At 43.2% G+C, this 59,033-nt stretch overlaps 2 protein-coding genes across 5 annotated transcripts in view; one reads left to right on the top strand and one right to left on the bottom strand.

Annotated features, from left to right (window-relative positions):
* Positions 1-4,475, top strand: part of lhfpl2a (LHFPL tetraspan subfamily member 2a) — a 64,926-nt gene extending 60,451 nt beyond the window's left edge. For all 4 annotated transcript variants that reach the window (XM_064942990.1, XM_064942989.1, XM_064942987.1 and 1 more), the window contains one exon: positions 3,126-4,475. In XM_064942990.1, the coding sequence (XP_064799062.1) occupies positions 3,126-3,382 (257 nt within the window). In that variant the 3' untranslated portion in view covers positions 3,383-4,475. The remainder of the gene's footprint in view (positions 1-3,125) is intronic.
* Positions 4,476-18,618: 14,143 nt separating this feature from the next.
* scamp1 (secretory carrier membrane protein 1) lies at positions 18,619-37,699 on the bottom strand. Its single transcript, XM_064942986.1, has 9 exons — positions 37,519-37,699; positions 30,065-30,142; positions 29,533-29,643; positions 26,929-27,040; positions 26,670-26,798; positions 22,162-22,321; positions 21,969-22,070; positions 21,682-21,799; positions 18,619-21,431 (listed from the first exon to the last, which is right to left on the bottom strand). Exons 1-9 carry the CDS (start codon positions 37,573-37,575, stop codon positions 21,282-21,284), a joined length of 1,017 nt encoding a protein of 338 aa, XP_064799058.1. The 5' UTR covers positions 37,576-37,699; the 3' UTR covers positions 18,619-21,281.
* Between the last annotated feature and the right edge of the window lie 21,334 nt (positions 37,700-59,033).

The following is a 59,033-nucleotide window of genomic DNA, read 5'->3' as shown; positions in this document are numbered from 1 at the left end:
CGAGACTCTAGTGGACTTCCAGTATTACTATTGTAGTTCCAGAGCTCCCAGTCTAGACTCTAGTGGACTTCCAGTATTCCTATTGTAGTTCCAGAGCTCCCAGTCTAGACTCTAGTGGACTTCCAGTATTACTATTGTAGTTCCAGAGCTCCCAGTCTAGACTCTAGTGGACTTCCAGTATTACTATTGTAGTTCCAGAGCTCCCAGTCTAGACTCTAGTGGACTTCCAGTATTACTATTGTAGTTCTAGAGCTCCCAGTCTAGACTCTAGTGGACTTCCAGTATTACTATTGTAGTTCCAGAGCTCCCAGTCTAGACTCTAGTGGACTTCCAGTATTACTATTGTAGTTCCAGAGCTCACAGTCGAGACTCTAGTGGACTTCCCGTATTACTATTGTAGTTCCAGAGCTCACATTCGAGACTCTATTGGACTTCCAGTATTACTATTGTAGTTCCAGAGTTCCCAGTCTAGACTCTAGTGGACTTCCAGTATTACTATTGTAGTTCCAGAGCTCCCAGTCTAGACTCTAGTGGACTTCCAGTATTACTATTGTAGTTCCAGAGCTCCCAGTCTAGACTCTAGTGGACTTCCAGTATTACTATTGTAGTTCCAGAGCTCCCAGTCTAGACTCTAGTGGACTTCCAGTATTACTATTGTAGTTCCAGAGCTCCCAGTCTAGACTCTAGTGGACTTCCAGTATTACTATTGTAGTTCCAGAGCTCCCAGTCTAGACTCTAGTGGACTTCCAGTATTACTATTGTAGTTCCAGAGCTCCCAGTCTAGACTCTAGTGGACTTCCAGTATTACTATTGTAGTTCCAGAGCTCCCAGTCTAGACTCTAGTGGACTTCCAGTATTACTATTGTAGTTCCAGAGCTCCCAGTCTAGACTCTAGTGGACTTCCAGTATTACTATTGTAGTTCCAGAGCTCCCAGTCTAGACTCTAGTGGACTTCCAGTATTACTATTGTAGTTCAAGAGCTCCCAGTCTAGACTCTAGTGGACTTCCAGTATTACTATTGTAGTTCTAGAGCTCCCAGTCTAGACTCTAGTGGACTTCCAGTATTACTATTGTAGTTCTAGAGCGTCTCCTGGTGTGTGTCAAAGCCTGAACTAGAAACAGGCTCACTGCCTTTTCCTGTAAGGTCATTCTTGAGTATGGTGATGGTGAAAGAAGTATCATGGGCCTGTACAAGGATACGGTGATATTCAACACCGACTACATGCATTGTCTCTACTTTACTAGGTCATATTAGGGATTGGGTGAAGGTTTCTCTTGCTCCTCTTGAGCAGACCTCTATTAGGCTGTCCTATAGGTTCTGGTGTTGTACAAGGCTGTTGGAACAGAATCCATTTGCTGTTACAAGTGGAATATTGTACAGTGCAGGGCTGTTGGAACATAATCAGTGTGATGTTAGAAGTGGAATATTGTACAGTGCAGGGCTGTTGGAACATAATCAGTGTGATGTTAGAAGTGGAATATTGTACAGTGCAGGGCTGTTGGAACATAATCAGTGTGATGTTAGAAGTGGAATATTGTACAGTGCAGGGCTGTTGGAACATAATCAGTGTGATGTTAGAAGTGGAATATTGTACAGTGCAGGGCTGTTGGAACATAATCAGTGTGATGTTACAAGTGGAATATTGTACAGTGCAGGGCTGTTGGAACATAATCAGTGTGATGTTAGAAGTGGAATATTGTACAGTGCAGGGCTGTTGGAACATAATCAGTGTGATGTTAGAAGTGGAATATTGTACAGTGCAGGGCTGTTGGAACATAATCAGTGTGATGTTACAAGTGGAATATTGTACAGTGCAGGGCTGTTGGAACATAATCAGTGTGATGTTACAAGTGGAATATTGTACAGTGCAGGGCTGTTGGAAGTGTCTCCATCCTTCAGCAGAGAGAGACACAGGAAGCTGAGACACAGGATTAGTCGGTTAGTTCAGTGACTGAGGAAACCCCCCTGGCTACCCTTTCCTGTTGTTGACCTGCTGTATTCCTAGGTCACACATTGTGCGATATCCCCAGGGATTCAGAGCTGACTGCAGGGTTGTATTGTGCCATAAACCCAGGGTCGTATTGTGCCATAACCCCAGGGTTGCATTGTGCTGTAACCCCAGGGTTGTATTGTGCTGTAACCCCAGGGTTGTATTGTGCCGTAACCCCAGGGTCGTATTGTGCCATAACCCCAGGGTTGCATTGTGCTGTAACCCCAGGGTTGCATTGTGCTGTAACCCCAGGGTTGTATTGTGCCGTAACCCCAGGGTCGTATTGTGCCATAAACCCAGGGTCGCATTGTGCCATAAACCCAGGGTCGCATTGTGCCGTAACCCCAGGGTTGTATTGTGCCGTAACCCCAGGGTTGTATTGTGCCATAAACCCAGGGTCGTATTCTGCCATAACCCCAGGGTTGCATTGTGCTGTAACCCCAGGTTTGCATTGTGCTGTAACCCCAGGGTTGTATTGTGCCATAACCCCAGGGTTGCATTGTGCCATAAACCCAGGGTCGCATTGTGCCGTAACCCCAGGGTCGCATTGTGCCGTAACCCCAGGGTCGTATTGCCGTAACCCCAGGGTCGCATTGTGCCGTAACCCCAGGGTCGCATTGTGCCGTAACCCCAGGGTCGCATTGTGCCGTAACCCCAGGGTCGCATTGTGCCGTAACCCCAGGGTCGTATTGTGCCATAACCCCAGGGTTGCATTGTGTTGTAACCCCAGGGTTGCATTGTGCTGTAACCTGAGGGTCGTGACGTGGGGACATGTTTGGGGAAAGATGTTTTTGCGTCAAGAGACTTGACTCTTGCTAGGTGTATTATTGGAATGGAGCAAAGTAGAGTCCCATTTGAAAAGAGAGTATAATATTTTTTAGCCAGTAAAGTATTTTTGACTAATGGGAAATTAGAACGCTAATGTATTCTTGAAACAGGAAATGTTTTGATACCAGAGAATGTTCTGTGGATTGACTTTAGACAATGTGCTGTTGTCATTATTCCACTCTTTTTTTGAAGCAACCTTTCAAACACACAATTCAATCAGTGACACATTATAACCGTTGATATGTTTGCTGCGTGTAGGTCTATTATGAACTAACAGTGCCTTTCTCTCCCATCTCTCTGGTCCAGGTCTGTTTCTGATCCTGGGTCTGATGCTGTACCCTGCAGGCTGGGGTTCAGACAAGGTGCAGCTGTACTGTGGTCAGGACGCGGCTCCCTACCAGGCAGGGCTGTGTACCATGGGCTGGGCCTTCTACACAGCCATGGGAGGCACCGTGCTCACCTTCATCTGCGCTGTGTTCTCAGCCCAGGCCGAGATCGCCACGTCCTCAGACAAGGTGCAGGAGGAGATCGAGGAAGGCAAGAGCCTAATCTGCCTGCTCTGAGATGGACCAGGAGGGGAGAAGGAGAGGAATGTCAAGTCCCACCCCCCTCTTCTCCACTCTGGGTTCCAGCTGTCAATCAAACGGAAGCCCCCATGTTGTTTACCACTAAGACGGACTCTCTGACCCTGTATTGTTGTTATTGTTCATGTGGGAGAAATCTACAGTGCCAAGCTTTTCACAAACCTGTGTTTCAATGTATTTGCTCTCTCCGCCACCAGAGGTGATGTCTGTCTGTGTTCTGTATGTTGTTATTTCTAATGTGTGCCAGTACCAGCTACCCTGACACCAGTATGTGTGTATTGTAAATAAGTGTGTATATACTGTACATAGTGATGATGATGATAATGATGATCTGAGAATGGTGGTCCTCAGCTCTGTTCAGGCTGTGTTTTAAATTAGTGTCATTCTTGCTTTGAATACTGGTGTGATGAGGACAACACCTAAAGACCAGCCTTCCTGGTGCTAATCTTCTGTTGTACCATAAAACGCCAGGTAGAAGTTGCCCCTAACTACAGATCTAGTATCACATTACCCAACCCCAAATCATAACCTGAACCACGAGAAGGATAAAATAATATTGTATCGTATCCCAGACCCGCAGTTAGAGGTAACTTCTACCAGCTCCAGCTTAAACCAGGTGTGAGTAACTCTACAAGGGAACCACTACTCAGTCAAGTAAACTACTCACAGACATGGCCCTAGTTTAGCATGGAATCATGATGTCCGTAAAGCTTACAGAATGTACTATCAATTGAAATGACCAATGTATGTCTTCTTGGACCCTTGAAATGTATTGATGGGACGGACACCTACACAGGCCACGGTTACACACATGATCTAGCTAAGAAAGACTTGGACAACTTGGTCAACGATACACACAAGTATTCCTTTTAGTGTCTTCCTTTTAGTGTCTTGTTTCAGGAAGGACTCCTATTCCTGCAACACCAAGGCAGGTCAGTTATTCCTACAACACCAGCCACAGCGCTGGAGAGAAACTGTTGAGACTTGTGTTGTTGCGTCATCATCTGACTATCACAGCTCCCCAGTCTGTCTCTCTGCCAAACCAATAAAAACAGAAAGAAAAACACAAAAATATCTGGTCTGAGTTTTCCTCCAGCAACATGAATCTCTTTGGTGCTCTATGTAAAGTGGGGGAGGATGGGTGAGGAGGGGGGTTAGGGAGGGAGGGAGGGAAAGAAGTGTAAGACCTTAGTTTGGGGTGGAGGGTGTTGTGGGGTGAAGTTGCCAGTGAGAGAGAGAGAGAGAGAGAGAGTGTGTGTGCGTGCGAGTCTGCCTTCCACCACAGTGAAAACTCCTGCCGCTGGCACCCCTGATCGGGGCGAGCGGGAGGGGACAATAAGTAGACCAGAGCCAGCTGTTCCCTCTCACATGAGCATGCCAGACATTATGGAGGAAACGTGTGCCCACGCGGGAAAAGTGCTCACGCGGGAAAAGTGCTCACGCGGAAAAAGTGCCCACGCGGGAAAAGTGCTCAAGCAAAGAAAAGTGCTCACGCGGGAAAAGTGCTCACGCGGGAAAAGTGCTCACGCGAGAAAAGTGCTCACGCGGGAAAAGTGCTCACGCGAGAAAAGTGCTCACGCGAGAAAAGTGCTCATGCGAGAAAAGTGCTCACGTGGGAAAAGTGCTCACGTGGGAAAAGTGCTCACGCGAGAAAAGTGCTCATGCGAGAAAAGTGCTCACGCGAGAAAAGTGCTCATGCGAGAAAAGTGCTCACGTGGGAAAAGTGCTCACGTGGGAAAAGTGCTCACGCGAGAAAAGTGCTCACGCGGAAAAAGTGCTCACGTGGGAAAAGTGCTCACGCGGAAAAAGTGCTCATGCGAGAAAAGTGCTCATGCGGGAGAGGAAACTCCCACCAACTGCCTCCTCAGTCTGCTCTGGTCACACCACCACAGCAGCCTCCTCTGAACCAACTGCCTCCTCAGTCTGCTCTGGTCACACCACCACAGCAGCCTCATCTGGACCAACTGCCTCCTCAGTCTGCTCTGGTCACACCACCACAGCAGTCTCATCTGGTGTCCCTGCCCATTGCAATTTGAATACAGCCACCTGCACTGTTTATGTATTTTATAAAACTGCTATATTTCACTAATTCTTTTTTTCTCTCTTAACATATCTACAGTCCATAGCACAAGCCCACAAGGCATGTCCACCTCCTACATATTTTCTTCAGCTTCCTCCAGTGATATTGATGTAAAAAAGTTGAAAATGGTTTAACACGTCTTTCTCTCTCAACTGCAGCACAGAAAAGGAAGAGAAAAGCTCCACCGGCCACCTCTGTCACATCCCCATGGCATCACCCTCAGGTACTTTTTCTCTCCCAGGTGTATCAATTACTATTGTTGCTGTAGTACGTCTTGTACATTTGCAAGCCATGTTACGTTGTTGTTTTTTCAAAGAAAAGCAGAAGATCCCACCTGCTGTGCTCACTGCGGGGAGCTTGATCTGCCTGCAAGCTCCTTGCACGAGTGTGAGTCCAAGGTGCCATGAGCATGCTGTGACTTCTGCCAGCACTGGTTCCACTGCAGGTGTGTGCTGTGACTTCTGCCAGCACTGGTTCCACTGCAGGTGTGTGTTGTGACTTCTGCCAGCACTGGTTCCACTGCAGGTGTGTGCTGTGACTTCTGCCAGCACTGGTTCCACTGCAGGTGTGTGCTGTGACTTCTGCCAGCACTGGTTCCACTGCAGGTGTGTGCTGTGACTTCTGCCAGCACTGGTTCCACTGCAGGTGTGTGCTGTGACTTCTGCCAGCACTGGTTCCACTGCAGGTGTGTGCTGTGACTTCTGCCAGTACTGGTTCCACTGCAGGTGTGTGCTGTGACTTCTGCCAGCACTGGTTCCACTGCAGGTGTGTGCTGTGACTTCTGCCAGCACTGGTTCCACTGCAGGTGTGTGCTGTGACTTCTGCCAGTACTGGTTCCACTGCAGGTGTGTGCTGTGACTTCTGCCAGCACTGGTTCCACTGCAGGTGTGTGCTGTGACTTCTGCCAGCACTGGTTCCACTGCAGGTGTGTGCTGTGACTTCTGCCAGCACTGGTTCCACTGCAGGTGTGTGCTGTGACTTCTGCCAGTACTGGTTCCACTGCAGGTGTGTGCTGTGACTTCTGCCAGTACTGGTTCCACTGCAGGTGTGTGCTGTGACTTCTGCCAGTACTGGTTCCACTGCAGGTGTGTGCTGTGACTTCTGCCAGCACTGGTTCCACTGCAGGTGTGTGCTGTGACTTCTGCCAGTACTGGGTCCACTGCAGGTGTGTGCTGTGACTTCTGCCAGCACTGGTTCCACTCCAGGTGTGTGCTGTGACTTCTGCCAGCACTGGTTCCACTGCAGGTGTGTGCAGTGAGATCCAGAAGTGGAGCTGGATTGTTTTTGTGATTTCTGTGACAATATAGGGATGGAGGTCAAGATTTACTGTGATTGTTTGTTTTGTTTGTTTTCATATGCAATTATTATGCAATTTATATATACAGTATATACCTATTTCTTACCTTCAAATCAAACTTTATTTGCTTCATGCGCCGAATACAACAAGTGTAGACTTTACCGTGAAATGCTTACTTACAAGTCCTTAACCAACAGTGCAGTTCAAGAAGAAGAAAATATTTACCCAGTAGGCTAAAATAAATAATAAAAAGTAACACAATAAGAAAAACAATATTGAGGCTATATACAGGGGGCACCGGTACAGTGTCAGTGTGCGGTGGTACAGGCTATTTGAGGTCATTTGTACATGTAGGTGGGAGCGAAGTGACTATGCATAGGTAACAAACAACAGCGAGTAGCAGCAGTGTACAAATGGTGTGGGGGGGATTTTTATGAATTGTTCAGCAGTCTAATGGCTTTGGGGTAGAAGCTGTTGAAGGGCCTTTTTGTCCAAGACTTGGCGCTCCGGTACCGCTTGCCGTGCAGTAGCAGAGAAAACAGTCTATAACTTAGGTGACTGGAGTCTGACAATTTTATTGGCTTTCCTCTGACACCGCCTGGATATATAGGTCCTGGATGGCAGGAAGCTTGGCTCCAGTGATATACTGGACCCTACACACTACCCTCTGTAGCGGCTTACAGTTGGATACCGAGCAGCTAACCAGGCGGTGATGCAACCGGTCAGGATGCTCTCGATGGTGCAGCTGTAGAAGTTTTTGAGGACCTGGGGACCCATGCCAAATCTTTTCAGTCTCCTGTGGGGGAAAAGGTATTGTCGTGCCCTGTTCACGACTGTCTTGGTGTGTTTGGACCATGATCGTTTGTTGGTGATGTAGCCCCTTCGATGTTAATGGGGGCATGTTCAGCCCTCCTTTTCCTGTAGTCCACAATCAGCTCCTTTGTCTTGCTCACATTGAGGGAGAGGTTGTTGTCCTGGTACCACACTGCCAGGTCTCTGACCTCCTCCCTATAGGCGGTCTCATCATTGTCAGTGATCATGCCTACCACAGTTGTGTTGTCAGCAAACTAAATGATGGTGTTGGAGTTGTGCTTGGCAACGCAGTCGTGTGTGAACAGGGAGTACAAGACGGGACTAAGCACGCACCCCTGAGGGGCCCCTGGTGTGATTTTATACATATTTAAACCTGAGACATCTGTCACTGCAGTAATTGACACCATATCTGAATATGGTAACCTGTCAGGGTACAAAATTAACATGGATAAATCTATGGCTTTACCTTTGAATATCCCCTCTACAATCAACTTAGAAACAATATCTCCATTCCAATGGACTGAAACAGGCTTAAAATACATGAGCATATGTTACTCCAAATCTTAAAGACCTGTTCACTTCAAATGATTTGCCTTTGCTCACAAAGATTACACAGGACCTGGTTAACTAGTCTACCCTACCAAACTCCTGTCGTCAGGATGAATATCTTTCCTCGGCTAAATGAGTGTAGTGGACTGGAAGACGAAGGGTGTTGCTGACCTTATGCCTTTAATTTCTCAGGACACTCTTAAATTGTTCCAACAGATAAAAACTGAGTTTGACTTACCCAACAAATATTTTTTGTAAATGAAGTACCTACAACTTAGACACTTCATAGAGGGTCAGAAGAAAGTCAATAAACTAAGCTTTCAAATTACTGAAGTTAAAAACAATTTATGAATCCTATTGTTCGGAGAGGTTTATTCTCCAACTTATATTCTATTTTGTTGATCAGAAGTGCCTCATTCATTCACGCGTTGAGACATATTTGGGAGAGAGACATTGGAGATGCATTCGGTGAGGAAGAATGAATGGGCTTCTATCTACGAAAGGGTCTAACCCAAATTCACCTCCGTAAGCAAACAATAACTAAATATTTTAATAGAACCTACTTTACACCTGTCCGCCTTCACAGAATGTGTTCCAATCCATCACATTCATGTTTCAAATGTAAACCGTAAACTTGCACCTTCCTGCATGTTTTTTGGTACTGTAGCAGAATCCAGTCTTATTGGAATTATATTAATTTACACATCCAGAAAATATTGGGTAGACAATTAGCTTTTTCACCAAATTTATATTTGCTCTACTTTGATTGTTACGTTGTTTTTGACCCTGACTCTGAACATCTGTTCAATACCCTTGTTTACTTAGCGAAAACATTTATATTGTTATTATGGTCCACACCTGAAGTACCACACTGTTTGTATTCGGTCAGGTTTCCAGTCACCTTGCCTTGATTAAAAGCAGTGGTTTGCACTTTCAGTTTCGTGCGAATGCTGCCATCGATCCATGGTTTCTGGTTGGGGAATGTTTTAATAGTTGCTGTGAATACAACATCGCCAATGCACTTGCTAATGAACTCTCTCACCGAATCAGCGTATTCGTCAATATTGTTGTTTGATGCAATGCGGAACATATCCCAATCCACGTGATCGAAGCAATCTTGAAGTGTGGAATCAGATTGGTCGGACCAGCGTTGAACAGACCTGAGCGCAGGAGCTTCCTGTTTTAGTCTCTGTCTATAGGCAGGGAGCAACAAAATTGAGTCGTGGCCAGATTTTCCGAAAGGAGGGCGGGGGAGGGCCTTATTAGCGTCGCGGAAGTTAGAATAACAATGATCCAGGGTTTTACCAGCCCTGGTAGCACAATCGATATGCTGATAGAATTTAGGGAGTCTTGTTTTCAGATTAGCCTTGTTAAAATCCCCAGCTACAATGAATGCAGCCTCAGGATATGTGTTTCCAGTTTACATAGAGTCAAATAAAGTTTGTTCAGGGCCGTCGATGTGTCTGCTTGGGGGGGAATATATGCGACTGTTATTATAATCGAAGAGAATTCTCTTGGTAGATAATGCGGTCGACATTTGATTGTGAGGAATTCTAAGTCAGGTGAACAGAAGGATTTGAGTTCCTGTATGTTGTTATGATCACACCCGGTCTTGTTAATCATAATCGCCCTTCTTCTTACCAGAAAGATGCTTGTTTCTGTCGTCGCGATGCGTGAAGAAACCAGGTGGCTGTACCGACTCCGATAGAATGTCTCGAGTGAGCCATGTTTCCGTGAAGCAAAGAACGTTACAGTCTCTTATGTCTCTCTGGAATGCTATCCTTGCTCGGATTTCATCTATCTTGTTGTCAAGAGACTGGACATTGGCAAGTAGTATGCTGGGGAGTGGTGCGCGATGTGCCCGTCTCCGGAGCCTGATGCTTCATCTGCCCCTTTTAGGGCTTCGTTGTATTGGTTCGCCAGCTGGGATCCGATCCTTTGTCCCGGGTGGTGGGAAAAACACAGGATCCGCTTCGGGAAAGTCGTATTCCTGGTCGTAATGATGGTGAGTTGACGTTGCTCTTATATCCAGTAGTTCCTCCCGACTGTATGTAATAAAACCTACGATTTCCTGGGGTACCAATGTAATAAATAACACGTTAAAAAACAAAATACTGCATAGTTTCCTAGAAACGCAAAGCGAGGCGGCCATCTCTGTCAGCGCCGGAAGTACAAGGCTCTCCAGAGGGTAGTGAGGTCTGCACAACGCATCACCGGGGGCAAACTACCTGCCCTCCGGGACACCCGATGTCACAGGAAGGCCATAAAGATCATCAATGACCTCAACCACCCGAGCCACTGCCTGTTCACCCTGCTATCATCCAGAAGGCAAGGTCAGTACAGGTGCATCAAAACAGGGACCGAGAGACTGAAAAACAGCATCTATCTCAAGGCCATCAGACTGTTAAACAGCCATCACTAACATTGAGTGGCTGCTGCCATACATGTAAAAAATGTATCACTAGCCACTTTAAACAATGCCACTTAATATAATGTTTACATACCCTACATTACTCATCTCATATGTATATACTGTACTCTATACCACCTACTGCATCTTGCCTATGCTGTTCTCATTCATATATCTTTATGTACATATTCTTTATCCCTTTACACTTGTGTGTATAAGGTAGCTGTTGTGAAATTGTTAGTTTAGATTACTCGTTGGTTATTACTGCATTATCAGAACTAGAAGCACAAGCATTTCGCTACACTCGCATTAACATCTGCTAACCATGTATGTGACATATAAAATTTGATTTGATTTGCGAGAATGTGTCTTTCTCAAGCTCCTGCTGTCCTGCCTCTAGAGTATCTTACCTTTGATTTACACCAGAAGTCCTGATACATTTTGGGAAATCTGGTCTCCATTGTGGTCCTATGTAGAAAACATCTCATAAATGCCCCATGTTATAATTGTGATGTTTGTATTTTTGTCTATATTTTCTCCATTTTATGACTGCCTTTTTGTATAATGTTTTGCTGTATCCTTATTCCTTTTATTGTACTTGGTCTGTGTGGTGCACTTTGTTTACTTGTCCATGCAACCCCTGTTAAAATAAAATAACAGTCTAATAAAAAGATAACTACAAAAACTAATTATAATAATGATATGTACCCATTGATTCTTGAAAAATAGAACTTATATATTCATCATGAGCTCAGTTCAACTTTCAGACCCCATCAGAATGCAAAATACTAGCACGTTATAATTTTGATATAATGGATGATCATAATGGATGATGCCATAATCTACAGACTTACTATATATATTTGAATTTTCCAAACTGGTTTTCATTGGGAGGCAGGTCAAGAATTTTTATCAAAAGCAATCACTTTTGCAAGTGAAAACACATAATCCTACTCTTTACTCCAAAGAATCCTACTCATTACTCCACACGCTTAATAAACACTAAACAAAAATATAAACTCAACATGTAAAGTGTTGGTCCCATGTTTCATGAGCTGAAGTAAAAGATCCCAGAAATTTACCACAAAAATATTACTTCTCTCAAATGTTGTGCAGACATTTGTTTACGTCCCTGTTAGTGAGTATTTCTTCTTTGCCAAGATAATCCATCCACCTGCCAGGTGTGGCATATGAAGAAGATGATTAAACAGCATGATTACACAAGTGCAACTTGTGCTGGGAACAATAAAAGGCCACTCTAAATTTTGCATTTTTGTCACACAACACAATGCCACAGATGGCTCAAGTTTTGAGGGAGCATGCAATTGGCATGCTGACTGCAGGAATGTCCACCAGTTCCATTGCCAGAGAATTGAATGTTCATTTCTCTACCAACATCGTTTCAGAGAATTTTGGCAGTAGGGTCTTGACCTGACTACAGTTTGGCGGCATAACTGACTTCAGTGGGTAAATGCTCACCTTTGATGACCAATGACATGCTGCAGAAGTGTGCCCTTTACGGATGAATCCTGGTTTCAACTGTACTGGGCAGATGGCAGTCTGAGTGTTGTGTGTGTGGAAAGCATGTGGGCAAGCTGTCCCAGTTCTTCCATGGCCTGCATACTCACTGTAAGGTCCTGGGTGTCGTGAATGTGGATTCAGGCTCAGGGAAACAGAGAGTTCAGTATAGTGCTCTTTTAATGCACACACGGTGAAAACACGGCTACCCACTAAACACTGGGTGCTTAAAACAAAATGCCCCAGATACGGGGAACGAAAATATAACAGCACTATACACTAACATACAACAGCATGTTCGTCTCTAACCAACACCAGGGTTACAATATTCATTCCCGCACAAAGAAACGGGCGGGCCGGCTGACTAATAAAGTCCAACTAATTACAAACTTAAAACAGGTGCTATCAATAAACATGTAAGGAGGGGGGGGGGGGAATCAGTGGCAGCAAGTAGATCGGCGACGACGACCGCCGAGCGCCACCCCGAACAGGAAGGGGAGCCACCTTCGGTCAGAACTAGTGACACTCACCAGACATGACACCCTTTGAGCATGGTTGGGATGCTCTGGATTGGCAGGTACAACAGCGTGTTTCAGTTACTGCAATGTCCAGCAACTTTGCACAGCCATTGAAGAGGAGAGGAACAACATTCCACAGGCCCCAATCTACAGCCTGATCAACTCTATGTGAAGGAGATGTGTCGTGCTGCATGAGGCAAATGGTGGTCACACCAGATACTGACTGGTTTTCTGACCCACGCCTCTGAATAATGGCGGCGAAGGAGATGGCCGCTGTTTTACGATCCCGTAACCAAATGTGCTGCTGTGTATGTTTTTTCACATTATTTGTAACTTATTTAGTACGTAATGTTTCTGCCACCGTGTCTTATGACCGAAAACAGCTTCTTGACATTATGGCAGCGATTATTCACCCTGTACTGGAGGAAATCTTCTATTTCAATGAGTCGGACGGGAAGGATTTACTCCAGACACCCGACAAAGGGCCTCATCCCCGTCATTCGCAGGAGGAAAAGACGGAGGTATTGTGGACAACGGTCCGAAAGTCTTATAAGGATCTGTCACTGAGAGGGTGACCTTTAGTCAATCTCCTATTTGCCAACTTGTAATCAATCGATAATAAAATAGATGAACTACAAGCACGTGTATTCTACCAACGGGACATTAAAAACTGTAATATCTCATGTTTCACCGAGTCGTGACTGAACAACGACATGATTAACATATAGCTGGCGGGTTTTAGGCTTTTTCGGCAGGATAGAACAGCTGCCTCTGGTAAGACAAGGGGAGGCGGCCTATGCATATTTGTAAACCACAGCTGGTGCATGAAATCTAAGGAAGCCTCAAGGTTTTGCTTGCCTAAGGTAGAGTATCTCACGATAAGCTGGAGACCTCACTATTTCTCAAGAGAGTTTGCATCTATATTTTTCGTAGCTGTCTATATACCACCACAGACTGATTCTGGCACTAAGACCGCAATGAATGAGCTGTATACGGCCATAAGAAAACAGGAAAATGCTCATCCAGAGGCAGCGCTCCTAGTGGCTGGGGACTTTAATGCAGGGAAACTCAAATCAGTTTTACCTAATTTCTATCAGCATGTTAAATGTGCAACCAGAGGGAAAATAACTCTAGACCACCTTTACTCGACACACAGAGATGCATACAAAGTTCTCTCTCGCCCTCCATTTGGCAAATCTGACCATAATTCTATCCTGATTCCTGCTTACAAGCAAAAACTAAAGCAGGAAGCACCAGTGACTCGGTCTATAAAAAAATGGTCAGATGAAGCAGAAGCTAAGCTACAGGACTGTTTTGCTAGCACAGACTGACATATGTTCTGGTATTCTTCCGATGGCATTGAGGAGTACACCCACCACCTCAGTCACTGGCTTCATCAATAAGTGCATCGATGATGTCGTCCCCACAGTGACCGTATGTACATAACCCAACCAGAAGCCATGGATTACAGGCAACATCCGCACTGAGCTGAAGGGTAGAGCTGCTGCTTTCAAGGAGTGGGACTGTAACCCGGAAGCCGATAAGAAATCCCGCTATGCCCTCAGACGAACCATCAAACAGGCAAAGCGTCAATACAGGGCTAAGATTGAATCATACTACACCGGCTCCGACACTCGTCAGATGAAGCAGGACTTGCAAACTATTACAGACTACAAAGGGAAGCACAGCCACGAGCTGTCCAGTGACACAAACCTACCAGACTAGCTAAATTACTTCTATGCTCGTTTCGGGGCAAGTAACACTGAAACATGCATGAGAGCACCAGCTGTTCCGGAAGACTGTGATATCACGCTCTCCGTAGCCGATGTAAGACCTTTAGACAGGTCAACATTCAGACGGATTACAAGGATGTGTACTGAGAGCATGTGCTGACCAACTGGCAAGTGTCTTCACTCATTTTCAAACTCTCCCTGACTGAGTCTGTAATACCAACATGTTTCAAGCAGACCACCATAGTCCCTGTGCCCAATAACACAAAGGTAACCTGCCTAAATGACTACCGACCCGTAGCACTCACGTCTGTGGCCAAGAAGTGCTTTGAAAGGCTGGTCATGGCTCACACCATTATCCCAGAAGCCATAGACCTACTTCAATTTGCATACCGCCCCAACAGATCCACAGAGGATGCAATCTCTATTGCACTCAACACTGCCCTTTCCCTCCTGGACACAAGGAACACCCATGTGAGAATGCTATTCATTGATGACAACTCAGCTTTCAACACCATAGTGCCCTCAAAGCTCATCACTAAGATAAGGACCCTGGGAATAAACACCTCCCTCTGCAACTGGATCTTGGACTTCCTGACGGGCCGCCCCCAGGTAGTAAGGGTAGGGAACAACACATCCGCCACTCTGATCCTCAACATGGGGGCTCCTCAGGGGTGCGTCACTTTAATTCTACCTACATGTACATATTACCTCAACTAACTGGTGGCCCCGCAGATTGACTCTGTTCAGGTACCCCCTGTATGTGGCCTCACTTGTTATTTTACTGCTGCTGTTTAATTATTTGTTACTTTTATTTTCTATTTTTTACTAAAAATGTTTTATGCATGGTTGGTTTAAGGGCTTGTAAGTATTTCACTTTAAGGTTATATTCAGCGCATGTGACAAACACAATTTGATTTGATTTACCTTTTTAGAAAGGTTGCCTGTGACCAACAGATGCATATCTGTCTTCTCAGTCATGTGAAATCCATATATTAAGGCCTAATGAATGTATTTCAATTGACGGATTTCCTCATATGAACTAACTCAGTAAAATGTTTGTTGCATGTTGCGTTTATATTTTTGTTCTTCACTTTCATTTTGAGTAGACTTCGGCATTAGCCAGAACCGGGCACCCGACTCACGTTCGGGAGGCAGACCGTTTCCAAAACGAATGCAATCACTTTTCAACTGGTGTAAACCGCCTACCAGGTGCCCGGGACAGTTTAATCGTATCCCCTCACAGGGTAAAAAAATGGAGCATATGATCACTGTGAGGAAGGAGGAATCCAAGAGAGGATGACTTTCACTTTAGCAGTGATAAATTCATGAACTTCTTTGAGGAAAAAATGATGATTATTAGAAAGCAAATTACAGACTCCTCTTTAAATCTGCGTATTCCTTCAAAGCTCAGTTGTCCTGTGTCTGCACAACTCTGCCTGGACCTAGGATCAAGAGAGACGCTCAAGTGTTTTAGTACTATATCTCTTGACACAATGATGAAAATAATCATGGCCTCTAAACCTTCAAGCTGCATACTGGACCCTATTCCAACTAAACTACTGAAAGAGCTGCTTCCTGTGCTTGGCCCTCCTATGTTGAACATAATAAACGGCTCTCTATCCACCGGATGTGTACCAAACTCACTAAAAGTGGCAGTAATAAAGCCTCTCTTGAAAAAGCCAAACCTTGACCCAGAAAATAAAAAAATAAAAACTATCGGCCTATATCGAATCTTCCATTCCTCTCAAAAATCTTAGAAAAGGCTGTTGCGCAGCAACTCACTGCCTTCCTGAAGACAAACAATGTATACGAAATGCTTCAGTCTGGTTTTAGACCCTATCATAGCACTGAGACGGCACTTGTGAAGGTGGTAAATGAAATTTTAATGGTATCGGACCGAGGCTCTGCATCTGTCCTCGTGCTCCTAGACCTTAGTGCTGCTTTTGATACCATCGATCACCACATTCTTTTGGAGAGATTGGAAACCCAAATTGGTCTACACGGACAAGTTCTGGCCTGGTTTAGATCTTATCTGTCGGAAAGATATCAGTTTGTCTCTGTTAATGGTTTGTCCTCTGACAAATCAACTGTAAATTTCGGTGTTCCTCAAGGTTCCGTTTTAGGACCACTATTGTTTTCACTATATATTTTACCTCTTGGGGATGTTATTCGAAAACATAATGTTAACTTTCACTGCTATGCGGATGACACACAGCTGTACATTTCAATGAAACATGGTGAAGCCCCAAAATTGCCCTTGCTAGAAGCATGTGTTTCAGACATAAGGAAGTGGATGGCTGCAAACTTTCTACTTTTAAACTCAGACAAAACAGAGATGCTTGTTCTAGGTCCCAAGAAACAAAGAGATCTTCTGTTGAATCTGACAATTAATCTTAATGGTTGTACAGTCGTCTCAAATAAAATTGTGAAGGACCTCGGCGTTACTCTGGACCGTGATCTCTCTTTTGAAGAACATATCAAGACCATTTCAAGGACAGCTTTTTTCCATCTACGTAACATTGCAAAAATCAGAAACTTTCTGTCCAAAAATGATGCAGAAAAATTAATCCATGCTTTTGTCACTTCTAGGTTAGACTACTGCAATGCTCTACTTTCCGGCTACCCGGATAAAGCACTAAATAAACTTCAGTTAGTGCTAAATACGGCTGCTAGAATCCTGACTAGAACCAAACAATTTGATCATATTACTCCAGTGCTAGCCTCCCTACACTGGCTTCCTGTCAAAGCAAGGGCTGATTTCAAGGTTTTACTGCTAACCTACAAAGCATTACATGGGCTTGCTCCTACCTATCTCTCTGATTTGGTCCTGCCGTACATACCTACACGTACGCTACGGTCACAAGACGCAGGCCTCCTAATTGTCCCTAGAATTTCTAAGCAAACAGCTGGAGGCAGGGCTTTCTCCTATAGAGCTCCATTTTTATGGAACGGTCTGCCTACCCATGTCAGAGACGCAAACTCGGTCTCAACCTTTAAGTCTTTACTGAAGACTCATCTCTTCAGTGGGTCATATGATTGAGTGTAGTCTGGCCCAGGAGTGGGAAGGTGAACGGAAAGGCTCTGGAGCAACGAACCACCCTTGCTGTCTCTGCCTGGCTGGTTCCCCTCTTTCCACTGGGATTCTCTGCCTCTAACCCTATTACAGGGGCTGAGTCACTGGCTTACTGGGGCTCTCTCATGCCGTCCCTGGAGGGGGTGCGTCACCTGAGTGGGTTGATTCACTGATGTGGTCATCCTGTCTGGGTTGGCACCCCCCCCCCTTGGGTTGTGCCATGGCGGAGATCTTTGCGGGCTATACTCAGCTTCGTCTCAGGATGGTAAGTTGGTGGTTGAAGATATCCCTCTAGTGGTGTGGGGGCTGTGCTTTGGCAAAGTGGGTGGGGTTATATCCTTCCTGTTTGGCCCTGTCCGGGGGTGTCCTCGGATGGGGCCACAGTGTGTCCTGACCCCTCCTGTCTCAGCCTCCAGTATTTATGCTGCAGTAGTTTGTGTCGGGGGGCTGGGGTCAGTTTGTTATATTTGGAGTACTTCTCCTGTCCAATTCGGTGTCCTGTGTGAATCTAAGTGTGCGTTCTCTAATTCTCTCCTTCTCTCTCTCGGAGGACCTGAGCCCTAGGACCATGCCCCAGGACTACCTGATATGATGACTCCTTGCTGTCCCCAGTCCACCTGGCCGTGCTGCTGCTCCAGTTAACTGTTATACCTTATTATTCGACCATGCTGGTCATTTATGAACATTTGAACATCTTGGCCATGTTCTGTTATCTCTACCCGGCACAGCCAGAAGAGGACAGGCCACCCCACATAGCCTGGTTCCTCTCTAGGTTTCTTCCTAGGTTTGGGCCTTTCTAGGGAGTTTTTCCTAACCACCGTGCTTCTACACCTGCATTGCTTGCCGTTTAGGGTTTTAGGCTGGGTTTCTGTACAGCACTTTGAGATATCAGCTGATGTACGAAGGGCTATATAAAAATAAAAATTTTGATCCTGCATGAAGTTTGGCATGAGGCAATCTGATCCCCTCCGTCCCCGTCTTTTTGTTCCTTTCTATATCTTCGTCTGTCCACGGTATTGTTTATTAAAGATTACCAACCATGAGTCAATCACAAGGACGTCAAGAATTTTAGTTGAAGGATCAATGTAGTGTCACAATCCATGACAAGCTGATCAACCACTTTTCAGTACTCCAGATCCTTTAGTTTCTACTGACCTCTGCTTGACATCAACTAGTAGTGCAGCTTTTAACACCATATCAGAAAGTACCAACGCGAAAAGGAGGTAGAGTTGACTTCTGAATTTTATTTTGTGTTAATACAATAAATATACAAAACTTAAACTACTCAACATGCGACTAAAAAGGAGAGGAGAGTTTCTGTACAGTACAATGAAATTCAGGATACCAGCCGACAAGTTGTCAAACTTTAAACATCCCTTAAAGTTTGCTTAATTTTTTAAAATAACTTCAATTTATTTCATTGTCAGAGTTGAGCAAGACATTTCATATTCATTCTCAGTACTTTACTATATACTTGATACATTGATTAAAAAGCACAAGTTAAAGCCACAGTCCATCTGAAAACACAAACATCGCTTAGTTTCACCTACTGACTCTCACATTTCCCAGTTGATGCATTTTTTAAATTGTTTTCAAGCCAACACATATTTAACAGGAACATTCAGGTGCCATTCGTTCAGATTTTCAAAAGATGTAGAATAACTTAAAGTAGCTCAGCACACACACATTCACTCATACTCAAGACCACAGAGAGATGAATGACTATTAGACTAAGTATAAAAAGGAGGAAACTCATGAGGATGCCAGCCTGTCTCTGCCCACATTAGTGTTCAATTGAACAACCAGTTATCCTTGTTAAGACTTCACTTTGTCTGACACCCCACAACACACACACACACACACACACACACACACACACACGTCAATGATATTACAGCACACATGGACACGCACACACCCCTCAAACATCCCCAACCTCTCTTCATGTCACATTCAAAGGCTGAAAGTCACAGGTAGGTTCAGTTATAAACACTCAAAACAAGACAATACATTGAATGGAATCAGAACTTATTCTGTACTTTCTATCTAACATGATGAATACAATCGAACTGAGGGGAAGACACAGAACAGACAAAACAATAAACAAGCCTCTGGGAATAGAATAATCTCTCCTTTCACTCAACCATGAAGATACAATAATGAATACTCAGGCGATCAGCATCTACAGAGCACAGACCAATGATATAACTGGGATATAAACAATGATATCTCCTGTTCTGAAGGGGTGTTTGGAGAAAGAGGGACTACTGGAGTGATTCACTTTAATGCACAGCATCAACTTCAAACAGACAGAATCCTCCTTTTCATCAGTTCACCCACTCACTGGAGTGTAACCATGGACTTCTATACACACAGATGCCTAGACCAGAGTAGTGTCCAGTTGATCTGTAAGCTTTGTCATGCACGTAGAGTACATCTTGATATAATCCTGAATAGTACCAACTAACTGAGGTATGGCTCCACCAGAAAACCAAGGCTGGAGACGAGCTAGCTCTCTCACACACTGGAGTCATTTGTTAGCATATAGTTTAGCTAGCATACATGTGTCTGTGCAGGTCTCAATGCTTAGAATCCGGGTGTTGGGTGGATGTGTCTGTGTGAAGGAGTGTCTTCATGAAGTGCAACTTTACCACTAAAGCAAGGGACAAGGCTAGAGGATAGAGGCTATGACATTTAGGTTCATGTCATCTGGTTCTTTGTTTATAAGGTATTTTTGATCAAACGTTATCAAAGGCAAGACTACAAGGCTGTGAGAAAAGCACGGTCATGAAAAGGATAACAAAGACAGTAGAAGACAGAATCCTGATTTCTGAGACTCGTACCTGTTAAGTTGGACAGATGCAACCACAGGTGTCAGAGCAAACTGCTCTCTTTTAACCATAACGTCAACTGAACAATAACATGTCGCTTGACTGCCATAGTGTATGAACTGTACAGACATAATAGTACCCTTCCTTCCTGATTTAGAGTTCTGATCAGTTTACACTCGCTTCTTGAGATTAAACCATTTAGATGTGATCATTCCGAGGTATTAAACAATGTTCTGGAATGCACAGCATTCATCATCAACACTAGCCAGTATCACCACCAGAGGACACACCTCACTGACTAGTGACCATCTCAGCCTGACTGGCTCAGGGTTCAAAAGAAGTAAACAAGTGTTGATTTTATTAAGTGTTACATTTTAACAGTACTTGGCTAAATCCAGTTAATAAAACAGTCGTGGAAGTGAATGGATAGCTACAGCTAAAAGTCTTGGTGCAGTGAATTGACTTGGTACAATGCTTTAGAGAATGAGACAAATATAGTATATAGGCCTCAGCATCAACATATGGAGAGACACTAATATTCATATACACACGCATACAGACAGCTGTACACACATACATACACACAGCTGCACAATCATACACTCAAAAAGGAAAGTTTGCAAACACTTAGTGACATGACTATAGGGTATGGGGTAAGACAGACACAGGACAGGAGTGCATTAATAAAGTCACTGGGGTGGGCGGAGTTACAGCCCTCAGGGCATGTGAGAGGCGGGGCTTGGTGGAAGCTGGGTGTCACCATGTGAGCAGAATGAGAAGGAGAGGGATCAGACGGGGATGTCATAAAGCTCAAAGACTCTATAGGAAGTACATCTGCACTGGGAGACAAATTTAACTGAATGAAACGATTCAAACGAGCCTCTCATTTCTACTTCCTGCTTTCATCTACTATGACATCATAGGTCTCATCCTTCTAGGTGTCATGCTAGTCATGTCAGTAGAGCTAGGTTAGGAGGGCAGGGAAACTCCAGCTCGCTCTGGAGCTTAGATTGAACAGATAGAAGAGGGCGAGCTCTAGGGGTGTCTGTGGACCAATCAGATCTGTTGCTTGAATGCTCCGCTGGCAGCGTTGGAGGCTGCCGTAGCGGCGGCTGTCTGGACCGTCTTGTTGGCCATGACGCCCGTGGCGAACTCTGCCTGGGCCTTCTCAAAGCTGGCCCCTGTGGTGCGATACATACCATGTACCTGAAGAAATTAGGGGGGGGTAGAGAGAGATGAGAGGGAAGGAAGATAAGAGGAAGGGAGGGAGAAAGGAGACAGAGCAGTGAGAAGAGGTAATTATCTACTTGAGCATGTCTATAAATACCCCATGTTCATCATCTCAGAGACCGTGTGAGTGTTCTGGTTCCATTAAGTCTCATCGTCGAACACAGTGAAAGGCTGAGTCTCATTCATAACTTTATGAATATAATGAAGAATTGGGTGTGTGGGGTACCTTTTTGAACATGATGAGGGACATGGTAGCAAGGGCAGTGAATAGAGCAGCGATGAGGATCATGATGATGCCAACAGGAATGCTCTTATTCAGACCAGTCAGAGCTGAGATCCACCCACTGAAGGAAAAAGGACAACCATAGACAAGATTAAAGGGTGAGTAACACGTAACCTTTATTACTTGTATTTCTATGTGCAATCAAAGTTCATTATGTTGCACCCTCTATTCTCAGAGAACATTGTGACTGTCACCTTCTGTCAATATCTGTGATCGCTTCCTGTCCTTACCTGGCACCCCAGCCGGAGATGCCGATGGACTGCATCACATGAACACCAAACTGACAGATGTAGACGAAAAAGAAGACGAAGAAACGGAAAGAGCTGTCACTCCTGGAGAGAGAGGTGGAGAAAGTTTCCTGTTTAATGTTGACAAAGACGTCTGTGTGTGCGTGTGTGTGTGTGTAATTGTGTATGTAGCGACCTGAAGGCTCCGTAGAGGGGTCTATACCAGCAGACGAAGGAGCAGGGAGTGAAGATCATGAACCAGAGCATGGACAGGCCGAAGTCCACTCCTCTGGACGCATCCACACAGAACCAGGCCAAACAGCCAAACATGTTGGCAAACAGTGTCCCCGTGTGGACTGGAGCAGAACCAAACACATAATATCATTGGTTAGTTAACATTAAATACCCTGCAGATAGAAATGTAAAGTATAGAGCTGATATAAATCTTTGATGTGCAGAAAAAGGTGTAGAAATCAACTCTAAAACATTACATTTCTATCTGAAAGACTTTAATAGAGGACCTCAAGCTACCTCACTGTCCTGCCAAGTCATGCTAATGAAGAACAGGATGTGAGGAACAGGAGGAGGATTAGGAAAGATGGCTACTAAATAATTTAACACACTGAGGAGCCTGGTGGTGCCGTGCCAAGTGGAGCGTGAACCAGCACACACAGTGTACACACACACACAAGAAATGGATAATAAGATGGTAGTTGGAGCTGTTTTGTTGGATTTCAGAGCAGCCTTCAATGTTATTGCTCATAATTTGTTATTGAAAAACCTCACTTGTTATGGCTTTACATCACCTGCCACCACATGGATGGAGAGTTACTTATACAATAGAACACAGAGTATTCTTCAATGGTAGCTTCTCTAACATCAGATACAGTGGGGCAAAAAAGTATTTAGTCAGCCACCCATTGTGCAAGTTATCCAACTTAAAAAGAAGAGGCCTGTAATTTTCATCATAAGTACTCTTCAACTATGACAGACAAAATGAGGGAAAAATCCAGAAAATCACATTGTAGGATTTTTAATGAATTTATTTGCAAATTATGGTGGAAAATAAACATTTGTTATTGACCAAATACTTATCTCAATACTTTGTTATATACCCTTTGTTGGCAATGACAGAGGTCAAACGTTTTCTGTAAGTCTTCACAAGGTTTTCACACTGTTGCTGGTATTTTGGCCCATTCCTCCATGCAGATATCCTCTAGAGCAGTGATGTTTTGGGGCTGTTGCTGGGCAACACGGACTTTCAACCCCCTCCAAATATTTTCTATGGGGTTGAGATCTGGAGACTGGCTAGGCCACTCCAGGACCTTGAAATGCTTCTTACGAAGCCACTCCTTCGTTGCCCGGGCGGTGTGTTTGGGATCATTGTCATGCTGAAAGACCCAGCCACGTTTCATCATCAATGCCCTTGCTGATGGAAGGAGGTTTTCACTCAAAATCTCACGATACATGGCCCCATTCATTCTTTCCTTTACACGGATCAGTCGTCCTGGTCCCTTTGCAGAAAAACAGCCCCAAAGCATGATGTTTTCACCTCCATGCTTCACAGTAGGTATGGTGTTCTTTGGATGCAACTCACCATTCTTTGTCCTCCAAACACAACGAGTTTTTACCAAAAAGTTATATTTTGGTTTCATCTGACCGTATGACATTCTCCCAATCTTCTTCTGGATCATCCAAATGCTCTCAAGCAAACTTCAGACGGGCCTGGACATGTGTCCCCTTGCTTAAGCCAGTACGTCTGGAACTGCAGGATTTGAGTCCCTGGCGGCGTAGTGTGTTACTGATGGTAGGCTTTGTTACTTTGGTCCCAGCTCTCTGCAGGTCATTCACTAGGTCCCCCCGTGTGGTTCTGGGATTTTTGCTCACCGTTCTTGTGATCATTTTGACCCCACGGGGTGAGAGCTTGCGTGGAGCCCCAGATCGAGGGAGATTATCAGTGGTCTTGTATGTCTTCCACTTCCTAATAATTGCTTCCACAGTTGATTTCTTCAAACAAAGCTGCTTACCTATTGCAGATTCAGTCTTCCCAGCCTGGTGCAGGTCTACAATTTTGTTTCTGGTGTCCTTTGACAGCTCTTTGGTCTTGGCCATAGTGGAGTTTGGAATGTGACTGAGGTTGTGGACAGGTGTCTTTTATACTGATAACAAGTTCAAACAGGTGCTATTAATACAGGTAACAAGTGGAGGACAGAGGAGCCTCTTAAAGAAGAAGTTACAGGTCTGTGAGAGCCAGAAATCTTGCTTGTTTGTAGGTGACCAAATACTTATTTTCCACCATAATTTGCAAATTAATTAATTAAAAATCCTACAATGTGATTTTCTGAATTTTTTCCCCTCATTTTGTCCGTCATAGTTGAAGTGTACCTATGATGAAAATTACAGGCCTCTCTCCTCTTTTTAAGTGGGAGAACTTGCACAATTGGTTGCTGACTAAATACTTTTTTGCCCCATTGTATGTACACTGCGGTATCCCTTTGGGCAGTTTCCTTGGGCCGTTACTCTTCTACTATTTTTACACTTGTCTTACAAGAAGCTAAAAGGACTAACAGTGTTTGAATACTCATACTACCCACACTAACCGTACCATTTGTGACGTGAATTGAGTATATAGTGAGCTTATTTGTCATTGTATGGATATAATTAGTATGCCACTTATACATCAAAGGGTTGCAAATGGTCTACTTTCCAGGAAATTTCCAGGAATTTTCCATGGGAAGTTAAGCCCTGCAGTTTTGCTTACATTCATCAAAAAAGTTAGAAAATATTCACTGTTATAAGCTATGGGATACACAAGGCAATTCTAGGTCTTGTGGCATATTTTGGTTAAACTATCAATGAAATTGCAACCCTCTGCATCCACAGTGCATTCTTCCATCACATGTACAGCTGATGCTCAAGATCTTTCACACTAATGATATGCTACGGAGCCCACACTACTACACTGTCTGAGCCAAGGACTACATGCTTTCTGGTAAGTTTTGATTACAATACTGGGTGGGGTAAATATATTTTATATATACACATTTTTTGTTAACTAGTAAAAAAACTGCACAGAGAACTAACATTAACAACATACATCAGTCTCATGGTTGAGGACAAAATTACTTCTCTTCTAGTCTTTTTAAGACATTAGTTTTTAAAAATGCCTAACCACTTGTATAATCTATTTGTATACACTTCAAAACAGATACACAGTACATACCCGACACACCAATATGGGTTTCTTCATGGTACTCAAACCCAAAACAGATTCAAAGCACTGCTCTGTTATGTATAGAGCCAGATGTTACTCAGGCAAAACGAACTGCAAAAATCTCTGAAGCTGGAGACTTATCTCCCTCACTAGCTTTAAGCACCAGCTGTCAGAACAGCTCACAGATCACTGCACCTGTACGTAGCTCATCTGTAAATATCCCATCCAATCTACCTCATCCCCATACTGTATTTATTTATCTTCCTCCTTTGCACCCCAGTATTTCAACTTGCACATCCTACCATTCCTATTATAATTACTTTTCCACCATGGCCTATTTATTGCCTTACCCCTCTAATCCTACCTCATTTACACATGCTGTATATAGATTTTCCTACTGTATTATTGATTGTATGTTTGTTTATTCCATGTGTAACTCTGTGTTGTATGTGTCGAACTGCTATGCTTCATCTTGGCCAGGTCACAGTTGCAAATGAGTTTGTGTTCTCAACTAGCCTACCTGGTAAAATAAAGGTGAATAAAGACGCTGTGATACAATATGTTTTTAAAGCTAAACTTGCTTTTTATTTATAAAAAAGAAGCAAGTTTAGCTTTAAAAACCTATTTTAATCACAGCGCCTCTTTCTAAAGCTTTCATTTAACTGTAGTGTATATAAGAATATGAATACTGTGTAAATACTATTTTTGTTGTCTTTCCTATATACACAATGTAATATCTTATGTTGTTCTTGTCTATTACTGATCTGTACTTTGTCATATATTTGTACGTTTTATGTGGACCCCAGGAAGAGGAGCTGCTGCATGTGCAGGAGCTAATGGGGATCTTAATAAACTAAACAGTGTTCACACACACACACACGGTGTACACACACACAGTCAATTAAATAATTCACAATGAGCAGAACTCTACCTTGGGGCTATAATAATGGCATGACTCTGGGCATTGTATAGAGTCTGGTGTGTTGTAGTCTACAGTCACATTGGCATGGACAGTCATAACTATAGCGGCAGGATTCTGAACCATACTGACGCATCTAACACTTCTATAATGCTCTCTGGTGAGACAGGGAAAAACACATAAGGTGTGGGGAAAGAGAGGAGAAGGTAAGAGAGAGATGCAGAAAGGGAGATACTGTAGGAGAGAGGTAGGAGGAGTGCCCAAGACAGGTTGGAACTCCCAAAGCCTCCCATAGTCACCTGACCCGGTCACATGACGAGCTGCATCATGTGGTAGTGGAATTCCACCCTGTACTATTGGCTCATATTGAATACATGCTGCATTTACGTGTTCCTTTGTACCACTTCTCAATGGCCTTTTACATTTGCCATAGTAGAGTCTGACTTGACAAGGGAGCAGAGCAGTTAACATATGAGGTCACTTATCCGGATGTAGTACATGATCTTGGGTAGAGACTGGAGCTAGGTTTATGTGGTTATGAGGTTTAGGGAACATAGATACAGTCACTCACACATCCAGATGTAGTACATGATCTTGACAGTCTTCTGGAAATCTACAGGGATGTCCACTGTGATGTCATGGTAGAAACAGGGACCCACAGGGAACTTCTCTGGGAGAGGAGGCCAGTTGTTTTTCCTACCTGAACCAGGAGAGAGGAGAAACATGCTTGAATGATGTTGCTAAGATCTTGTTTGAACTTTTGGGTCTGACAAAGCTTAACAATGTTTTAATGTGAAAACATTGAATGTTGTATGAAGATTGGTGCCAACCTCCTGATGCGTTGAGGGACTGCATCTCTCTCTCCCGGCGGTCTAGCTCTGCTGCCTTCCTCTCCAGCTCCTCCTGTCTCCTCAGCAGCTCTGCTGAAGCCCGCACTTGCTCCTACACACACAGTCAAACAGGGGGCACTGACACTACAGTACAGAGATGTTGCGGACGTTATGCAGACTGAGGCTCCATATGGCTGACAAGTCTGAGTTGATCTCTGACAGTTAACTTGAAATTGAGGCAGCTGACCTTGTTTTGTAATGTACAGTTGAAGTCGGAAGTTTACATACACTTAGGTTGGAGTCATCAAAACTTGGTTTTTCAAGTACTCCACATTTCTTGTTAACGAACTATAGTTCTGGCAAGTCGGTTAGGACATCTACTTTGTGCATGACAAGTAATTTTTAAAACAAATGTTTAAAGACAGATCATTTCACTGTATCCAGCGGGTCAGAAGTTCACATACACTAAGTTAACTGACTTTAAACAGCTTGGAAAATTCCAGAAAATAATGTGATGGCTTTAGAAGCTTCTAATATGCTAATTGACATCACTTGAGTCAATTGGAGGTGTACCTGTGGATGTATTTCAAGGCCAACCTTCAAGCTCAGTGCCTCTTTAATTGACATCATGGGGAAATCAAAAGAAATCAGCCAAAAAAAAGATTGTAGACCTCCACAAGTCTGGATCATCCTTGGGAGCAATTTCCAAATGCCTGAAAGTACCACATTCATCTGTACAAACAAAAGTATGCAAGTATAAACACCATGGGACCACACAGCTTTCCATAGTGCTCAGGAAGGAGACGCGTTCTGTCTCCTAGAGACGAACGTGCTTTGGTGCGAAAAGTGCAAATCAATCCCAGAACAGCAGCAAAGGACCTTGTGAAGATGCTGGATGAAACAAGTACAAAAGTATCTATATCCACAGTAAAACGAGTACTATATCGATATAACCTGAAAGTCCGCTCAAAACCGCCATAAAAAAAGCCAGACTATGGTTTCCAACTGCACATGGGGACAAAGATGGTACTTTTTGGAGAAATGTCCTCTGGTCTGAGGAAACAAAAATAGAACTGTTTGGCCATAATGACCATTGTTTGGAGGAAAAAGGGGGAGGCTTGCAAGCTGAAGAACCCCGTGCTTCACGGTTGGGATGGTGGTGGCAGCATCATGTTGTGGGGGTGCTTTGCTGCAGGAGAGACTTTTGCACTTTTAAAAAAAATAGATGGCATCATGAAGGGGGAAAATTATGTGGATATATTGAAGCAACATCTCAAGACATCAGGAAGTTAAAGCTTGGTTGCAAATGGGTCTTCCAAATGGACAATGACCCCAAGCATACTTCCAAAGTTGTGGCAAAATGGCTTAAGGACAACAAAGTCAAGGTATTGGAGTGGCCATCACAAAGCCCTGACCTCAATCCTATAGAACATTTGTGGGTAGAACTGAAAAAACATGTGCGAGCAAGGAGGCCTACAAACCAGACTCAGTTACACCAGCTCTGTCAGGAGGAATGGGCCAAAATTAACCCAACTTATTGTGGGAAGCTTGTGCTACCCGAAACGTTTGACCCAAGTTACACTCAATTTAGTAGCATTGCCTTTTAAATTGTTTATGTAAACATCTCACCCACTGGGAATGTGATGAAAGAAATAAAAGCTGAAATAAATTCTCTACTGTTATTCTGACATTTCACATTCTTAAAATAAAGTGGTGATCCCAACTGACCTAAGACAGGGAATCTTTACTTGGATTAAATGTCAGGAATTGTGAAAAACTGAGTTTAAATGTATTTGGCTAAGATGTATGTAAACTTCCGACTTCAACTGTATCTGTGTTTGGCAGAGACTACAGTGTCAGCACAGATGACAGCACAGTCCCAGTCGTCATCTCCAACAGCTCTCTCTCCATGCAAGTCAGAATAATTAACGCTCTGCTTCTTAATTTACAAAATGCTAATTGCCTCGCTAACGTGTGTGCCTCATCTGTAGCATGCTACAACTGCAGGTGAAGCAATATCTGCATTTGACATCATTAGCCATCGCTAGTCACTAGCCATCTACTGAAAAAGAATGCTGAACAATGCATCTTTAAAGTACAAAGGATTGTATTTAAACAGTGAAGAGAAAGGATACTAGTCACATGCATTATTGCCAACTTCCTGGTGCAGCATTCTGAAACTGTGTGTATGACCAAGGACAAAACTGTGTCAGTAGAGGTATAAAAAGTTCCTAAAACTTTAGATTAAGGCGTTTTCTTTTTCCTGTGTTCTGTCTGCTTGTGTCTCTATCACACTCTCTTTTTGCAAACACTAAGTTACACTTTTCCCTCAGGAGGCAAGGTGTAGAGCTAGGCTATCTCCACACGGTCACAAACAGTTTTTATTAGAACACTCCACATGCTGAGGGAGAGCCTGCTGCCTCCTAGCCAGGAGCTGCCACACCCACCCCAGGGGGGGGCATGCATGGTGTTTATATGGAAATACATTCCAGTGCGAAAAGGTGCAGCCGTAGAGCTCTCCGCTCTTTTCTTCAGAGGGGTGGAATTGCATGGTGCAAAAGGGCAGAAGAGGTTGTGAGGTGTGTGTGGGGGAGCAGGAGGTACCTGTGTCTGTTGAGGCTGCGAGTATGCAGGCGGTTCTTCCGTAGGCTTCATGATGGCTGGCTGTGTGTTGGTGGTGGGGGCAGGTACTTTGGGTGCAGTGCCAGGAGGGACCTGGGAGAAAATAGAATCATCACACACTGGTTTAGTGTCAACCCACACCCTATCCTCCATGTAGTACACTACTTCTGACAAGAACCCCATGTAGCTCAGCTCAAAACAAGGTAGTGTACTAGTGGTCCTCTATTGGTAGAACATGGTGCTTGCAACCCCAGGATAGTGAGTTCAATTCCCGGGAATGTCTGCTAAATGTCATATATCACTAACGAGGGAATAGGGTGTTAGCTGAGAAGCAGACATTCAGGAATCAGAATCTTCAACCACTCCTCCTGGAAGTTAGCGCTGAATATAATAACATAACGAACACTAATCATCTGTAGTCACCATCAGTACCATATCAGCTCTTCTATTTATCTCATCAATGGTGTCGCTAACTCTCCTCAACACGTCTAACAGTGTACTGTGCAGTTCTCACCGGCTTGGCATCTGTGAAGGGGTTGTACTCTTCCAACCCTGGAGGAGCATTTTGTGTTACTTGTGTCACTGACGGGTCCTGAGAGGAAAGGAAAAGAGAGAACAAAGTCAGTGTTCATACAGTATATCACCAGAAGCAGTGAGGCAGTCAGACTGCACTCCCATGTAGTAAATCAGGCCTTAATAACAGGCTCTCAAATTGCCTAGCCTAGATCTGATGCATTACCATGGTGTGATGAATGAACACTAAAGCCACTCGTGTGACGTGAACGGATCATCTGTAGTGGATGCTAGCCTAGCCTAAGCTCACTTCAACCCAATCTATGATGTCTGCTTACAAATCAAGAGCACCACCAGCCTCATCTACATAACCTGGCCTCAGGTTTTCAAAAGAACAAACAGAACATACTTTTCATCTGAAGAAGAGAATTCCTCCACAATTACAAGGCTGCAGACAGACCCCAACAGCAGGCTACCCTTCACTGTCAACCCAGGGCTATATTCCAAAACTGGCAAAGACAGGATGATTCCAATCATTTCCCCCACCACAGACAGCTATAAATATGGCAGAGCCCACTAGTTAGAGAAGAGAACGCCTTCCTCTGCTAAGAGAAAAGACTGGGTACTGCCGCTGGCATGCTGTGCAGTGTCGACAGATAGTCTAGGCTAATCATTATATTTCATCAACCTTTATTTTAGGCGATGCAGATTCAATGTTGGTATCAGTCAGTTCAAATCTCAGTTTCATTGGCCTACTTTGTTCTCCAGTCTCCTTGTAAATCCAGGAGGCAACAGCTAGGCTAAGTGCTAAAAGTAGGCCTATAGGTGCACCTCCCAGGACTGATGCATTGTTTAACTACTGTGTGTCCACTGTGTCTACAGGTGTGTGCTGCGGTCAGCTCTGAAAACAGAGAATAAGGTGTGCTTTGGTGTAGTCTATATCATCACTGTGTGTGTGTGCATGGTGTAGTCTATATCATCACTGTGTGTGTGTGTGTGTGTGTGTGTGCATGGTGCATTTCAGGTAGCCAGCTCACAATGACAAGAAGTTTCACTCATACAGCATAAATTCAGATGAGACTCCGGTTCAGTGCAGTCCAAGATAGCAGTTTATACTGGATTTATTGGCTGCAGACTAGTGCAGTGGAGTATAGCCAGTTACAGCCGGTACAGTCCAGTATCAGTCAGTCTGTCAGTCTGTCCCAGTCCAACCTTCCTCCTCTGTTCTGACTGAGTCTCATGTCTGTGTTTAACAGAAGCAGGCTGTTCCTTGTCCCGAGGACAGGTCAGTCATCAATATTTCAGGGTATATAGTGATGAATCTGTAATACGGTCCTGACGCACAGCCACAAACACACAGCGTTTAAGTACAAGCACAGCACATGGAACTTCAAAACTACAAGATGGGCTAACAAAAGCAGTAGCTTACAGTGCAACAGATTCAACAGGTTGGACCGATCTAGGTTATGTGAAACACAAAAAACATCTCAGTTAATATTAGAAATGAGGGGCCGTTAACATAGCTCCACGAGAAGGTGAAGTATTCCTCTCCTTCTGAGAGCATCTCACAGAGAGAAAGCAGCCTTACAGGCAGTCACTACTGCCACAGCAACAATGACGCTGACGCGCACAATGTAAACACACAAACACATGGGTGAGTGGGTGTGTGTGTTAGATAGGGATAACTTGTAGCCTCTACATCAATCTCATGGAGACATTGCAACAACGACTTCTTCATCAGCTCTTTGGTAGATGGGTTTTAGGAAGGCAAATTATTTGATAAGAGAAACTACCAGGAAAGAGCAGGAAGCAAGTCAGGGGAAAGCAGCCAAAAATACCCGAAGCACCAGCTGTCACCATGACAGCACCATATGATTTCATGAACTATTGAAGAGAGCCCAGAGTTGCAGGGAATTAATCACAAGGCTACTGGCTTCAAGGCTTAAACAGGCTGAAATGGGGAGTCAATGAAAAGCGGCTATGAAAGTAATCTGACATTTACTCCTGAGGTACTGACCTGTTGCACCCTCTACAACCACTGATTATTATTTGACCCTGCTGGTCATCTATGAACATCTTGAAGAACAATCTGGCCATAAATGGTCATGTACTCTTATAATCTCCACCTGTCACAGCCAGGGTTCCCAGGTGGCGCAGCGGTCTAAGGCACTGCATCTCAGGGCTAGAGGCGTCCCTACAGACCCCGGTTCGATTCCAGGCTGTATCACAACCGGCCGAGATTGAGAGTCCCATCGGACGGCACACAATTGGCCCAGCGTCGACTGTGTTGTCATTGAAAATAAGAATTTGTTCTTAACTAACTGACTTTCCTAGTTAAATAAAGGTTAAATAAAAATAAAGAGGACTAACTACCACCCAGAACCTGGTTCCTCTCTAGGTTTCTTCCTAGGGTCCTGCCTTTCTAGGGAGTTTTTTCCAAGCCACCGTGCCTCTACATCTGCATTGCTTCCTGATTGGGGTTTTAGGCTGAGTTTCTGTATAGCACTGTGACATCTGCTGATGTAAAAAGGGCTTTATAAATACATTTGATGGATTGAACTAACAATGCCATTACCGACAGTGGTCTTAGAAATCCTGTGTTCTGTTAGGTTAGCCTAGGCCTAATTCTGATGGAATCACGACAGCCTTCCAGCTCTGAAATCTGACCAATCCTGGATGTCTCCACACACACAGTACCAGTCAAAAGTTGACACACCTACTCATTCAAGGGTTTCTCTTTATGTTGTACAAATTTCTACATTGTAGAATAATAGTGAAGAAAACTATACAAATAGAAAACTGAAATAACACATATGGAATCATGTAGTAACCCCAAAAAAGTGTTAAACAAATCAAAAAATATTAAAAGATTCTTCAAAGTAGCCACCCTTTGCCTTGATGACAGCTTTGCACACTTTTGGCATTCTTTCAAACAGCTTCATGAGGAATGCTTTTCCAACAGTCTTGAAGGAGTTCCCACATATGCTGAGAACTTGTTGGCTGTTTTCCTTCACTCTGCGGACCAACTCATCCCAAACCATCTCAATTGGGTTTAGGTTGGTTAATTGTGGAGGCCAGGTCATCTGATGCAGCACTCCATCACACTCCTTCTTGGTCAATGAGCCCTTACACTGCCTGGAGGTGTGTTATAGGTCATTGTCCTGTTGAAAAACAAATGATATTCCCACTAAGCGCAAAACAGATGGGCTGGCGTATCGCTGCAGAATGCAGCAAAAATCTCAAATTTGACCAAAGGACAGATTTCCACAGATCTAATGTTCATTGCTCGTGTTTCTTGGCCCAAGCAAATATTTAATTATTCTTAAATGGGGCCCCTTTAGTGGTTTCTTTGCAGCAATTCGACCATGGAGGCCTGATTCACACAGTCTCCTCTGAACAGTTGATGTTGAGATGTGTCTGTTACTTGAATTCTGAAACATTTATTTGGCATGCAATTTCTGAGGCTGGTAATTCTAATGAACTTATTCTCTGTAGCAGAGGTAACTGTGGGTCTTCCTTTCCTGTGGCAGGCCTCATGAGAGCCAGTTTTATCATAGCACTTGATGGTTTTTGCAACTGCACTTGAAGAAACTTTCAAAGTTCTTGACAGGTTCTGGATTGTCAGACCTTCCTGTCTTAAAGTAATGGACTGTTGTTTCTCTCTGCTTATTGGAGTTGTTCTTGTCATAATATGGACTTGGTCTTTTACCAAATAGGGCTTTCTTCTGTATTCCACCTTTACCTTGTTACAACACAACTGATTGGCTCAAACGCATTAAGGAAATAAATTCCACAAATTAACAAGGGACACCTGTTGGTTGTAATGCATTCCATGTTACTACCTCATGAAGCTGGTTGAGACAATGACAAGAATGTTCATAACTTTTTTGGTTACTACATGATTCCATGTGTAATTTCATAGTTGATATCTTCACTATTATTCTACAATGTAGTTCAAAAATAAAGAAAAACCCTGGAACGAGTAGGTATGTCCAAACTGGACTGGTACTATATATATTTTTTAGGGTCTCATTAGCTGTTGCAATAGCAGCAGCTACTCTTCCTGGGGTCCACAATCTGCAGCAATAAGTGAGAGCAGAGAAATGCAAAGAGGGACTAATCATGTATAGCCCAATAAATAAATTACTGTTTGTGGCACTGTGGTTAGCACACCACTCCACAACTCGTGTTGAGTTACACACATTTCTATACAGCACAGTTAGCTGTGGGAAGTACACCATTCATACCTTCTCTAACAATAAAACCATGCTTACGATCAATTATCAATCATCCTTACACATAGACCTAAGCATCAACCTACAGACCAAGCCACATTATTCAAAGAGCAAGGAGGGGACAGAATTGAATGAGGGTAACTCTGCTGCTCCCAGGATTGACAAAGCAATGATTAAAGGTCAAGAGTGTGTGTGTGTCTCAGAGTTGAGAGCTAGCAAGCAACCGTGGCAGTGATTAAACTATAATTTAATTGAAACAGAGAGAAAAGGCGAGAGAGAAAGCAAGAAAGAGGTTTGTGTCTACAACAAGGAACAACTAGCCTGGGAAATAACCTAACCAAGTCAAACTGAACTCTGCGATGCAGGCCTATTTCTCATCAACGGAGTTGAGCGGCGCCTAGTGTGGGCGGACTGCAGGTCGCGACATCACATAAAATTAAGTTATCAAAACTACAGATTTCAGCAACCAAATAGCCCGCAATTACACGGGTAGATGTCCATGTGATGTTGCGAGTTCCAGTCCGCCCACACTAGTCGCCGCTCAACTCTGTTGATATGAAGTTGGCTACATCATCGAGTTGAGTTTTACTTAGCCAGGAAGCAGCCTAGGCAAACAATACAAAGCAGGAACTGTTTACCAAGCAAACAGGGTAAAATGCCGTGTGAGGATCAAATACCCAGTTTCTCCCTGGTGAGACACTTCTACGTTGACAGTCTACAAATCTAAGTAATAGTGTTTCCTTCCTCAGTTTCTGTGTTGTGGTTGTTTGTATGTGTGTGTGTGTGTGTGTGTGTGTTTCAGGATGGCTTCCCGGATTCCTCTAAGCAGCTGATTGGTCTGCCCCATTGATGATTGGAGCTAACCCCGCCCTCTCGTCAGAAACAGCTGTCTTCAATTACCAACTCCTTCTCCAGCTATATAAGCCAGTGTTCTGTTGCTCAGAAGGGAGATATCCTGTGTTGGTTGTTGTTAGGAGAGATTTGATTAGTATGTCCTATGTTGGTTTTTGTTAAGTATTTTGTAACGGTCCAGCGGAGGTATGTTTATGTCCAAAGGACTGTTTTGATTATTGAACTTGTTTGTACTTTTCTGTTTAATTTGTTCCCGGGGGTGGGGGGCTAGGGAGTGCTTAGGCAAGAGACCTGTGGGCATACATAACCCGCAGTATTTACTGTCTATACACACTAGTTAAGACCTGGGCAGACCACCCCCTGTATTTTGTTTATCGCACCAGGTGGTGCTAAGTTAGGTAAGTAGTGGGTAGGCAGGTAAGGTAGGAGAGGGGGCTTTGACATTTACTTTCTTGGGTTCCGTCCAGCCCCTTTTCCCCAAAAATTACCGCGTGAGGGAATAAATTCCATGTAAACGGTACCATTCTCTGCCTTTGTCATCCTTACTCGCACCTACAATCCCATATCCCTTTCACTCCACGGGGAGTTGAGTTGTAGCAGGGTGTTGCGTTCGCTCATCATAGAGGCGTACGCAACAAATAGGCAAATGTGGTGGGGTCACAGAATTGTTGTATTTTTTTAAACTTTTAACATTTTCCTAGGCAAGTCAGTTAAGAACAAATTCTTATTTAAAATGATGGCCTACACCCCAGCCAAACCCGGACAGCGCAGGGCCAGATGTGCGCCGCCCTATGGGACTCCCGATTCAGCCTGGATTTGAACCAGGGACTGTAGTGCCTTAGACCACTGCGCCCCTCAGGACATCACAGCAGCACATCAAATGACTGTAGGCATCCATCATGTTGTTTTGATGAAACAACTTAAATTATTGGCTTGAATAGAGTATTCTACCTGTCAATCACAATGTGGTGATTGAATTCCTAGACAACAGTTGAGACAGCGGGCTACCATTAGACCACACACCTCATGCGAGACTTCCTACCACAAAATCTACCACTGTTTACACAGCAGGAATATGGTGCAGTTTGGACAAAGTTGGATTCAGATGTTTATTTGATAGCGAAAGACATTTCACTTTATGTCTGGTAAATACAGTTCCTAGAAATTATACATATGCTTTCGTTGTCAGGAAACATTTATTTTTTGTGATGTCAGTTATATTATGGTATTGTTATTTTCCGTCACCAAACACAAGAACGATGACCAAACCACCTATGTTGTGTCCAAAGCGATCTGAGCCGATGGACACCCTCAAAGACAGGGATTATCATTCCCAGAATCACTGACAACAAAAGGTGCCCCAACAGTGCTCCCATTCACCCCCTCTTCAAATCCCATGGATTATTTATTCCAAATACATCACAGACACACATTTTTATAGCATGTGGGTTGTGCTCAGACTTCTACTCTGCAGACTTTACATTAGTAAGCATCAGCTTGTGGCCATTGAAGATTAATCTACATTGTGTCAATTGTGAAAGGGCGTGTTTTGGACATATAAAAGGTATGTTGTTTCCCATAACATAAAAAAATGGTCAATGCTACACACAGTCCAATACAAGCAACACTTTTGCCCGATGAAGTTTGTAACATTGCTGTCATGTCCACCATGTCTGTAACACTGCTGTCATGCGTAACGCCAAGCACTAACTGCCTACCAACATCAATTTCAATGAGTTGTCCTAAATCAATAACTCACAAGTGCTTAATGAATCAACATGTGATGAGGCCACATAAGTGTGTGTGTGTGTGTGTGTGAGAGACCATTTACGCTGCCGGTCTAGCAGAGATAAACAGTTCAGGTGAAGACGCACCACAATAGATGGATGGCAAATCATAAGCAAGTTAACGTTAGCTAGCTAGATGTAGCAGCAAGCATACTGACACTGATAACATCACACATGACAAGAATAAGCTAAATCATCTAGCTAGCTAGTTTACTCTACTAGCTAATATCGTTTGTAAATAATTGCCTGATATAGTACAACTTTATATATTTGTTCCAAATAACGAATTGCGAGTTACTGTACTGTTAACGTCTAGGTTGAAGATGACAATATATTTTCAACCTAGGCTAATGTTAAACGTTTGCTAGAAAGTATTGCAAGTTAGCTAGCTGACGTTACTGCCGCTATGTTGTCAGTCATGCCAGGAGAAACGACCTGACACTGCTATCATTAAAAAACTAGCTAACGTTAGCTTAGTAAGCTAACATGCACTCAACAGAGATGACATAGCTTGCTAGTTATAATAATCAGACTAACCAGTTAGCATAGCCAAATGACAGACCGGTGAGTATTACACCTACCTGAAAAGGATTATTGAATTCAGGGTCCGCGAACGGGTTGTGGTCGAAATCTGACATCGTACTTCGATGATGTCTTCAATTACTAAAAACCGAAGTGGTAGTAAAAAATAAACAGCTGTACTTCAAAACAACGGCAGCAGCTAGTCTTGTCGCGGATTGCTTTGACCTCTGTTCCACCAGCAAGAATAAGCAAGACCTAGCCAGTATAAAGCCGTGACCTCAGCGATTGTCCTTCAAAATAAAGGTTCCACAATGAAGATTGTGAAAAATAATACAAATGGTCGAAAATCTTAACATTTTATGAGGAAATATTAGCAGACGTATAATGTTGTTTAACAATATAAAAAGGGAATAAAGTGAATCGCCTTTATAGCACAAATAACATTATAGCATTGACAATGTTAACATCATTAAAAGTAATGATTACCAGATAGTTATCACTGTAACAGTAATACAAATAAAAAAACATTTGTTATAATGCTACTATTAATACTAATAATAACAATAGTAATAATAATATTATAATTATAATAATCAACTTTAGAAAACACTTTTAAATCCCCAATTAGCCCATTGTTGGTATTGCACAATGTTCAGTGCGGTTTCATATTGGACATACTACACCATTGTACACAATTCCCTTTACATTGTGTCTCAGTAAAAGGGGGTTCCATTCTACTCAGGAAACAAAACATGGCTCACATTTGGGAACACACACAAACGGCTTCAACAGGAGGAGGGAAAAGGATTGGTATTTTTGAAGGCCGATGTTCAGCCCAGCCAATCAAGCAGCTCAGTTTACTAGCTTTTACCTGCTTGTGTACTTGTATCCAACAACGGATCAGTAGAGACTGCTGGATGCGCTTGCATCGCTGGCCTTGGAAACTCATGCAGCCTCAATTTTGTGGAAGGTAGGCTAATAAGCAAAGCCACTTACAGTTCTAAGTCTAACATTACTTAACATAAGCGATTACAGCATACAAGCAACCTACATGTGTTGTGGTGACAGTTACTATAATCCATAGGCTAACATTATGATAGAGTTCTTAGATGATATGATCAATCTCTGCATTACTTTTCTATTTAACCTTTATTTAACCAGGAAGGGCTCATTGAGATTTGAAATCTCTATTTCAAGAGCGTCCTGGCCAAGATAGGCAGCACCAAGTCATGACACAATTACAGACAGACAACATGAAAAACTACAAGTAATCTAGTAAAAAAACATAGAATTCACAAGAGTATAACAAAATCGTAAAACAGCAAATTAAAAATATTGACTGGTCAGGGAATCAGCCTCAAAATCCTGCATCATTGATTTAAAAACACCAATCGGGACAAGTTCTTCTAGTTTAAAAGTATTTTGTAATTCATTCCAAGCCGATGGCACAGAGTACATAAAAGCCCTTTGACCAAATTCAGTTCGGACATTTGATCTTGTAATTGTAGCCTATTTTCTTTGTTCCTTGTATAGATAAAAGTGCGCAATACTACCTTATGTAATGATAAAATAGTCAGTCTTAACATTTCTATTTAATCTTTATTTTATTTAACTAGGCAAGTCAGTTAAGAACAAATTCCTATTTACAATGACGGCCTACCCCGGACAAACCCGGGCGACGCTGGGCCAATTGTGCGCAATCATGGCCAGATGTGATTCAGCCTGGAATCAAACCAGGGACTGTAGTGACCTTAGACCACTGCGCCACTCAGGACATCACAGCAGCACATCAAATGACTGTAGGCATCCATCATATCATGTTGTTTTGACAAAACGACTTAAACTATTGGCTTGAATAGAGTACTCTGCAAAAACAAACAAACATAGCAGTTAGACCAAACGGTTTTGTTGGGTGAAAGCTGAATTGAGAATGTTATGAGAGAATGTTATGTTATGTATTTGTGTATCAACAGAACTGCTGTATTAATGTGGGGAATCTGTAAGTGTTCTGTCAAATCTCATGTTGGTGAAGCAAGGTAGGTTTATGGAGTCCAGGTGAGTTGGGTATAAAATGTATTTAAACATGTATTTAAGCATCATGCTTTTTTAGTGTTATTAGTGTCTAGTGTTATTGTTTTTCTGGGTGAATAAGGTTTGTAAAATATCCTTGTAGTTGGCGGTAATGCCTAAAGTATGGTAAGTATAAGTGGTCTCATCTCATTGGGAACAATATCAAGGTAAGTTTATGATGAGACTTGCATGTGTTTTGATTTTATTTTATTTTACTAGGCAAGTCAGTTAAGAACAAATTCTTATTTTCAATGACAGCCTAGGAACAGTGGGTTAACTGCCTGTTCAGAGGCAGAATGACAGATTTGTACCTTGTCAGCTCAGGGATTTGAACTTGCAACCTTTCGGTTTCCAGTCCAACGCTCTAACCAAAGTTGATCACATAGTCCTCAGTCACACAATTGTTAGTAATGGGATTTTCACTGAATGTCTTTTTTGTAACAATCATTCTATCACAGGTGCAGAATGCAGTGTCCAGTGGGCTAACTGGCATAGAGATTACTGTGACGTTCCAGAATAAGGCGAATGAGGGCCGCCAAATGAGCAGCGACACTCCTCTGGGAGTAACCTCTGTGGATTAGGAACTAGAATGACATAATATCTTATAGAGATACTTGTAATTATTCTTTGTATGATAACTACTATAAAATATTGATAATTGTGCACATTTTCCGTAATTTTCGCCAAAACTATTCATTCACAAAGTTTACAGGATGGGACTTTTATTCTGAATGATTCCAAAAATCTGTGACCTGGAAGTACTTAGTTATTCTTGTTTGTTTCACAGCGGGTCTTGGGCAACAAAATGGCTAACATGGATACCAGTCTCTTTAGCGAACGTTCCACTTCTTGCCACTCATTGCCATTTCCAAAGAGACTTGCCTTTCCGCAATCTTCAAATATGAACATTTTATCATTAATGAGCTCGAAGAGATAAGACGATTTTATCCTGATATTACCCGCACAGCTATCATCCAATCACAATATTTATGCAAATTAGATTGATATGAAAACATTCTAAAGTTTCATTCATGCATTTGATTGGAAACATTTAAACGTGGAGTATTCTGACGTAATACATGTAATTGTAAACATAAAAATTGGGTGAGGGAGAAAAGAGGATTCACGTTTATTTAATTTTTACCACCAGCCAATGTGATCATAATCACACCAAAGCTCTCGCCATTCAAACGTTCCCGCCAGTTCATTGTGAAAGCTGTAGCCTATTTTATATCCATCAAGCAAGAGCAAGGTATTGATATATTGATATATTTCTAGGAACGCATTGGGCTAGGCTGCTGGTTCAAGAGCTATAAACGGAAGAGAGAGAGGCCAGTGGAGCTGCCAACAGAGATGCATAAATTGTGCAAGAATGAAAGGTGAAGACAGATGTGTAAATTAGAAATGAATTAATAGGCTGGACTATTAATGCACCATTCGTACACTAGCCTATATGAACTCAGCAAAAATAGGAACGTCCTCTCACTGTCAACTGCATTTATTTTCATCAAACTTAACATGTGTAAATATTTGTATGAACATAACAAGATTCAACAACTGAGACAGACATATGACTAACAGTTGAATAATGTGTCCTACAACAAGGGGGAGGGGTCAAAATCAAAAGTAACAGTCAGTATCTGGTGTGGCCACCAGCTGCATTAAGTACTGCAGTGCATCTCCTCCTCATGGACTTGCTATGAGATGTTTCCCCTCTCTTCCACCAAGGCACCGGCAAGTTCCCGGACATTTCTGGGGGGAATGGCCCTAGCGCTCACCCTCCGATCCAACAGGTCCCACACATGCTCAATGGGATTGAAATCCGGGCTCTTTGCTGGCCATGGCAGAACACTGACATTCCTGTCTTGCCGGAAATTACACACAGAACGAGCAGTATGGCTGGTGGCATTGTCATGCTGGAGGGTCATGTCAGTGTAACAGTATAACTTTAGTCCGTCCCCTTGGCCCTACCCGGGCTCAAACCAGGGACCCTCTGCTCACATCAACAACTGACACCCACGAAGCATCGTCACCCATCGCTCCACAAAAGCCACGACCCTTGCAGAGCAAGGGGAACCACTACTTCAAGGTCTCAAAGCGAGTGACGTCACCGATTGAAACGCTATTTGCGTGCACCACCGCTAACTAGCTAGCCATTTTACATCGGTTACATCAGGATGAGCCTGCAGGAAGGGTACCACATGAGGGAGGAGGATGTCTTCCCTGTAACGCACAGCGTTGAGATTGCCTGCAATGACAACAAGCTCAGTCCAATGATGCTGTGACACACTGCCCCAGACCATGATGAACCTCCAAATCGATCCCGCTCCAGAGTACAGGCCTCGGTGTAACGCTCATTCCTTTGACGATAAACGCGAATCTGACAAACACCCCTGGTGAGACAAAACCACGACTCGTCAGTGAAGAGCACTTTTTTCCAATCCTGTCTGGTCCAGTGATGGTGGGTTTGTGCCCATATGTGACGTTGTTGCCGGTGATGTGATGTCTGGTGAGGACCTGCCTTACAACAGACCTACAAGCCCTCAGTCCAGCCTCTCTCAGCCTATTGCGGATAGTCTGACGACTGATGGAGGGATTGTGCATTGCTGGTGTAACTCGGGCAGTTGTTGTTGCCATCCTGTACCTGTCCTGCAGGTGTGATGTTTGGATGTACCGATCCTGTGCAGGTGTTGTTACACGTGGTCTGCCACTGTGAGGACGATCAGCTGTCCGTCCTGTCTCCCTGTAGCGCTGTCTTAGGCGTCTCACAGTACGGACATTGCAATTTATTGCCCTGGACACATCTACAGTCCTCATGTCTCCTTGCAGCATGCCTAAGGCACGTTCAAGCAGATGAGGAGGGACCCTGGGCATCTTTCTTTTGATGTTTTTCGGAGTCAGTAGAAAGGCCTCTTTAGTGCCGTACATTTTCATAACTGTGACCTTAATTGCCTAATGTCTGTAAGCTGTTAGTGTCTTAACAACCGTTCCATAGGTGCATGTTCATTAATTGTTTATGGTTCATTGAACAAGCATGGGAAACAGTGTTTAAACCCTTTACAATGAAGATCTGTGAAGTTATTTGGATTTTGACGAAATACCCTTGAAAGACAGGGTCCTAAAAGGGACGTTTATTTTTTAGCTGAGTTTATTAGGTTGGCCTACTACAGTGAAGCTGTCCACCACCTGTGCTATGCAAGCCAGAGACAGAAACATATTTTTGTTTGACAAACGTTTTGTGCCGTTGAACTTTGCCAAATGCGTCAGTTTAGTTAAATGTGCAATAAAAAGTATAGTGCCTATGTCTATTTAAGGAAACCCTGAATGTAGATGTATGCATCAGATCACAAAGCAGGGAATCCCCATTCCCCACTGAACTCATTTTTGGAAATGGCAAGTTCACTTTCTCACCCATAAATGCCCTATCAGATTCTGAGTGTTTAATAGTCACATGTACAGGGTTGCATGTGTGATTGCAGGGTACAATGAAAATCTTAGCCCCGAGCTCCAATATGCAGCACGAAGTGAAATAAAATAATGAAAATGGCAATAAAAAAACAACAATTGAAATGGAAATAGCACTATATACAGTATCAGTCAAAAGTTTGGACACACCTACTTATTAAAGGTTTTTCTTATTTTTGTACTATTTTCTATATTGTAGAATAATACTGAAGACATCAAAACAATGAAATAACACATATGGAATCAAAAAAGTAACCAAGAGAGTGTTAATTAAACGAATCAAAATATATTTTATATTAAAGATTCTTCGAAGTAGACACCATTTGTCTTGACAGCTTTGCACACTCTTGGCACTGTGTTTATTGATATTTTTATGTAATTGAGATTTTTCAGGGGGTGAGTGGGATTGAGAAAATGGCTTCCAGTTCCAGATCATCCCTCCCAGAGGAAAATGTATCCTCTGTGCTGTGACATCTTCAAGGATCCCGTCATCCTACCGTGTAGCCACCTCTACTGTAAAGTCTGTCTGCAGCAATGCTGGGAGACGAAGGGGTTTCAGGAATGTCCCATTTCCAGGAAAAGATTTTCAATGTGTAATCCTCCCTGTATCCTGGCTAAAAAACCTGTGTGAGGCCTCTATACTGCCTGGAGGATAAACAGCCCATCTGTTTGGTGTGTCAATCAGAAGAGGCTGGTGGGAGGAGCTATAGGAGGACGGGTTTATTGTAATGGCTGGAGTGGAATGAATGTACTGGAGTCTAACATGTGGTTTCCATATGTTTGAGGTGTTTGATACCATTCCATTTCAGCCTACAATGCCTCCTGGCAGCCACAGTAATTTTCTGTGGATTATTTGGCTGCTCTTACAAGGCAGGAAAGACAACGGAAAAAGAAAAAATATGTTGACAGATTCCACCAAGGAGATAAGACTCAAGTCAGAAAAGCAAAGAAACCTTTTGACCATCAACACCTGAACACAGACAGCTGTCAGTACAGGGTCTGCTATGATAATTTCATCACTGGTAAATCTAACCAGGTGTTAACAACAACACTAAGTAAACCAATATTAGCTAGCTCGATAGCTTGTAGTATAGCTATTAGCATGTATCGTGTGAGTTTCAAGTTTAGTGGAAGCAATTATTTTACCATAAAAAGACACCTTTATAACAAATGATTGCATGCCTATATAGTCACATTTGCAGACGTATGTAAACCTACTATTCCATATTTAAGCTATTAATAAACTCGTAGTTGTCACGTCCTGACCTTAGTTCCTTTTTTATGTCTCTATTTAAGTTTGGTCAGGGCGTGAGTTGGGGTGGGCATTCTATGGGTTGTTCTATGTTTTTGTATTTCTATGTTTGGCCTGGTATGGTTCCCAATCAGAGAAAGATATTTATCGTTGTCTCTGATTGAGAACCATACTTAGGCAGCCTGTTTTCCCACTATGATTTGTGGGTAGTTGTTTTCTGTTTTGTGTGTCTTCACCTTACAGAACTGTTTCGTTTCGTTCACTCTCTCTCTTTGTTGTTTTTTGGTTATTGTAGAGTTCAGTTTCTTTATTAAAATTAACATGGACACTTACCACGCTGCGTTTTGGTCTGATCCTTCCTACTCCTCCTCAGAAGAGGAAGAAAACCGTTACAGTAGTGGCATAGGTTTATATGCTATAATAGATACATTTCTTTCCTTTCCACTGGAAAAATGTGGCCTTTGAAAACATTTGATGCAATTCTATTACACTTTATATGACTGGAGACATTAGCAGAATCTTTTTTAATACGATGTTAGCCTAGGCTTACTCAACTGAGACTGACAACATATCAATAAAAATGACATTGTCTTGAATGCAACCATGTAATCTAGAATATGATGTTAATTTGACAAAAACTGGATCCCTTCTAGCCATGACCATGAAAATGGGAGAAACAATTTGTACAACATGACGTTTAAATAGCCTGGAGTACATTATTGTCCCCAAAAAACTCCAGTGGTTATTTTATAGTCATACGATAACCTATTGAGAACTTTATTCAGGTGGGAAAATGTATGGACATTACAACATTGGACATTACAACATTTTGAGGACAAAAACCTCAATGGGATAGGACAACCTGCTGTGTTGACTATTGGTTGTTCCAGCCCAACAATAGATTTAATCTTTATACAACACAAAACCTGAATGAATTAAACACATCCAAACAATTAAGAGCCAGATGGTATAGGTGACCTAAAGAAGTGCTATTCTAACATCAGGTGTGTTTTTCGTTTGTTTATATTCTACTGTAGGCTCACCAGATGACCTCTATCAAGACACCCATGTTGACTGGATTCCCCCTGTGAAAATGTGCAATGCTGCAGCAGTATCAGTTTCTACTTATACTTTGTCCTTTTCCAGATATGAAAGGAAACATCCCTCAGTTATACGAGATGGTTGTCACATGATTCTGTGCCATTTGAGTAGAAAGCACCATCACCTTGTTGTCATGACAAAAGTACCACCCTAAACAATATGAATATATAAAATATAATCTGGAACATGTAAAATACTATTGTTTATGATATTGTAAACATACTATACTTTAATAATAGGCTATAATGTTGTATGGGTGAAATGAAAAGGATTGTCATCTCTGCTTTGCTTAGCCCCATTGAATAAAAAATATTTCTTATAGCCTGACTATTTTATTTCTTTTACAATTTAAATATATTTAACATAGACAATGTAATTGTTATGGTAGTCTTAGGAAAACCATCTTCATTATCATAGTAGCACCTCCAAGTGCCGCTCTGACCTTCTGGGAGAAAAGTATCTGGCATTAAACTTGGTGGTAGTAGTTGTGTGTATGTTTGAAGAGAAGGGTCCCATCATCTCCTGCTCCAGACATTTCACTACCTAGGTTACAAGGGTTGGATTTGCACTAAACAATTTCATGTCAGCACAAGGCATGTACAAAATCTTGCATAATGATTAGCTTCATACATTTTCTACTGGAATACAGTGCATTCGGAAGGTATTCAGACCCCTTGACTTTTTCCACATTTTGTTACCTTACAGCCTCATTTTAAAATTGAGTTAATATTTTTTTTTTCATCAATCTACACACAATTTCCCATAATGACAAAGAGAAAACAGGTTTTTAGTCTTTTTTGCACATTTATTAAAATAAAAACAGAAATACCTTATTTACATAAGTATTCAGACCCTTTGCTATGAGACTAGAGATTGAGCTCAAGTGCATTGACCATCCTTGAGATGTTTCTTCAACTTGATTGGAGTCCACCTGTGGTAAATTCAATTGATTGGACATGATTTGGAAAGGCACACACATGTCTATATAAAGACACAGTTGACAGTGCATGTCAGAGCAAAAACCAAGCCATGAGGTTGAAGGAATTGTCCATAGAACTCCGAGACAGGATTGTGTCGAGGCACAGATCTGGGGAAGGGTACCAAGAAATGTCTGCAGCATTGAAGGTCCCCAAGAACACAGTGGCCTCCATCAATTCTCAAATGGAAGAAGTTTGGAACCACCAAGACTCTTCCCAGAGTTGGCCACTCAGCCAAACTGAGAAAACAGTAGAGAATGGCCATGGTCAGGGAGATGACCAAGACCTGAAAATAGCTGTGCAGCAATGCTCCCCATCCAACCTGACAGATCTTGAGAAGATCTGTAGAGAGGAATGGGAGAAACACCCCAAATACAGGTGTGCCAAACTTGTAGCGTCATACCCAAGAAGTCAATATGTAAACTGAACAATATGTACAATATGTAAACAATGTGAGTTAAGCTATTCTCTGCTTCAGATGCACAATGTCATGAGGTGCATTGCAAATGCTCGTAAGGCTAATGCCATCATGGTTCCCAACTCCGGTCCTCGAGAACCCCGAACAGTACAGTTTATTGTAGCCCCGGACAAACATGCATATTTCAACTTGTCAATGAATCATCAGGCCCTCTGAGTTGAATCAGGTATGTTTTTCCGGTGCTACAGCAAAAAAAATATGTGCTGTTGGGGGTATTAAAGGACTGGAGTTGGGAGCCGCTGAACATGAAAAGTTAATGTTCCAGGTATTCAGGAGCTGGTCTGCTAAAGCTAGTTGCTAACAGAGAAATGGCTGCCATGGTTGGATCGGTATATCTTTTTGCATTCGATGATCTATCATGGGAGGAATACTGTGAAATACTTGGTCAAATTAAATAGAAGATGATGACAAGAAAATAGCCATTCTGTTGAGTTCAGTGGGAAGCCAAACCTACAGTCATATGAGAAATCTGCTTTGTCCTGATCAGTGGCAATTTTAAGATGTAAATCTTGCTGGGGAAACCTTTTTTTTATTTATTTTTTTATTGCATGCCAGCAAAGCCACAACATAACCCATCATCTGTTAGGGCCTACATAAAGCAGTTTTTTAGGAAAACATTATTTTTTTTTTAACTGGGCAAGTCAGTTATGAACAAATTCTTATTTACATTGACGGCCTACTAAAAGGCAAAAGGCCTCCTGCGGGGACGGGGGCTGGGATTTCTATAAAAATATAGGGCAAAACACGCATCACGACAAGAGAAACAACACAACACTACATAAAGAGAGACCTGTCCCAACAGCAGAGTCCCAACAGGAGTCTCAACACCTAACCACTGCTACACCTGGCTATCAGTGGAGTCTTGTCTGGCAGCGAAATAGTTCATTCAGCCTCATTTACTGACTTTTAAGAAAATCATAGCTGATATGACTGACTTGCTTGCTTAACCAAATGTGGGTTCTACTGACAATTGAGATGTAAAAACTATGGCATAAGGGGACGACGAGCAGATAAGAGGCAATCCGTAATTTAGATTAAGGCATTAATGAGCGAGCTAGGACGGACGTAGTCACTATAACTATTTGTTCAGCACGTTTGAAATATACAGCGACAGAGTATTCAGAACATGGGCCGTTCTTACAGTGTTCTCCCTGTACATCAAGTCAGAACCATAGGATAAAAAGGGGCATATGAGCAGACAATTAAATCTCTTACAATAAATGTGCACCACCAAATCAGAACAGAGGGCTAAATTATATGGGGAAAAGGGACCAAATTGTTAGGGTGAGGCATAGGTAACTAACAGCTTATACTACACAACATACACTTAGTATTACTTTCTTAGCTACAGTATCCATATCTACCTGGCATATTACATAATGTATGCAGCAACATACAATACATTTTTGGACTCACCTTGTTGTGCTGTGCTCACTTGAACAGAAAGGTGGCGTGGAGGTCTTTCGTGGGCAAATTTTGTCATCAAACTTTGTCATCAAAGTCTGTCATTATCTGTATTTATGGTGCTTTCAAGACAACAGGGAACTCAGAAAAAAACAAGGTTGAATCATGATGACGTCAGTGATCTTCAGGTCGGAGCTCTAGAAAGAGGCCCGAGTTCCTGACTTGGAATTCCAAGTTGGATGACCGTTTAAAGCGTATTTTCCCAGTTGGAGCTTGTTTTGTTCCCCGTTGTCTTGACCACACTGAAGTCTGAGATTTACTAGTTCCGATTTTCCAGTTGTTTTGAAAGCAGCAGAAGTCATGCTGGATTGACAGCATATCCAACGCTGAATGTTTATCCTTTTAAGCTTGGACAAGAGACCCTTAAACCCAGACTTGGACCATACATCCACTCCACTGAATAGTAGGCTTGTGATTGCTTTTTCAATGCTTGCAGTTAGCCACTGATTCCTTCCAAACCATTCATTGTTGAATTTGCGATTTCCAATTTATTGTGTAATGTTTATGTCCAATGAGCACCGATATGTTTTATCTGTAATTTCTCATCATAATGTCTATCATATGACAATTTGCATACCGCCCCAGGAGATGACACAATCTTAATCGCACTCCACACTGCCCTTTTCCACCTGGACAAAAAGAACACCTATGTGAGAATGCTGTTCATTGACTACAGTCGGGGCCAAAGGTTTTGAGAATGACACAAATACACATTTTCACAAAGTTTGCTGCTTCAGTGTCTTTAGATATTCTTGTCAGATGTTCCTATGGAATACTGAAGTATAATTACAAGCATTTCATAAGTGTCAAAGTATTTTATTGACAATTACATGAAGTTGATGCAATAGTCAATGCTGTCAATTAACTTCTGGGCCACATCCTGACTGATGGCAGCCCATTCTTGCATAATCAATGCTTGGAGTTTGTCAGAATTTGTGAGTTTTTGTTTGTCCACCCGCCTCTTGAGGATTGACCACAAGTTCTCAATGGGATTAAGGTCTGGGGAGTTTCCTGGCCATGGACCCAAAATGTCGATGTTTTGTTCCCCAAGCCACTTAGTTATCAATTTTGCCTTATGGCATGTGCTCTATCATGCTGGGAAAGGCATTGTTCGTCAACAAACTGTTCCTGGATGGTTGGGAGAAGTTGCTCCCGGAGGATTTGTTGGTACCATTCTTTAATCATGGCTGCGTTCTTAGGCAAAATTGTGAGTGAGCCCACTCCCTTGGCTGAGAAGCAACCCCACACATGAATGGTCTCAGGATGCTTTACTGTTGGTATGACACAGGACTGATGGTTGCGCCCCCCCCCCCCAGTCTTCTCCGGACAAGCTTTTTTTCCGGATTCCCCAAACAATCGGCAAGGGGATTCATCAGAGAAAATGACTTTACCCCAATCCTCAGCGGTCCAATCCCTGTACCTTTTGCAGAATGTTTTTCCTGGAAAGAAGTGGCTTCTTTGCTGCCCTTCTTGACACCAGGCCATCCTCCAAAAGTCTTTTCCTCACTGTGCGTGCAGATGCACTCACACCTGCCTGCTGCCATTCCTGAGCAAGCTCTGTACTGGTGGTGCCCCGATCCCGCAGCTGAATCAACTTTAGGAGACGGTCCTGGCGCTTGCTGGACTTTCTTGGGCACCCTGAAGCCTTCTTCACAACAACTGAACCGCTCTCCTTGAAGTTCTTGATGATCCCATAAATGGTTGATTTAGGTGCAATCTTACTGGCAGCAATATCCTTGACTGTGAAGCCCTTTTTGTGCAAAGTAATGATGACGGCACGTGTTTCCTTGCAGGTAACCGTGGTTGACAGAGGAAGAATAATGATTCCAAGCACCACCCTCCTTTTAAAGCTTCCAGACTGTTATTAGAACTCAATCAGCATGACAGAGTGATCTCCAGCCTTGTCCTCGTCAACACTCACACCTGTGTTAACGAGAGAATCACTGACATGATGTCAGCTGGTCCTTTTGTGGCAGGGCTGAAATGCAGTGGAAATGTTTTTTGGGGATTCGGTTCATTTGCAAGAGGGACTTTGCAATTATTTGCAATTCTTCTGATCAATCTTCATAACATTCTGGAGTATATGCAAATTGCCGTCATACAAACTGAGGCAGCAGACTTTGTGAAAATTAATATTTGTGTCATTCTCAAAACTTTTGGCCATGAATGTACAGCTCAGTGTTCAACACCATAGTGCCCACAAAGCTCATCAGTAAGCTAAGGACCCTGGGAGTAAACACCCCCCTCTGCAACTGAATCCTGGACTTCCGGATGGGCCGCCCCCAGATGGTAAAGGTAGGCAACAACACATCTGCCACTCTGATCCTCAACACCGGGGTCTCTCAGGAGTGTGTGCTTAGTTCCCTTCTGTACTCCCTGTTCACCCACAACTGTGTGGCCAAGCATGACTCCAACACCACCATTAAGTTTGCTGACGACACAACGATGAGACAGCCTATAAGGAGGAGGTCAGAGACCTGGCAGTGTGGTGCAAGGACAATAACCGCTCCCTGAACATGAGCAAGACAAAGGAGCTTAATGTGGACTACAGGAAAAGGAGGGCCGAACACGCCCCCATTCACATTGACAGGGCTGTAGTGGAGCGGATCGATATTTTCAAGTTCCTTGGTGTCCACATCACCAACAAACTATCACGGTCCAAACACACCAAGACAGTCGTGAAGAGGGCACGACAACACCTTTTCCCACTCAGGAGACTGAAAAGATATGGTAGGGATCCCCAGATCCTCAAAGACTTCTACAGCTGCACCATCGAGAGCATTCTGACCGGTTGCATCCCTGCCTGGCATGGCAATAGCTCGGCATCCGTAAGGTGTTACAGAGGGTAATGCATACAGCCCAGTACATCACTGGGGCCAAGCTTCCTGCCATCCAGGACCTCTATACCAGGCGGTGTCAGAGGGCCCTAAAAATTGCCAAAGACTCCAGTCACCCTAGTCATGGACTGTTCTCTCTGCTACTGCATGACAAGCTGTACCGGAGCGCCAAGTCTAGGTCCAAGAGGCTTCTAAATAGCTTCTACCCCTAAGCCATTAAGACTCTTGAACATCGAATCAAATGGCCACCCAGACTATATACATTAACCCCACTTTTGTTTTTATCCTGCTGCTTCTCTCAATCTATGCATAGTCACTTTAATAACTCTACCTACATGTACATATTACCTCAATTACCTTCCGAGGTGCATATTGAAAACATTGGAAGAACTGTTACATTTACTTTTTGTCAGCCAGTAGGACTAAGGAACAGCAAAACCACTAGCCTATGTCAATTTACTATCCCCCATAGTACAAAAGTTTACTTGTTCTATTCTGTGCGAGAAATAAATATTCTAAGTATAGTCTGGGACAGTTGTGGGATGCGATACATCCCAAATGAATACAACCACTGGCATCAAAACAACTTTTTCACAACAGCCCACAACAACTTTTTCACGACAGCCCTAGTTGTGACCAAGAAGGGGTTCTGGATGAGCAGCAGCACTTTTCTTCCAACAGTGAAGTCATCAATGCGAGCCTTGAAGTTATCCATCAGCTTCTGGGTGAGATCAACATGGTTGGGAACATGTTTTTCTCCCTGCGTTTGCACCAGAAGATTGGGGAAGTGGACAAGTTCCCCATGGAGATCATTCTTGAAAAGCTCCAATTTCCTCCTATTTCCTCTGAAATGTGGAATGAGGGAGAGAACAGTTTGTTGTTTTGGAAAGTTTGTTGTTTTAAAAGTGTATTGGAAAGTTTCTTAGTAGCTAGCTAACTTTTTAGTTTGGATCCCACAACGCAGTTCGCATCAGTTGCTGGGACTGCTACTCTGTCCATTGATCCTGCCAACCAAGGCCGCGTCTGAGGAGCTATTTGGCGTAGCAGCTAGCCTAGCTGCTAGCTAGCTGCCTATCAAGCCAAAGGGGTTTCTTGAGGTCTTGAACGCACCCCGCGACGCGGTTAGCCATTGTGGCTTGGACCTTGGATTGTCCCGGGTTTGTCTAGAACCCTACTGTTTGTTGTTTTCAATCTTCCCTATGTCCTGCCCTGTCTGGAACTTCAAGGAGTAACAGCGTAACTAACGTTGCTAGCTACCATGACAAAGACCAAAGCCAGCGATCAAAAATAGTTCTACAAGCTGTTGTTACAACAAGAAAATAGCTTTAAGTGTTTTGTCCAAATACTGGTGGATTCAGCTAATAAAGAATGGATGACCTGACCAGAGAGGTCCAGGACCTGAAGAACAGCTTACAGTTCTCCCAGAGTCAGCTCGATGATTTGAAACATGAGAATGGCAAAATGACAGAAATCTTTAAGTAATTTAGAGAGGACATCAGTTCTGTGTGGGAATCCATGATAACAATAATGGATAAATTAGACTCAAGGGACAATCAAGGCAGAATAACATGGTTGAGGATGGAATTGCAGATTCTCCACATGAGACCTGGATGGAGTCTGAGGACAAAGTGAGGGAAATATTCTGAGAAATTGAAGATGGACCACAAGAAGTTTGAGGTGGGGCGCACCCACAGGACTGGAAAACAGGTGACAGACCCAGGCCAATAGTTGTCAGGTTCCTGAGCTTCAAGGACAAGGTGGCTGTTCTGGAAAGAGTGAAGAACTTGAGAGGAACTTATACAGTGGCTTGCTGTCACGATCGTCGTAAGGAGCGGACCAAAATGCAGCGTGGTATGTGTTCATGATGATTTATTAATTAAAGAAAGCACTGAACACTGAATACAAACTATACAAAAACAATAAACAAATAACGACCGTGAAGCTATAATGAGAACTGTGCTGACACAAGCAACTAACATAGACAATCACCCACAAACAAACCGTGAAACCCAGGCTACCTAAGTATGATTCTCAATCAGAGACAACTAATGACACCTGCCTCTGATTGAGAACCATACTAGGCCGAAACATAGAAATCCCAATATCATAGAAAAACAAACAGACTGCCCACCCCAACTCACACCCTGACCATACTAAATAACGACAAAACAAAGGAAATAAAAGGTCAGAACGTGACACTTGCGAAAGTATTCAACTCCCTTGGCATTTTCCCTATTTTGTTACCTTACAACCTGAAATTAAAATTTATTTGGGGGTTGTATCATTTAATTTACACAACATGCCTACCACTTTGAAGATGCAAAAAAGAAGAAATACGACAAAAAAAAACAGAAGCCTGCATAACTATTCACCACCCCAAAGTCAATACTTTGTAGAGCCACCTTTTGCAGCAATTACAGCTTCAAGTCTCTATAAGCTTGGCACACATGTAGCCACTGGGATTTTTGCCCATTCTTCAAGGCAAAACTGCTCCAGCTCCTTCAAGTTGGATGGGTTCTCCTGGAGTACAGCAATACTTAAGTCATACCACAGATTATCCATTGGATTGAGGTCTGGCTTTGACTAGGCCATTCCAAGACATTTAAATGTTTCCCCTTAAAACCTGTTATGGCTGCAATCCCGATACCGGGATCAATATGACAACTACCAGTGAAAATAGAGGGCGCCAAATTCAAACCACAGAAATTACAATTCCTAAAACATACGTGTTTTATATCATTTTAAAGCTATTCTCGTTGTTAATCCCACCAAAGTGTATGATTTCAAATAGGCTTGTCAGCAAAAGCACTACAAACGATTATGTTAGGTCTCCACCAAACCACAATAAGCACAGTCATTTTCCAGCAAAATATAGCATTCACAAAAACCAGAAATAACGATAAAATGAATCACTAACCTTGAATTATCTTCATCAGATGACACTCATAGGAGTTCCTGTTACACAATACATGCATGTTTTGTTTGATAACGTTTATAATTATATAAAAAAAATCTGAGTTTACATTGGCGCGTTAGATTCACTAGTTCCAAAAACATCAAGTGATTTTGCATAGCCACATCATACAACAGAAATACTCATCATAAATGTAGATGATAATACAAGATGATAATACAAGTTATACACATGGAATTATAGATATACCTCTCCTTAATGCAACCGCTGTGTCAGATTTCAAAAAAATTTACGGAAAAAGAAACGCAATAATCTGAGACGGCGCTCAAAAGTAAAAACACCACAGCCACAAAGATGGCGTCAATATAAACAAGAAATTACATGATAAATATTCCCTTACCTTTGATGATCTACATCAGAAAGCACTCCAGGAATCCCAGGTCCACAATAAATGTTTGTTTTGTTCGAAAATGTCCGTTATTTATGTCCAAATACCTTCTTTTGTTTGCACGTTTGGTATATATATCCAAACGCTAATTCTGGTCAGCGTTATATCGGACAAAAACTTCAAAAAGTGATATTACCGGTCAAAGAAACATTTCAAACTATGTACAGAATCAATCATTAGGATGTTTTTAACATATAGCTTCAATAAAGTTCCAACCGGAGTTTTCCTTCTTGTCTTCGTGAGCAAGTGACTACCATGAGGAAAAAGCGCGATCACAAAATGGCTGCTTGATGGACATCTGATATATTCTGCTCTCATTCACTCCCACAACAACATAGAAGCCTCGTTATAATTTCTATTGATGGTTGACATCTAGTGGAACCCCTAGACATCATTCATATCTCAAGGGGATTTCATTGTGGACTCTGGTGAATACATACAAGCTCAGATTTCTGACTTCCTGTTTTGATATCATCTCAGGATTTTGCATGCCAATATGAGTTTTGTTATACTCACAGACATCATTCAAACAGTTTTAGAAACGTCAGAGTGTTTTCTATCCAATGCTACTAATAATATGCAAATATTAGCAACCATGACTGAGGAGCAGGCCGTTTGATATGGGCACCTTTCATCCAAGCTACTCAATACTGCCCCTGCAGCCATAAAATGTTAAACCACTTGAGTGTTACTTAGCAGTATGCTTAGGGTCATTGTCCTGCTGGAAGGTGAACCTCCGTCCTAGTCTCTAATCTCTGGAAGACTGAAACAGGTTTGCCTTAAGAATTCCCCTGTATTTAGCTCCATCATTTACATTACATTTAAGTCATTTAGCAGACGCTCTTATCCAGAGCGACTTACAAATTGGTGAATTCACCTTCTGACATCCAGTGGAACAGCCACTTTACAATAGTGCATCTAAATCATTTAAGGGGGGGGTGAGAAGGATTACTTATCCTATCCTAGGTATTCCTTGAAGAGGTGGGGTTTCAGGTGTCTCCGGAAGGTGGTGATTGACTCCGCTGTCCTGGCGTCGTGAGGGAGTTTGTTCCACCATTGGGGGGCCAGAGCAGCGAACAGTTTTGACTGGGCTGAGCGGGAACTGTACTTCCTCAGTGGTAGGGAGGCGAGCAGGCCAGAGGTGGATGAACGCAGTGCCCTTGTTTGGGTGTAGGGCCTGATCAGAGCCTGGAGGTACTGCGGTGCCGTTCCCCTCACAGCTCCGTAGGCAAGCACCATGGTCTTGTAGCGGATGCGAGCTTCAACTGGAAGCCAGTGGAGAGAGCGGAGGAGCGGGGTGACGTGAGAGAACTTGGGAAGGTTGAACACCAGACGGGCTGCGGAGGTTCTGGATGAGTTGTAGGGGTTTAATGGCAAAGGCAGGGAGCCCAGCCAACAGCGAGTTGCAGTAATCCAGACGGGAGATGACAAGTGCCTGGATTAGGACCTGCGCCGCTTCCTGTGTGAGGCAGGGTCGTACTCTGCGGATGTTGTAGAGCATGAACCTACAGGAACGGGCCACCGCCATGATGTTAGTTGAGAATGACAGGGTGTTGTCCAGGATCACGCCAAGGTTCTTAGCGCTCTGGGAGGAGGACACAATGGAGTTGTCAACCGTGATGGCGAGATCATGGAACGGGCAGTCCTTCCCCGGGAGGAAGAGCAGCTCCGTCTTGCCGAGGTTCAGCTTGAGGTGGTGATCCGTCATCCACACTGATATGTCTGCCAGACATGCAGAGATGCGATTCGCCACCTGGTCATCAGAAGGGGAAAGGAGAAGATTAATTGTGTGTCGTCTGCATAGCAATGATAGGAGAGACCATGTGAGGTTATGACAGAGCCAAGTGACTTGGTGTATAGCGAGAATAGGAGAGGGCCTAGAACAGAGCCCTGGGGGACACCAGTGGTGAGAGCGCGTGGCGAGGAGACAGATTCTCGCCACGCCACCTGGTAGGAGCGACCTGTCAGGTAGGACGCAATCCAAGCGTGGGCCGCGCCGGAGATGCCCAACTCGGAGAGGGTGGAGAGGAGGATCTGATGGTTCACAGTATCGAAGGCAGCCGATAGGTCTAGAAGGATGAGAGCAGAGGAGAGAGAGTTAGCTTTAGCAGTGCGGAGCGCCTCCGTGATACAGAGAAGAGCAGTCTCAGTTGAATGACTAGTCTTGAAACCTGACTGATTTGGATCAAGAAGGTCATTCTGAGAGAGATAGCGGGAGAGCTGGCCAAGGACGGCACGTTCAAGAGTTCTGGAGAGAAAAGAAAGAAGGGATACTGGTCTGTAGTTGTTGACATCGGAGGGATCGAGTGTAGGTTTTTTCAGAAGGGGTGCAACTCTCGCTCACTTGAAGACGGAAGGGACGTAGCCAGCGGTCAGGGATGAGTTGATGAGCGAGGTGAGGTAAGGGAGAAGGTCTCCGGAAATGGTCTGGAGAAGAGAGGAGGGGATAGGGTCAAGCGGGCAGGTTGTTGGGCGGCCGGCCGTCACAAGAAGTGAGATTTCATCTGGAGAGAGAGGGGAGAAAGAGGTCAGAGCACATGGTAGGGCAGTGTGAGCAGAACCAGCGGTGTCGTTTGACTTAGCAAACGAGGATTGGATGTCGTCGACCTTCTTTTCAAAATGGTTGACGAAGTCATCTGCAGAGAGGGAGGAGGGGGGGGAGGGGGAGGAGGATTCAGGAGGGAGGAGAAGGTGGCAAAGAGCTTCCTAGGGTTAGAGGCAGATGCTTGGAATTTAGAGTGGTAGAAAGTGGCTTTAGCAGCAGAGACAGAGGAGGAAAATGTAGAGAGGAGGGAGTGAAAGGATGCCATCCATCATTCCTTCAATTCTGACCCGTTTCCCAGTCCCTGCCGATAAAAAACTTCAGCACAGCATGATACTGCTACCACCATGCTTAATTTTCGAAGATGTTTTCGGGGTGATGAGAGGTGTTGGGTTTACGCCAGACATAGCATTTTCATTGATGGCCAAAAAGCTCAATTTTTGTTTCATCTGACCAGAGTACCTTCTTCCATATGTTTGGGGAGTCTCCCACATGCCTTTTGGTGAACACCAAACGTGTTTGCTCATTTTTTTCTTTAAGCAATGGCTTTATTCTGGCCACTCTTCTGTAAAGCCCAGCTCTGTGGAGTGTATGGCTTAAAGTGGTCCTATGGACAGATACTACAATCTCCGCTGTGGAGCTTTGCAGCTCCTTTAGGTTATCTTTGGTCTCTTTATTAGCTCTCTGATTAATGCCCTCCTTGTCTGGTCTGTGAGATTTGGTGGGCGGCCCTCTCTTGGAATGTTTGTTGTGGTGCCATATTCTTTCAATTTTTTAAGAACGGATTTAATGATGCCATGTGGGATGTTCAAAGTTTCTGATATTTTTTTTATAACCCTGTACTTCTCCACAACTTTATCCCTGACCTGTTTGGAGAGTTCATTGGTCTTCATGGTGCCACTTACTTGGTGGTGCCCCATACTTAGTGGTGTTGCAGACTCTGGGGCCTTTCAGAACAGGTGTATATATACTGAGATCATGTGACACTTAGATTACACACAGGTGGACTCTATTTAACTAATTATGTGACTTCTGAAGGTAATTGGTTGCACCAGATCTTATTTGGGGGCTTCATAGTAAAGGGGGTGAATACATATGCACGCACCAATTTTCCATTTTGAATTCTTTAAATTTTTTAAAACAAGTTATTTTTTTCATTTCACTTCACCAATTTGGACTATTTTGTGTATGTCCATTACATGAAATACAAATACAAATCCATTTAAATTACAGGTTGTTACAGGATGAATGCTTTTGCAAGGCACTGTATCCTCCTCAACGAGGACTATCTTGAAGCTGTGCGCCAGAAGAGGAAAGATGTCACGTCTAATCAAGGTGGGTGGAATCAGGCGCAGAGAGCAGATAGCGATATGACAGTTTATTCTCCGGTGAACAAGAAACACGGTCAACCCAACACACACAGGGTGAACAATCCAACACAGGATAAAGACGAACCGGAGAATATGAACACAAGATACACCGACTGACATGAATAACAAATAAACAATCCCGCACAAAACAAGGGCGGGACAACCTACTACATATACAGACACTAATTAACTAAACAACACACAGGTGAAACCAATCAGACAAAACCAACAGATACACGAAAAGGGATCGGTAGTGGCTAGTAGGACGGTGACGACGACCGCCGAGCACCGCCTGAACAGGCAGGAGAGCCAACCTCGGCGGAAGTCGTGACAAAAGAACTTATCCCAGCCATGAAAGCTGCCAGAGATCGTGGGGACATTGCTTACATCCGCTGACAGGCTCATTGTCCACCCTCCCTCCTAGAACCCTGGAAGGGATGAGAGAGCCAAGTTTGACCAAATACAATGCTATTTCTCTGTAAACAAATTAACAACAGACTTGCAGCATGTTTATAGAGAAGGGCACTCTAACATGTACTGCACTGACACAAATGACTGAAGATTGGTTGAAAGAAATTGATAATAAGAAGATTGTGGGAGCTGTACTGTTAGATTTCAGTGCATCCTTTGATATTTTTTACCATAACCTGTTGTTG

Source organism: Oncorhynchus masou, chromosome 28, assembly GCF_036934945.1.
Source record: "Oncorhynchus masou masou isolate Uvic2021 chromosome 28, UVic_Omas_1.1, whole genome shotgun sequence".
Taxonomy (NCBI): domain Eukaryota; kingdom Metazoa; phylum Chordata; class Actinopteri; order Salmoniformes; family Salmonidae; genus Oncorhynchus; species Oncorhynchus masou.
This window is presented reverse-complemented; position numbering and strand designations above follow the sequence as displayed.

What these genes read in the sequence shown, in the direction of transcription:
- scamp1 (XM_064942986.1), bottom strand. Translation starts at nt 37,575, where the DNA reads ATGTCAGATTTCGACCACAACCCGTTCGCGGACCCTGAATTCAATAAT. An exon ending in ATCTCCGGCTGGGGTGCCAG is followed by an intron (nt 21,800 to 21,968) that starts GTAAGGACAGGA and finishes TTTTTCCTTCAG; the next exon opens with TGGGTGGATCTCAGCTCTGA. An exon ending in CCCTCATCATGTTCAAAAAG is followed by an intron (nt 21,432 to 21,681) that starts GTACCCCACACA and finishes TAATTTCTTCAG; the next exon opens with GTACATGGTATGTATCGCAC.